This window comes from Glossina fuscipes, unplaced genomic scaffold (genome assembly GCF_014805625.2).
Source record: "Glossina fuscipes isolate IAEA_lab_2018 unplaced genomic scaffold, Yale_Gfus_2 61, whole genome shotgun sequence".
NCBI lineage: Eukaryota > Metazoa > Arthropoda > Insecta > Diptera > Glossinidae > Glossina > Glossina fuscipes.
In genome coordinates, this window is record NW_023998433.1 from 111998 (window position 1) to 181637 (window position 69640).

Genomic DNA, 69640 nt, shown 5'->3' on the forward strand with positions numbered 1-69640 from the left:
GATCATCTTCCGAACAATCCTCGTCGATATTATTTATTTTGCCTAATAAATTGATATTCCACGAATGATTAGATTGTAGATGATTGTCTACAATTACATTGTAGACCCGTAAAACAATTTCAAGAAAGCGATTATCGAAGAATATAATCATAAATAACATAAATTTTTCAAGCGATCAAATGACCGCTGATGGTAAACTAGACATGGTATAACTCGTTCTCGAAAAATACACATTAAAAAAAGTTGTAAATATTGAAAAATAGTTTGTATATATATTTTAGGAAAAGTGAATAAGATACATGATGATACATTTAACGTTTTATGCGAGAAATTTTAAACGAAAGTTTAAAAACGGTCATTTGACCGCGCGTGGTACGTTTAGTGTTAACTAGGATTACTTCATCACAAGCGCTACAATCCATATGGAAAATATTTAATAATAAAATATAAAAAATTGTTCTAAGGAGAACGTTTAAGTAAATTTCAAAGTGAAAGCAAATATTTTACCTTAATTGATTTCAACATAGAGAGATAGTACGCATTTTCTGCTCAAAATCGACTACGAGCCTAAAGAGGGTAGAGGGGGGCGGTCGTTCAGAATGCGTAGCATATTGGAGCAATTCTGATTAATGCTTTCTTTCTTTACGCGATGCGTATCCTATGGGCAAGTTGTAATACATTCTCGCCCCTTCCGAAATGATGTGCATCGAAATTACAAAGTTTTTTCTTTCCGTGTCTTAATGAAAACATTCAACTCAATATCGATAGGATAAATTTGAAATTTGAAAAGTACTGTGAATAATATCTTTGCAAATGTGGATGTCTGATGTTTATTTTGGCTTATTATGTAGAAAAAGTCGTTAATTGAAAAAAATTTTCTAATTCAATTATTGGATTCCATAAAAAGATGGTGACAGTACACTGAATGGTGTTTGGTGTTATGCCTCGAATAACATTAATCGGATATTGTCATTGTAACGCGTATTTGAAAAGTGCGGTATCAGGCTTCTAAATACTAAGTGATTCTGGAAAATTTGCGTAGAAAAGGACCATTTTTTTAAATCTCTCACATAGAAACGTGTTTGCAAACAAGAAACACCCACGCGGCAAGGTTCAGTTTTTCACACCTTATGATAAAGATTAGAAAAGAATAATGATACAACATATAACGTGTATAGATTCCGATCATTTCCCATATAGGAGACATTATGAAAACGAAATCTTTGTTTGGCAACAGCAAACTCTAATTTTTTATAACAAAATTTGATTTGATTTGATTTGAATGATTTTTTATAACAAAGATTAATAAGATATGTATTAGGGGCGACAATGCAGGGCATACTAATATCGGCTGTGCCTGCCTTTATTATTTTAACTCATTTTAACCAAAATTCTATAGAAAAAATATTTACAGAAAGAACGAAATTCAAAAAATTCTATGCGACTGAATGTATTTTTATTTATTTATTTATTTTGTTGCTTCTCTAACGAATGCTTCTCTCCTATTGCTAACGTTGATAAAAGACAGAATTTTTCGTATTTTTGTCACGTATTTAACATTTCAAACCAACGAGTTTCAGTTACAAATGCATTAGTTTTTGCTATTAATAAAATTTGTGAAAATTGTAAAAGAAGAACTTCCATTGGAAGGAATGCATGGTTGATTTACAGCTTCAAAGGGTTACGAAGCATATAAAGCATACACTAATTATAGATAGTAAAAATTGTCTTTTTTTTTGAATATGAAAACTACGATTTTTCCTCTTACTTTTCCACACATAATGAAACAAGTGATTTTTGAATCCTATGATTGAGTTCATGCTAAAGTGAATAAAGAACACTGAGTTCATTACAATTGGCAAATGCTGAACAATCTATTGAAAGTGTCTCGAAATAGTGGGTTGGTCTATATTTCAGAAAATAATGCTGAACCGCCTGGCTGTCTGTCTGTCCATCTGTCCATGTAAATTTCAAAATTCACAGTCGCAATTTTTGAGATAGTTTGATGAAATTTTTTACAATGACATGCCCTGACGTACACTAGCCCAAGCACGAGCACTATTGAAAATGGTTTAGATCGGTCCACTTTTTCGACCACTCTCCCTATATCACGCCCTACTTTCGAAAGTTATTATATGGAAGAAAATTGAAATTGAAATTAGAATTTCGGCATCCTAAATTGGTGCGAGAACTTTGGACCGGCTGGGACAATTTTTTGAACCCTCTATCATATAGTAAAAACTGAAATTCCTCTAACAAAAAGATTTAACTTTCAACGCTGCATGATGAAAATGAAATCATAATAGTAAACATATTTATAATAACAACAATAGTAATAATAAAATTTAACTTTGCCAAATTTAAACAATGTTAATTGACTCCATCCAACCCCAAATAAGGATTTTCATGAGAAGTGGTGTTTTATAGGACAGAGAAGTCTAAGTTCCAATATGTTATGATGAAACTGAGCCGATCATAATAATTTAGATAAAGAAATGCACCGTACCAAGTTTTGGCGATTCACGCCTATTTTTGCATCTTACTCTGTATACGGATTTTAACGAAAATATATGTTTCGAGAGCAAAAAGGTCTACGGTTTAATATTTTATGATGAACATTGATCCGTAATAATAATTTGATATAAAAATTAAGTGTGCTGAATTTTGAAGACGTAATTCAATTTTTGAATCTCTTGGGCACAACTATTCTAGTGGAAGGTAAGGCTTTATTTGCAAAAACCTCTAATTTTTAATGCGCAGTATCATAATAGTAAGTTCATAACACCAAGATTCTACGGCAAAAGTAACAATTATGTTAGACAGTGTAGGATAGGGTATTTAACAGTCGGCCTAGCGCTTGTTTTTTTTATACATAAAGGGATAACTCTTGATTTGCAAACACTACGGATTTCATGTTGCATTGACCAATGGCTAATCTATACATTATTTCGACTTTATTACGCACACTATAAAAAAAAAAAAAAAAACAATTCGCATCCCTTATATACAAAAAAAATGAGATGAAGTGCGACTAGACATTGAGTTACGCATCTCTGTTTGGTCTTTTTTCACCACGGAGTAACTGAAACGCCAATAACAAATACTGTTTATATACCCTAAGCATACCTTGAGTTATGTTGCACAAGTCAACTAAACCGCTTCAAAGTGTTGCTTGGATGTTTCAAATGTTTACTTCAATGCCTATTCGACACTTGAATTAATTTCTTTTCGTTCATCTCTTATTCCATTATATCCTATACCGCTTGCGGTACACGAGTATATTCGATTGTGCGGATGCAACACCCAAAAGAACTTAGGATGGACCTTCTATTAAGCGAGTCTGTCTCTTTATCCGTCTGTCTACCTTGCCTTCTTGTATTCAACATACGAGCGGCAATTTTTGAGATATCTTTGATGAAACTTAGCATATCGGGCATATTTTGGACCAAGCACGAACGCTGTTGAAAATGGTTCGCATAGGATCATTTTTTCGACCAATTGCCATATGACGCCTCATTTAAAAAAATCGATATGTGGATAATTATATGGGGATGTCATGTCTCACTAGAGTGTTTATACTTGTTTTATGAAATCTTTTCACAATATGAACGAATAAGCGGCTGACCCGAATTCATTAAAACTAACTTCGCTTTTAAAAAGTGAACTTTCGAATGTTCAAAAACGAAAACAGGTTTCATTAGGGCCAACACATAAAGAATGGTCTTGAAAGTTCACTGAAAGAGATTGTATCACGCGTACTTCCGCGCAAACTTATTATACCCTTGTACCACAAATGGTATAATAAATGACGCCAAACTTAAAGTAATTTATAATGCTAAGTAGGATATTAGTATTTTGATACGGCTTATCGATTTAGAGAAGGAGAAGAGTTGATAATAATCGTTAGTATTTCTCCAAGTAACGTGGAAGAGGTTACCCAGTTTATAATTGAAACAATAGAGCGGTAAATTAATTGGGATATAGTCGTTTCGCATTTGGTGCATGTTGAAAAAAAAAAAAAAATTCACAAGACCACCGGTTGATAAATTCAAGAAATTAGTGCTTATTTTTTTTCTAGAAACGAAATAGTTTTTGTCGTAGACCGTTTACGTCGCCCGGGCGGTTTAGCCTGCGTGACACACGCTTTATTGTATTGATTCGAATTAAGTATTCCTTCTCAGCAAGAGAAAATGAAGCACGAAAATTAATTCAAAAAGCCTTCGAGTTATTTATCATTTATAATGTGATATACTAACGAACTAACGAACACAACACGTAATGTCATAAGGACTCGTAGTTAACTTTTAGCTGCAATGTCTATCCTCATACATCACCGATTTACGAGAATTTGTTATTTTTTCAACGAAAAATATACCGTGAGTGTAATATAATGAAAAGTTAAAGCACATACGATCTTGTCTGGATCATAAAGCCATCGTTTCATTTATTTCATTTGCAAATAAGTGCATATAAGCTGCTCATTCTGGAAGTAGTATAAATAATTTTTATTTTTAAACAAGTTAATGATAATATTAATTAAAATTTAACGGTATCTTTTCATTTATAAAAAAAAAAAGAAGCAAATTTCGCAAGCAGCAAAAAAAGTGTCTTCTGCCTCTTTCAAAACGAACGACTCTTATATACCCATAAAATGTTTTTTAGAACCAAAGATTTCTTTTAAGACTGCATTTATCATACAAACAGATGAACATTCAGCTCTTAATTTATATATGGATAGATTACATATACATGCATATATATACACTTCCTCTTTCCGTACACTTACCGTTAAACTATGTCAACAGAAAATGGAACCAGAAAGATGGAAAGAAGAAAAAACGAAAACATGAAAATACATAAAACCAGTGCGATTGGTAACAAATATCTTCACCCCTCTATCCATTTATGCTATAAGTAAAGTACGCATAAATACATCTGAATAAAGGTATGCATGCGTTTGCATGTATTTGAGTGCATGTGAATATTTATGTTTACGTTCTATGAGAAGATAGAGAAATAAGGTACAACTCAATTAAATGCTTATCCCAAAAGCCAGACAAGTCAATTGCCGCTGCTTACAAACAAAACAAAATGCACTAACTTACAAACAAACATAAACTTATGTATATATATAATGCACAAACACATATGCATTCAAATCTTTAATATAGAGTATGTATGCATTATATATAAGAAAGTAAAGGCAAATGCAAAGACAAACGCAAGGGCAAATGCACAACTTTGCACTGATAGAACACAAGTAGTAGTAACATAACATAACTGCAACAATTGTATGTATTGTTGGGATGAGTAGTAAATTACCTTTTGGAAAAGGCAACGTGATCAAAGGAATGAAAAATGAATGCCACAATATAGTTAAAGTAGTTAGCTGCTTGGCTGGCATGAGTTCCAATTCCAGTTAAATGGCTGACGATGCCATCTAAAGGAAATAATATATACTTTCTTTCCTTTCTAGCGAGTTAAATAGGCCTTAAGCTACTCATAAAGTATAAAAACGTACAAGTAGCACAGCTGCAGAGACATATAAAACTCATATGAATATATCGAACGATTGCGGTGTTCGTACATGAATGGCATAAATGTGTACACCTAACGGTGGTAAGTTTTAAAATCACAAATTTTCTAAGAGAAGAAAAAAATACACAACAACAAAAAAACGTCGTAAAATTAATGCATTTTTCTCCTTTTTACTGTTCTCATGGTTTGCCATTTAAAAACTTCAAAGTACATTTTTTTCTTCACAGGAACATTGTTTGTTAAATTTCATAAAATTTTTTTAAATAATTTCAAATAATTTCTATATACGGTGCATATGCTCGTGTGTTGTCGCTTAATGCCTGAATATATACTTCTTCTCAAAAGCTTTATATATATATATATATATATATATATACATATATATATCTCATGGATTTTGAGAGTTTGAGCATCATTTAGAAAATACTTGTTCAACTAGTTCAAGACTTGTGTACGGAAAAGGGGAGCCTAAGTGGTATGTAAAAAGAGAATTTCATATACTTATTATACTGACAATGACATTTGGTGGAAAGAAAAACAAATTTTTTTCTTCTTTTTGTAATCACTACCGTAAAAAGGATTTGCATCAGATTTCTCACTTGATTTGTAACAGTTGAAAGTAAAATTCATCCAGCAGTTTTTAAAAGTTCGTTTCCCCGTCCGTCGCATTGCTTTTGTATTTCTTTGCGTGAAGTCTGATTTTAGAAAGTTCCTGATCACGATAAACAGAGATAAGCACTTGAACCTATATATATATATATATTTATTTATTATTTTAATATTTTTTATGTAATTATGTATTCGTAGCTGATTAACCAAGCTCATCCTGGAAGTATAAATTACAATCCTTAGGACTGATATTGATCTAAAACTTTCATCAAAAAGACGATCCGAAAGATGAATGTAAACATGATCTCAATTCTAAGCTGAAACTAAGATGATAGATATTAAAAATTCGCCCTAAGGAGAGTAACACTTTCTTGCTTGGTTTTCCTTTCTAGTTATTCAGTGAAACATTTAACAATGAGTAAGACTCATTATGCTTTCGTATACCAGTCTGCCTTCTAATACACATGGGTAAATATATTTGTGTGTACGCGTCCCTTTGCTTTTATACAAAATGCAAATGCAAAAACTATTATAACACATCGTGACCGTTTTGAACTGACTATGTACGCATCCGTATAGACATACTCATCTACCTATTCATATTCCTACAAGTGTGAACGTATGTTCAAGAGAGAAAACACTTAAAAAACTAAGATCCATTAACGTCTCTAAGTTCACTAACATTTTGCCACTCAAATTTTCTATGAGAGTTAAAGATAAGAGCATTGGATTGCTTTCGAAAAGTGGAAGAAAGAATTCTTAAAAATAGTAAAAAAAATTAAAATAAATAATAACAAATCTTTTATGATATACTTATTAGTATGAATTTTACATATTTATTAATTAAGTTCGAAAATCTTATCAGTTGAATTTAATTTCTTAACATTAATTATTTTTAAACAATTAATGCAATTTTGAGAATAACAAGCTATAGAAATATGCGAACAGTGTAAAATATTGTGGCGAATAACTAGCATTGACAAATCGGAAATGTATCTACTTCGAGTACGTTAGAGGGCTGCACGATCAAATTGCCGTGTAAAGTGAAATTATCGATCAATATGCGCCATAGCTCATGCATTTTAATTTCGGACAAACTACGACTATTCAAAATTTTTAATTATGACATTAAATTGACATTTTAGTATCTAGGCTTCCAACTTCCAACTTTAACATGGGAAATAGATGACTCCTATTCATACACATGTCAGCATTGCGTTCATACGATATTTTAAATATCAGAATGATTCTACCTTTGTTAGTCGTTTTCAGTGTAAAAGTTTTCAATTTTATGATGATAAAACATTATCTATCACTCAGCGAGGGTTGTCTAACTATTTTTTTTTTTTATCGAAATCAACGTTTTATAATTGCGACTACATCTGAACTTTTGCAACTTTACGTTATCATCTTTCGATTTCGATTCAATAAATAAGCAAAACTCTTCTTTTTTTGTGTGAAGTTAATAAGTGAATTTTACATTTCGTAAAGGGGCTAGATAGATATCATCCAGGTTCTAAAGTTTGAAGAGTTTAATGGTTGAAAAGATTATTACAGATCGATGTTATTGCATTTTTTACTTAACTACTCGAAGCAAATAGAAGAAATCGCGAACTAGTCTCAGATATCTTTTCAAGTAATTGAAAATAGTTTTAACTTTTTAAAATATTCCACGCATTTTACAAACGGTTTTTTGAAAACTCAGAATCGAAAATATACGCATTTAATATGCTCGATAGCCTTAAAATTAAAGGACATGGAGAAATAGTATTAGTAAATAGAGTTTTCGACGTCTTTTGTGCTTAATATTAAAAAACAACTTTTGTTGTCAAGCTTTACATGCATCGCAAACAAATGCGGTGAACGGATTTGATGGAACTGTTTTGTTTTTAGTTTAGAAGGGAAATTTTTTCATTATATTAAATTACTCGTCCAAATGTTTCATACAAAATGAAAATGAAATATGTCAGAAAAATAACGTATATAATAATGAACGTAACTCTACTCTATGTTAGATACGATTCAAATTATTTCTCATAGTATAGTTTTCAATTTGCAATGCACAAGTTTTCCTTGCTCACTTTGAGGCGGACAATATTATTTTAATTTGATAAAAATCGTTTAAATTTCTCATGACGACCTTTTATTTTATTTTATATCAATTTTAAATAGAAAATAAAATTATATCGACCTTAAATGCTTTATAGAAACTATGCATATTTTTTGAATGCACATATTATATGTACGTATGTGCGTGGGTGTGCGCGTGTGGTCGATTGCGCGCGTGCATGTTTGTGCAATGGTTTCTGAAACACATTTATTGAATATTTGCAGTTAATAAATTTGATAAGCCGGGGAACATTTGCATTTCGTAGTGATTAAGCCAAAACAGCAATTAACAGATTAGAGAGCTTACATCTAAGTGGACATGTTCATATTTATGTACATTTCCATGATTTAAGTTAAACATATTTTTGATAGCTATATTAGATATAAAGGCGAACTTGTTGTGTTGCACATAAATCATGAACTTATTAACAGTTGGCCAACAACTAAAAACGTCAAACAGAGCTCGATGTAGGAAACACTCTTTTTTCATTGCTTACAATTTATATTCTTCCATTAATCAGAACTACAAAAGATTGTACGTCTTCCAGTGTCTGCTTTAAAGCTTTAACGTGTCCTTCACTCTTAAGGCCGTATAGATAAATAATTGGTCAGTTAGCTCGTACTTGCTTCAGAGAGAGATTTTCCGGGCTATCAAATTACAGTTGGCAGAATGTATTCTCTTTAAATATTTTTTTTTTGGTTTGTTGCTAAGTGCTGTGCATTAATCGTAGCATAAAATAAATCATTTTTTTTCTAGAGTTTTTGGTCTCATTTGGAGGCGTATATTTATTTTGTCAAAATGTGTACAACACCTTGAAAGGAGCTTCAAAGACCCCACAGAGTATATATGTTCTTGATCAGCATCAAATTTTGAATCGATTTAAATATGCCGGTGTATCCGTTTGTATAATGTCCACTGCAAACATTCTGGCCCCAAAAATGAAGCTATTGACTTCAAACTTGGCAGAAACGTTAAAAGTTCTTGAGCGCAGATTAGTATTGAAAATGGCCCGAATCGGTCAAAGGACCGTACGAAGGACTGAGAGTGCCACGTAAAGTAAGAATGGCTCCATTTTGTAAAAGCAAAAAAAAATTGTTTTTTTGCTCCTCGCTCATAAACTAAACCAGGCAAATCTACGATACGTATACTCTATGGGTGATGTTGTAGCATCTGTACGGAAATGGGAAAAATTGACTACGTCACTCCAATATTATTGTACAGAAATAAAATTTGCTCAATACTTTTATAACGCGCAGAAACAAGTTTCAAAAACGCGATAAGGTGTGTAAGGTCAGTTTCCAATTCGGAACGGCATGTCCGCCCGTCCGGCATTTAAGCATGTCCGTCTGCCCCACTATGTAATATTTGTGGTAAACTTTCTATCGTTCGTAAAATTGAAAATATCGTCTACAAATTTGCAAAAGTAATTGAAAATGACCGAAACTTAGTGCTTTATTTTCCTTAAGGGAATAGTTTCTAGCCATTGGAAGGAATCCGTAAAAAATTCGTATTTAACAGCACTTCGTCAAGGTGCTACCTAATTTAATTAATTTACGAAAAATGTGCAACATTGGCTTAAACGCTAACGTAGCTGCATTGAAGTTTTCTAAATTTGAATTCTGAATATTTTGCACACGAATTTTGGAATTAAGCCGATCTTTCCTTTTTCTTTTTTTTTTTTGTGATGTAATTTTGATGTAAAGTTGTAAATAACTTGTTAAAATACTCAATCTAGTTAATAAGCATATGTTAAGTGTATAGAGAGAGGACTCAAATTTATTTTGAAGTGATTTTAATATTTTTTCACATCCAAGGTAAATCAATGCTTTACGGACACAAACACATATACGGATACGTAAATCATAAATATTGCAGCATTTTGCTCATATAGCATTAACGTTTAGAGTGCTTTTGGCTGTTTCGCTTGCATATTGTTAGCTCTCTACTCTTATATTCGTACGTATTGTCGTTGCTTTTTTATTTATTTATTATTTTTTTTGCGACGTGATTATAGGCGTTAATTTTGTTTAATTTTATCTCTTTTTTTATTGTTATTTTTTTATTTGTTAGGTGTCACTTGACAATTCATGAGTATATGGTTGCACTGATTTAAATATTATTTCACTCAAGGGGGCGGGAATATATTCAAACCGTTACCAATGTACTTTACATACGTTACATTAGTAATTGTTAAATCTTGGCTTTTTTTTTTCCCCGTCCTCGTTTCTTTTATTTTCTTTTAGAGCGATTTGTAAAATCGGAAGTTAAGTCAATTATTAAACTTTAGTTATCCATTTTCACAATCCAGCGAAAATGAACAAAAATCAAACTTAACTACAGTATAGTCAGTCTAGTATGAACAAAAATTGTTATTAATGACAAAGTGATAAAAGCATGCGCTTTTAATAATTTCTTTGGATAACTGAGGAAGAATTTTGTGAAGTTTCTAGTGGAATTAAAAAAAAAAAACTATGAAAAAATCATCGGATCTAGGGTTTAACATAAAAGTTTCGAAGGAGTTAATATTTCCCCAAGATTGGTTTGTTCAAGATATTCGAATCCAAATGATTTTTAAACTTGTTATTATATAAAAATCCATAACCCTTAAGTTAGCTCTGGAAACGAGCAAGAAATTAATCCAACTTTAAACCATAGTCATTGGTACTTGCCAACTAGAATTCAATCTGTACAACTCGCCATTATTACTTATTAAGTGGTAGCTCAGAAGAAGGCTTCAATATCATTTTATCAATTCCCTGAGTTGTACACACAATTGTGATTTTCCGAATGGGTTTCTTTGAAAAATGTATATACAAAATCTTCTTCTTCGAAGACAAGTGTTATGCTTTCACAACATGTTGCCAGCTTTATTGTTCCGTCTGCAGTCCACAGTTGCGGTCCCGCTAATATTTTCGCTATTATGGGTAGAAAAATTTTGAAAATGGGTAAATCAGAAAACAACGATTTTTAACATCTAATTAATTTACTTTACGTTAACAACAATTGATTTTTTTTATCTGCTAAAGACAAAAATGTAGCATTATCGTATTCTGCTCACTTATTAATCATTTATGCTAAGGTTACCCTTTGTTATATTTCCACATAATGTAAATCTAGCTATAACCTAGTTAGCTATAACCTACTTTAGTTTTAACCCACATTAAATTTAACTTAAGTAATAACCTAGTTTAAAACTATTATTTTGCTTAAGCTAGCATAACAATTTGTTGCATAAGACACTGGCCACACAGTTCAGTTGAGTCAGAAAGAGTCAGAATTAAAGAAAAGTTAATAAACGTCAATTCATCGGAATCTTTATCGCGCTTTCACTACAAAATAACTGAACGACGAAAAAAAGAAGATGGTCATATTTGCTGGGTTCCTGGTAAGTTGGATAAGCGCACCTACTACTGAGTTACGAATGTTTTAAATGTTTCTTTAACAAAGAAAAAGACGGAAACAAACTTTTCAGTTGTGTATATAGAAAATTTGCAAATAGTTGTTTTCTCTTTTTAGCGAAACGTATTTTTTTTTTTTTTTGTGCTTTTAACGTTTGCCCGATCAAGCTTCATTTCGATTAGACCTCTTCCTGGTCCTTAGATGTTTTTTTGCCATTCTTTGTTGCAACTGGAACCGAATTTTCTTGCAGACCAGTTTCGATATTATTATAGAGCATAATTGTTTCGCAATGAACCGATTAAATAAAACTGCCTTAGATATATACACGCATATTTATGTGTAATGAATACGTTGTATCGTATATATCTGAATTAAAATCCAGCCACTTTAGCCAAAAATTAACCAATATAAACGATATCAGTAGTAGTAGTAGTAGTAGTAGTAGTAGTAGTAGTAGTAGTAGTAGCAGTAGATGTGCGGTAGCAGCGTTAGTAGCAAAATACTGGCATAAACTGCATTAAAACCGAAGCACTGGGAACATACCTAACGACATCCAAAACAGTGAGTATAAATATCATAAAATTTAATAATGCAAATGTAATTAACTCGAAATGACCAGACGAATCGTGTAACATGTTGGAACAAGCATACGCGCATATATACAAACAAAATAAACGCATGTAGAAGAAGTGGTTTAAAATGGTTTTACCCTTTGGTAATTTCATGTGTGTGATGAAATCCTGTTATAAACAGTTACTAAAAATTTCACTAGATCTGTGTATACATTTACTATACAATGGCGATGCAGTGTATACTGTCAAAAACAACAACGTGATATGCGCCGGTGTAGAGTGCGGTTGTGTATCTTAGCTTCAGAAATTTAATTTACTGTAACTTGTGTCAACGATAAATTTTCCATATTTATGAACGCATGTACAAGTAAGTCATGAGTGTTGTGTGCGATTGTTTGAGTGTTTACATATTTGTTACTTCAATTTACAATATACATACATATATAAATATATATAAATACACTCATACAAATTACGTGTTCAGCAAAAGTTATCATTAATATCAGCACTACACTATAACTAAAATGCTAAAGTTTATGCCAAGCATTTAAGTATTTTATTAATATTTATTCCTGTGATGCTAACACGTATTGTACATATTTATTTAATTAATTTAGGTTATATCAATTTGTTGTTGTTGTTTTTAAATGATATCATTTAAATAAAAGCTAGGATATGCTAAGCTAAGATAACCGCATTTTCAATTGAGATTAGCATTGTGTTAAATTAATATTGAGGACGTGTGAGAAAGTTTTATTATTTTCTCCCCCCAGCACCTAGTTGCCTTTGCTCCTATTGCAATGAATTCGGCTAAATTATTTTAACATGAATAAGTTAAAATGGTACAAAATGTATTTGTGTGGAATGTGTTTATTGATTGATACGAAAGGAATCTGTGCAAGCATTGGAACACCTGCCCTAAACAAGCAATTCGCATAAGTGAGAGAAGTACTCAATCGTATAAAGCAAAAGGCTTAGATACTCATAGGAGGCGAAAGTATCTCCGAAGCTTTCGATTCCGTTAAGCATCGGTGTAATGTGGGCTATGTTGTGACAGTGTAAAGGTACATCCACGGAAATTGTTCTCCAGAGATAAAACAAATTTGTGCACGAATTAAGTCTTTTAACAGAGGTACACGACTGTTTCAGCGCTTCCATCCACTTGTCCTAGAAGATTTACCCTAACTAGTTTTAAAGAAGTTCGGTTATGATACATTATATTTCACTCTTAAAATTATATGCATTCAAATAAAATGCACTCCACCGTACAATCATACTAATTGTTTTAAGTGAGTTCGCGACCATAAACCAAAACTTCACTTCGGACATAGCCTCTGACTTACCGGCGTGAAATGTCTTTTTCCTTGACTAGAATATCATTTGGTCGATGTCTTTGCTAAGATAATTGATGAAAAAATATTGTAGTATTGAAAAAATAAAACAATAAATACAAAAACTGAACAGAAATATCAAATTTAATAAAATGTAAGTTAAAAGCGAAACCAAAAAAAGGTTTTTTCTTCACTGTTTGCCACCGTATACGGTCGGTATTAGCTTGAAGTAAATTGCAATGTAAAGAGCATGTTATAAAAAAATTTATATACAAGTCCAGTTCTCTCAAAATTTTCAGAAAAATCGAATTTCATTATTTTGTTCAGGATTGATCACTCATATAAAATAATATATATACGAGACGTATGCAGAATCTCGAGCTACATTAATTCTTTTAATTTTTTTTATAATTAATTTAGTGTTTTACGTATATTAGAAAAGCCTATTGCCAGTGATAAATTCTATAGTAATGAAAGCGTTTCGTAGTGTACCTTAAGACCTATTAAGTAAGTGAAAACATTGTATTGGGACACGGTCCACTATTAAATACCCTATACCATCCTGCAGTTATTCGATTACAACGACTTTTGAAAGTAAGGAGGTATAGGGGAAGTGGAGGGAGATGTGGTCCGATCCAAAATATTTTCAATAGTGTTCGTTATTGAACCACAGCACAGTCGGTGTACCACATTTCATCAAAACATTGCAAAAATCCCGACCTGTAGCTTGAACACAGCAATACATAGGCAGATATTTGATGGACAAACGGACAGATAAGCTTAGATCGATTCAGAAACTGATTTTAAATCGAGCGGAATAATGAAATGTGTTTGATCGGCTATCGTTCGGGCTGCTGCCTATATCCGCCCAAATTCAATATACTCTTCCAACACAAGTGAGATAAGCTATAAAAACCGGAGTAGCATTATGTCCCTGAAAGTTTCCATAACTCGTTTGGTACATTGCAATCTTTGAGTCTGTATATTGTCACTTTGCATGGCACTTAATACTAATAAAGCCGTAATCCAAAAATATATTGGCTATTCTTCTATATGGGCTATCTTCTTTTCGATTTCGCTTTAAATGTAAAGCGTTAGAAGAGGATTTGTAAAATTCCTTCTCTTAATGCTTGTGATATACTTGTCTGGTTTGCTCTCTAATTATCTGTTTTTTTGGATTTCATTTAATTGTTTATTTATTCATTTTTACACAATTTTTTATATAATGCAAACTGTATTCATATATTTATGTATTTTGTGTATATTTATACCGTACCCTCTTATGTCACACGAATATATTAAGTTTGTGCAGATATATAGAACGCCCGCAAGAACTTGAGATAGTCCCAACTTTTATTACGCTGATGGGCTCGAAACCACTTTCTCAATTAATCTAAGCTTGTCCGTCTGTCCATCTCTCCATCTGATATCTCTCTACGCATTCCTTTGTCTAACCTATAAATCAATATTTTTTAAATATTTTAATCAAATTTGGCGTAAGGCCAAACGCTGTTGAAAATAGTTCGTATCGGACCACTTACCCGACTACTTCACACATGCCGCTTTATTTTAAAAGTTCGTGGGATGAATAGCTGTATTAAGCGAAATGTTGTTGGGTATGTAATGGTACTGGTAGGCCGTAGTCTACTATTACGGTTTTAATTTTCGTATTTATATTTGTAGGGTTTTTATATCGTATTTGCAAGGAAAAAAAAAAACAGCTCATCAAAAAACAAGTTTTGTGCCGATGCGGTAGGACGTTTTCGTAATAAAAAAGCATAGCTTGACATATATCTTGCCGAACTTTCTATATACATTTACAATTTGAATTATATATAACGATTTTTATTGATAATACATACAAAGAAAAAAACAAAAAAGTTTTCATTTAAAAGTGTTGTGCTTTAAATCAGATAAACGATTAATTTTTAAATTGGATTGTACCCACATATTGTTAGTATTAAAATGTACTTTTTCGTCTCTCTTATAGTGCTAGTACAGCAATTAAGTGTCATTTACTAGTTTTTTGAACATTTCCTTAGTCTCATTTTGTTGAAACTCTCATTAGAAGTTTATTGTAGCAACATGTGCAACTTTAATTAATTTAATTAATAACTTTGGGTCTACACTTTATAGCCAATATTTTATAAAATTCAAAATGTGTTATGCTGATAGGCAGTACATTTCTAGGCTAGTTTTCTTATGCTAACCGAAAAATCCTTCGTTAATATTATGGATATATTTTTGAATTGAAATCACTTCTAGTTTTCCGTTGTAATTTGCCAAGACTAATGAAATTTAAGAGAAAGTAGACAACTTACCGAGAAGGAAAGCAAACAGTCAAATGGTTGGGTAGTAAATAAAGGTATGGAAATGAAATGAAACATTTCGAAAATGTGAACCAAATTGCGAATTACAACTTCCGCATATAAAAACAATATCAAGCATGAGCTTGAGGTGTTTATTGGCGCTCATTGAAACAAACGTTACAAGGTAAACATATTGATTTTTTTAAAAATTTTTATTGTGTTTTGTAAATTTGCATACACATGCACTGCACAGTTATTAAAGTGAACAGAGAGTAAAATCGCGTATGCACACTGTTTCTATTTTACATCCATAACTCAATGACAAAGCTTGTCATGCATAAAAAGAGAAATCAATTCTAATTTACACGGTTATCCCATATTCAATTGCGAAACTAAAACAAACCTCAACATATACTTCCATAAAAAAAAAAAAAAAAAAAAAATTTGGCAAAATTTTTTACTGCACATAATTTAAATGCAAAACAAAAAAGAGAAAAGAATATCAAAAATATATTTTTCTCTGATCGAAAGACTCCCAGTACGTCATTATCCAACCAATTACACTTATCTTTTTCATCCATTTTTTTTTTTTTTTTTAAATTTTATTTTTCTCTCATAAAATTGTAACGCTATGCTGTATTTTAACGGGAAATTGTAATGCTTTCCGGTATATTCACCGAATCATATTGCATTAAAGGCAAAAACCACAACAACAAGAAAGCAAGGAAAACTAAATTAAGAAAAAAGAAACAGAAAAGAAGTTGTTGCTTCAACTGGGAATGACTTAAATAGTATAATGACAGTTGGAGAGCAAACAGAAATACATAAAGACAGATAGACATTGCTTTGAGACAGTAAGAACGAACGATAAGCTTGATAGGTAAACGCGACAAGTAACCAGCCAACCAGCCAACCAACCGGTCAACCAACTAACAGTTAACTAGATAATCCTAAAGTTTCTATTTAACAATTTTGCAAACATTTTCCTTGTAATGGCAATAAATTGTATTAAATGCATGAGTGTAGTGTAGAGCAGCATACTTCACTTTGCGAGTAAACGTAATGGCTCATGATGGCTATTGCTATAATAGAATTTCTGTTCGAAAACAAGTTTAAGGCTGCGAGGGGTATATCTCCAATCGCAATAACTTTTACTGAACACTTTACAGTGAATTCCGAGATACAAATTCATGATAGATTTTTTTAAATAAAAGCGAATGTCTGTTACAGTATTATCTCTTACAACTTGTTCAAGGAGTTTTTCCATTTCTCGCTACATTAAATTCAAAAATATATTTTAAAATTCCCGAAACATGTTTCATAACCCTTAGTAACCTGATGTGGGCGTGGCCGTACACGTCAAGGTGTTTCTCATTGGTCATTAAATAATTACTTCTGGTTTAATTTGAAATTGTTCATTAAGTTCATTCGGAATAAAATTTTTTTACCTTTTTACCAAGGTTGCATGCAACAAGCAGAAGGACTTGAAACGGACCCGCTACTTATCATCGCAATCGATTCGAAATCGTTTCGTCGAAGAATCGATTCCGTCTCTCTGCCTATCCATCTGTCCACCTATTCATCTGTTTGCCTGTCCGGCTGACTAATGTCTATCGTCGATTCATTTTTTTTATGAAACCTGAGACTTTGACATATACTTTTTTGAAAGAAAAATGCTACTGACTACTATCAATTGCATCGCATCAATTATGACAAGCACCATCGATATAACGCCCGGTTTCCAAAAAGTCATCATATAAAGAAAATTTGCTATCCTTAATATATGTCGTAATTAAAATCAATAGAAGATATTAATTGGCGTACTAAGTGAATACGAAAACATTGATTGTAATGAAACTATTTTTCTCTTAAGAAAAGACAAACTTTCATGTGGCAACAAAATCTGATTTTTAACATTCCATGGTTTGTATTGATAATAAATAATAATTATCAATAAATAAAAGATTTACGGTGGACTGCATCCGTACTTCGAAGAGATCGGATGAAAAGTAAGCTATTATCTCGCCACAAGGTATAAGTTTTGATAAATGAAGAATTGTATTATAGGTATCACACGTCTCTAATGTCTTAAAATGTTTTACTAATAATTTCATGTTTTGTAATACATAAAAGCTGTCATTAATACTTACATTGAGTATAAATTTATTTAAGTTTAGGTAAATCGTCCTTGATCATTTATGCATATCAAACTGGGTCAAATTTGAAATCACTGTCTGCATGTTGTATTAACTATATTCTACAAATGATTTTTTTAATGGTTTTTTTTCACTTTCAATGTAATTGCAGTCAATTTTCACAACTTGATCTGTGAAAAAGTTTTAACTTTCTATTTTAAAACTTTAAAATTCTTAAGCATCATACAATAGATGGATCAACGGACACACCCTTGATCTTATATAATTTAAGAGTCGCCGAGATGCTGTGGAATATATGCAAATTATAGAATATTTGCGGCATATTTGTAGATGTCATAAAAAAAAGGCCCTACTCTCCCAACTTTTCTACGGAAAGCCCATTCATCCTTCAGTATTAGTACAAGTAAATGTTTATTCAAAAAGAAAAAGAGATAAAATTCGTCTTTCAATGAAAAAAGTTAGTTTGACAAGAAAGAAATATCGTAATATTTCGACGAGATACTTTTCTTTATCCTTTTTTCTTTTGTTGCAAAATTTTGCATTTAGAGTAAAGAAGAAAAGTTTCTTGCCACGCATACAACTAAATAATATTAAAAATATTTTAATTTTTCCTTACGTACATGCAAATATTTGAAATTCTTCATATGCTGCTAAATCAAGTTGTTTAAGTTCAAATAATGGTAAGTTAGTACGAATCTTCTTCTTTTATTTTTTGCATATATAACATAACTTAGTAAACCAATTTGAATCGATAAGAATGCCTTTTTAGTGTTTTCATGTTCGCACATTTGCTTCTAACGTACTAGTTATGATTTTAAACTAATAATGTCAGACACTGTCAGCTAGCAAATGTGTCAATAAATAGACTCGAACTAAAATTGCATTAACTGCACATTTACAACTACATATATATACATATATATATGTACCTAGTCGCAGGGATCGTTCCGCTTACTAGTCAACAATGCATTCAGGCGTTAACCAGCTATGAATACTAAAGCAATAGCGGCTTTTGTTTTTCTTGTTGTTGCTCTACAGGTTTGCACAATAACAACAAACCGTGCACCTTGTTAAATGAAATTTTAATTACCGCATCATATAAAGCAGAGGGGAAATATGTACACATATGTACACGAATGCGTACGCCCTTTATGCATAACTACGATGCTTGTATTGTGGCCGTTGGTAATAAGGTATACACGGATGGTTAAATTTTCAATAATTACGTAATACTACTAAGTATTTAGATGTGTTCCCACTGGTCTAAGATTAAATTAATGGAACTACCTTTCACATATATATATATATATATACCTATATATGCAGTGTACGCGCATTTCCTAAGAAGTGAAAATTAGAGTAATTTTGTAAATACCTGGCCGTGTCCATACACCTTAGTACTGGTCAACAGATCAAGTTAATAATGGTTGATAATATCTTTAAAATATAGTAGTTTAATGAGATTGTTTCTTAAAACAAATATCAAATTAATTCTTTAAATAAAACTCATAGGTAGTGTGATCCGTGAATGAAGGTATTGTCGTGTTTGCTTGTTTCAGTTTTCTGATCCACATAAAGGATGACTTTAAAGTTTTTGTTCCTCATATTTGAGATCAATCGTAGCATCTTCCAGGATGCAGCCGCATAAAACCGTGTTGGTTAGCCAGCTACTCTGCTGCGTATTCCTAAATATGCGATAAGGCAGCATATTCACTCTTCGCGCAAATCTATAACGAAAATTTTGTAACCTTTAACAAGACATACGTTCGAAATTTCACTCATTCGCCCGTTGGTTTATATTGGGGTTGATTTAATCGCTTCCAATATCCGATGGGGCGACTGGTGCGAACAGCGTCCTAATGATATAATTTCAAAATCTTTGCCATGAAAATTTGGACGGCTTTTTCGATACCCATTTTGGCCGTAATTCTTTACATAAATGGACGCATATCATTACACGATGCTTTTTTGATTTTCTCGAAATGACAAAAACGAAATGAAGGGTTTCCTTTTTTGTCTTGAGGGGGAAAAAATTTCGTTCAAATTATGAACATTTTCTTAAAATACAAGCTTTACTAGATATACTCGACATATATTCTAATCAACTGTAGTCAACATTTGATAGAATTTCTCTTAGACAAGTGAAACAATTTTCTTACAGGCTCGAAAATTCCTTCCCAAGTAATAGAATAGATTTTTTCAGTTAGCGAGGAAGGATTAGAGGCAGTTTCCTCCATCTTTTACAATTAACTCCCTAATAAATCGAATTCTTTATAATATAAATATATTGAAATAGCACTAATTAACGTTTTATTCATTTCACTGGTAACCTAAAAAGTAATTTTTATAATTTTGTAATTTTTAGATATTAAAACTAAACATTACTTAATCATAAGGGATGCAGATAGGCTTGAATATAACATAATAGCAGATATCTCTTATTATTCAAGTACGGTTGAGAGGTGCTATTTGTTAAAGAGGTTAAAAAAATTATGTACTTGTAATCACTTCAGTGTTTACTATCTTGCAACTTTACGCATGAACGAATGAACGATTTTGCATCAGCAAGTATTTTAAATTTTTTACATGCAATTTCAGACGATATATTAGAATTATAGTTCCATATGCAAGTTAAAAGATTATTTATCGGAAATCGTGTAAAATGAATATTTGATTCATCAAAGGGAAATTTTAAGTAATTCTAGATAAATGTATCTGAGGTTCGATTCTTTGTCCAAAAAAAGATAACCTATACAAAACTTCATCAATTATTTAGCGCATATCCAGCTTTCATATTCAAATTTATTTCAAACGCTTTCAATTTAAAGATTTTTCCGACGCAATATATATAAATAAAATTGTTATAAATATTTTTTCTTCTAAGTAGAGCGCTTTAAACACTTCATAATGAGTTGATATTTTAGATTCATTACATTCGCTACTGAGGTGGGTAGTCCTTGTCTTTCATGCTCTACAGTGACTTTCGGGGAAGAACTGTTGTGGACATATGCAGCTCCGAGAACGGTTTAAAGAAGGACCAATTTTTATTATGTCCATTGATTGAGAATCTATTCAGTTTGTCTGTCCGTCTCACTGTCTCTTCATGTATTTTGGTTTTCACGCATAAGTAGCTGAGTAGACAAGAGTCGTGGTAAATAAGTCAACGTTCACGGATTCAAACCTCAGCAAAGTAAATCATATTTAGCCGTAACTACACTAACTGCTTAGCCGTTAAAAGCGTATCGCTTGCTGATTCGACATGCATCACTTAGGTTGTGACTCCGTTTATTTCTGATCGTTGCCGTATTACACGGTTATGGTACAAAATAAATATATAATGAGTCGTACTCTTTGAAGTGTTTTAATGAAATTCAATAAACACGGACAGATTTCAACGATAACCCAGTTAACGCTAATGAAAACAGATGCAATCGAACTGTATTGACGAACTCTCCCTATATCAAGATTTATTTTATAAAGTGGGTTTTCTTCGTACAGAGATCTATTTGAAGAGTATTTACATTAGATTTCCCTTTTTAAAAAATATAGTTTTATTTTTGCCGAAAACATTATTATTATTATTATTATTATTATAATTAATTTAGAAAGAGAAATAAATTGTAAAACATAAGTCTTAAAGCACTCGTATCTACGACTATCTGCTTTATTGAAATGACTATCGCTGTTGAGACCATTGAGTTGTTACTCGAGAGTCTTTGCCTACTCAGCCACATAAAATTTATGATAATAAATTGTTTTTTTACTTATTTCTCTTTTATAATTATTATTTTTATATATAAGTATAAAAATGAAATTTCAAACAAAATAACGACTTGGCATATAGATATAATGTGGAAAATTGAGACAAGGTGAGTACGGTACTTAGACTCGCTTCCGTATAGGAATCTTTCAATAAGTATTTTTTATACGGAAATTTCGAATTATAGCCTATACCGCTTGAGTTATAGGGTACATTAAGTTTGTCAGGTTGCATGTAATACAAAGAAGGACTTCAGATAAGCCTTCGTCTTATCATATATATTAAGTTTATTTGTCTGTCCGTTTGCCCGATGTTTGCCCATGCATATTTTGATCACAGTATCGGTCGAAATTTCTTAAAATAATTTGGCCGATTTTGGCACACTGACGTGTTTTCGCCCATTTATTACACTTAAAGAATGTTGATTAGATCCGAACATTTACGCATCCAATCCGCATTTAAAACTCCAATTATAAAAATTTCTCAATAAAATTTTGCTGAGCAATAAAATTTTGATTTATTAAACTGGTGTGAAAAATTTGAATAGAAAATTTCAAATAATTTTGGAAAACAAATTAACCTTACCGAAATGTATGTTAACTTTTTGGATCCCACTTCATATAAAAAATTCAATGAAAAAAAAGCCTTTATATGGCAAAAATGCGCAATTTTTATCGCCTTATAATTTGATATAAAACTTAACTAAATCTACTTTGGATCAAGTAACCATATTTTTTGCGCACCACCTCATATAAGAGTATTCATGAAGTGTCAGCCTTTATATGACAGCAAAGTCTAATTTGTGAAAATTAAATTTACTAAATTTAGGCTACGTTCATGCTTTGGGTCCGTTTCCATATAATCGGTTTCATGGAAACTTTACCTCTAGAGAGAAACAAGGTAAACTTAATAGTGTAAACGAATTATTGTATTAGACGTAGCGATGTGTCAATGGTGGGAATTGCTCGATTATAATATTTTTATTTGTGTCTACTTGGTGTCCAACCTTTAAAGCTTCAGAGTGCGTCTGCGATAATAGATCTTAAAGTAATATGAAATTTATGAAATATTGCGAAAGTATGTGACATCGATTGTATTGATCCGAATTCTCGGGAGGTGAACGCTTGCAATTATTTTTAGTGTATTTTGCTCATACACTTCAAGCAACTTAAAAAGAACACCTGTTTGCGTTATGGAATCGTTATTGATTTGTATTAATTATCAAATGTTAAACGTAATAAACAATGAATTCAGTGAAATATATTATGGAAACAAAAGTGCCGTGTTGGCAGTTTTTTCAGAATTTACAATATTGAGAATTTTAATTAAAAGCCTTGACAAACAATAGGCAACAGCTTTTCTAAAAATTAACAAACCTAATGATATGTAATCATAAAATATTACAAAGATACACATGCTGCAGATTTATACATAAGGTCTGGAACGCGGAAAAAGGAAAAGGGATAGGAAAGAGAGAAAGAAAGAAAGATAGAGAAACATAGAAAGAGAGAGAGAGAAAGAGAGAGAGAGAGAGAGAGAGAGATAAAGAGAGTAAAAGTACGAGCAATGAAGTACGAAAATAAAAATTTCCCTGTAAAATCTAATAATAAATTTTATTCAAAATAAGCACTGAAATATATATATATATATATATAGATAGTATATATAATTGTATATATAAAATATTATACCGACATACATATATATATTAAATTACAACACACATTACAGTACAACTTATGGTAATCAATACATGTTGCAAAAAGATTTATACATTTATTTATATATTATTAAAGCGAAAGAAACCTTTATCAATGCAAATTATCAACAATAAATACAAAAGCCTAGTTATTTCCATAAATAATTCAAACAGATAACCGAGCGTATGGATGCTTTCGAACGATGACACAGTATATTATATAGGTACCCAATGCAAATTTGCTGAGATGAACGACGCAAATAGATAACAAATAATTAGCTTATTTTCTGAAAAAAAAAAACCTTACAAATTATATCAATTTCTCTATTAAGAAAATAACTACACTATGGAAACATCTATTTAAAAATGAATTTCGTATATTTTTTTAGATTGCAATCGCGATCAAACTATTAGGTTATGTATGTAAGGAAAAAACTTTTTTTTTTAAGAATTCCATATTGAAAGGTCCACCTAAGAAATAATTATATAAGAGCGATACAAGTCACGATACAAACGATATATATATATATCGAACGATATATAACCGATATATATATATATGTGCATGTATGTATGTTATTATGTGTATGTATATATACATATATTTATGTATCTATATGCGTATAAATGGATAAGTGTCCTCCAAATCTTCGTGATACCTTTTAGAAACTGTTCTCACGCAGAAAATGAAGTGATTATTTAAGAACAAAAGCATTTGCAAAGCAAAAACAAGCACAACATCAACAATTGAGTGAAAGCTTTTGCAAGATATTCTAAAAAACCGTGGTGTTAGACAGCCGACGGTGGTCTTTAATTGCATCTTATATTTTAGTTAAACGACATTAATACAGTTAAAATGAGACTATGACACCCTATATATACTGCTTTTATAGTATTTATGAGATTGAACATATTGTGTAATATTTTCCTTGGTTCCTTGCTAATTATGCGGCGACATATAGCACAGTTTTTAAATATACTCTCACAAAACTGATAAAAAAGAAATCAAATTTGCCTTTGATAAACATACGTGCTCAAGGGAGTCTGTTACCGTGGCGTTTAGGAGTATGTCTTATGAGGTTTACGAATTGTATTTCTATCCGTTACGTAGAGATATCCATGTAATTGTAGTAATGAATTCGATGCACTCTGTATCGAAGTAATTACTACCTAACACCCGTTGGAGATATATGGATTCAGTGTTGATTCAATGTCTCGATTTAGGTAGCATAATGTGTGAAAATAAAAAATAACTTTCCAGGTTGCATTTACAGCATATTATTTTTTAGCCAAATGATGTCCACTGTTAATGAGAGTGAATGCGGATGCAAGCTACCTGGCTACCTAGAGTGATCCCAAAATTGTGTCCTACCATTAATATCGCAGTCCAATACGATTAGAGTTTTAATATCTCTATAGATATGATAATGTCTAATTGATTAAAAAATAAAGAAGTGTAGTGTTGAGATATACGTAAACCCGCAAAAAAATATGGCTGCATGAGGAACAGGCTGTAAATGATTTATACAAACTTTTTACGAAATATTATTCGACCAATTGCCAGTGTTTTCGGTCAAAAGAAGACTTTAATCGACTCTTTAATTCGCTCGGCATTAGGAGATCGTATATCAACTTTGTAATGATCCATCAATTTTTCTGTACAGTTCTTTGACGACGTTATTTATCGACTCGAATTAGAATTTATCGAGGCAAATAAATTTTTGAAAGAAAAGTAACTAAACCCATAACAAAATTAACAGATTTATATTTGAATATAGAAAATGGCCACTCTCTCTCACTTTAGTTTTTCATCACAATTATATTCTCTTACTCTTTTTTTCTTTCTGTTTCTTTCTCTCCGCCTTTATCCATCTCTCTCATTCGCTCTCTTTTTCTCTTTCTCTCTCTCTCTGTCACCACCTGTCTTTCTTTCTATCTCTCTACGCATAACAATGAGAAAGAGCTTTTGCTCGAACCACCCTCTACTTAATGATGAGCTTTTTATTTGAAGTTCTCTACCAGACCGGAAGAAAGTTTTTTTTTTTTTTTTCTATCCATAATTTTTTTCATATATTTTTTTAGTTTTCCTTTTTTTATACTCAGTCGTTTACGTTCAGCCATGGTATTTTAGATTCAGTTCATCTTGAACGTGCGACGTGTTAAGTTTATTAATTTCTTTGATAGACGCGTCTAAACGGTGGTAAAAAGTTTTTTTTTAAAGAATCTTCTTTCCCTTTATGCTTTGTGCAATATTAAATATCTCCGGAAAATTGTTCCATTTATTCCACTTATGTGTTAAAAATAAATTTTTTTAGACGTAAAGAAAGCCAAAGACAAAAGTGCGAATTAAAAATCTTCTCAATTTTTTTCCTAAAAAAAAAAAAACGGAAAAAAGGTGTTAGTTAAATACTTTACTTAATAAAAATTACTGTGCCACTTACTAATTATCTGCAAGTACTCGTAACATTTTCTATAATACTAATTAAAGGTGTTGTTTATTTATTTATTTATTGTATTTTTTTGATAAAAGATTTAAAAAAATTCCAATTCATATCCGATGTACAAGTGCACCTCTCTGGCAGCGGAAAAGAATAACCATTAAATATATATTCTTTTCAAACACTTAAGGATATATTTTAAATTGAATTATTAAAGGTGTGTATATTTGTATGTATTTATGTATATGGCTCATATCGGTTTCATATATTTATATATATATACAATATATATAATATATATATATATATATAATACATATTAATTATATATATATATATATACATATACACATACATATATATATATATATATATACATAAATATATTTAAAGTTAAGACTTAAGATGAAAAATAATTTCATTTCAATTCAATTTCAATGACTGTGTTTGTTATGAACAATATAAAGCGAAAAAAAGTTACGCATATTGCATTTTTTGTTTTTTTTAATTCAATCTGAAAATATGGTTGGTCTTCATTCTCTCAATGTAAATATTAAAACTAGATTCTAATAAATATATTGAAATAAATATATTGAAATTCACTTTATCAACCTAAAAGTATGCTTAAGTATGCTTAGTATGTGTATAAGTTAACGAGAACTTTTATCTAATATATCTCGGGATTATACAACGATTTTTTTAATATGTTAGACCAGAATTAATGGGAAATTGGGTTAAAAACCAAAACAATTTGCAAAATTTTTGTTGCTATTTGGTTTGCAATTTGTGAAGGTCTTGTATAAAATACAATAAGAACTTATACGATACGTTATTGCAAATGTATTTTATGCTTATTCCACGATAACCAATAAATTTTAAAAATTCCGCCTTTTTTTCGTCCAATAAATGCTATTTGCGGCTTAAGTATAGTCGATAATTTATAAAGGAAATACAGTATTAACAAAAATAAATAAAGAGAAATTTTTCATTCGCTCTTATTAGAATCAATAAGGTTTAGGTTTTGATGGTCTTGTATTTTAATAAAAATGATAATAGTTGACAAAAATGAAAAAAAATTTTATCCTTGAATACTTGAATATTGGTTATGTAAATTGTCTATGTGCAATTTCGACTTATATGTTGAGCTTTACTTGCAAGCTGGACTAACTATTTTGCATCCTCCCGCAGAGAGCAAAAACTCAAAAAAGAACATTTAAAGGCATGCTTGAGAAATTCGTTATCACATATATATAAATGAAAATAAACAACTTGCACGAATATAGCAATTGAAGCTGAATACATGATAAAGTATGTTAGGACCGCGCCTTTCGCGTACAGTAGAAGGAAAAAAAAATTAATTTTTAATAAAATATGTTCAAGTCTAAAAAGTTATAATAAATCTACATCAGATCGGTTTTTGGATTCGCACATACTCAAGGCACATTTAGTGTACGGATTAAGCGAGATAGGACAGTAGGCCACATAAAAGCAGGCTAACTTAGTCTAAAAAACGTGTCATTTGCCTGTAAGTAGTTTTGCTAACAATGGGTCACAACTTGTATCCCGATTAGAATTTCTTTATCTCAGCCAAGGAGAGATTGATGAGTTAGGTGAGCAGTATTGCCATTTTATTTTATTTTTTTTTTTAACGAAGCCGTTCGCGATGCGAATTGGAAAACTTTTTTTAGGGATTAAGTTGTGAATATTAAGGAATCGTAGACACTTTTTTGGAATACCTCGGGTAAACGATATTTTTTAGAAAATTTGTCTTTCGAGAATATAGCTGTGTTTCACCAGATATGTAATATTTCTTTCACCAAAGAATTAGAACTGATTTCGTAATTTTTACTTTTCTATTAAGACAAAATAGAATGCATGATCCACCATTAAATATCCAACACCACTCTGTAATTATATATATATATCGACTTTTGAAAATAAGGTGCTAAATGGAAAATGGTCGAAAAAAGTGGTCCCATCCAAACCATTTTCAATAGCGTTCATCCTTGGGCTAAAACGCGTCGACGTACTATATTTCATTAGACTATCTCACAAATTGCGGCCTGTAGGCGAAGCACAAGAGAGCAAGCCAAGTGTAAGGGCGGGCAGGCAAATTTTGATCGGTTCAGAAATTGACTGTGGCAATTGTGGTCATATTTCAAGTCCTTCTGATCAAAAAAATGCAGAAGATGCAAACCATTTAAGTCGCTCTCACAATTAACCAAGGGAAACAAAAACTGATCTTCGTGAAACCATTTTTCATAGTTTATTTTCGCCCTGAAGCGATTTTTACATATTTAGGAATGTTTCGTTAATTTAATTTAGTTTTTCATAGGCCTCGCTAAAGCTGTTTTTTTAGTAACATTTGCAAGTTCTTCGGAAGTGAGCTAAAAATCTTAAACTTCGTAAATTAATTCATAATTTTTTTATCCGCCTAAGTGGCCGAGTAGGCAAAGGATTTCAGCTAACCACTCAATTGTCGTGGGTTCAAAACTCAAACGCAGTAAGCCGATATCTTTACATGCTGGTGCTTTAAGTCTGTAGACAGTAGACTTTGAATTTATTGTTCTTGCTAAATTAATCATAATGGTAATAATAATTCATAATTTAATTACTAGTGATGACTTTAGAAATGAACTAAATTCGTTTATAATATTTACCGTTATTTTATTCCTAATTTTAAAAATATGCTGAAATGGATTACCATGTAACGATTGTTAATAAAACGTCAAGATTGCCATGAATATTAATAAGAAGAACTTTGGACAAAGGCAAAATTGAAGGTTAAAACTAATAAGCAAGGGATGGAGCTTTCGGAGATTACGTTTGGAGGATTGTTGAAAAGCAACGGATGTGCTACGAACCCTTTAATTTGCAAAGGAAGCTGTATCACCATAGCAAATAATACTCTGACGGTGTCTCCCAGACAAGCGATATAGTCATCAACTTTTAGAACATTAGAACGATTTTCATAAGAGATGACTTCACTTTGTCTATAAGTATTTTTCATATTGTGACTTCTCCATGTGAAAGCAATGTCTTTAAGCCTTATGCCCGACTAAAAATTAGCTATCTTAAAAGTACGCAAATAGCTTTCGATAGTTTTGAGTAGATCGGGTTTTGGGCGAAAACAGCTAAACGTTGCACGCGTTAACTTCTTTGTTGCTGAATTCCAATATAATGACAGATTGTAAATACTCGTTGTATTGCGAAATATGTATGAGAAGTAGCCACGATGCACGCTAGAAATGCCAAGAACTTTAGCAATAAAGTTCAATGTTCATGCCCCCTAACTAAGTATAATGTATTGTGGATTGATTCAGTCAAACGGAATTATCATTAAGGAATACTAACAACCAAAATTGATGTAACTGAACCGAAAGACAGCCACAATATACCAAAAGACATAATATTGTGATTTTTCAGACTCATTTGTCAAAATTCTCCTAGGAGTTGTTCATAGTATTGAATTGGATTATGCTAATCCCTACGTTATGTGCATCAGCCGTTAGTCTGTTTGCTGAGCGCTTAGTTTGACTCAATGAACTCTTATTTCTTAGAGTGCGATTTTTATGTTCAAACTGTACGTCTGCCGTCTTTTTTTTGCGGATAGCTTGAAAAGACCAGTTGTCTTTCCTATACGAAATTTACAATTTGTCAAAAGGTCGTTAAATTATAATGCTTAGGACGGATAGTTTTTTATATTCTCTCGAAATCAGCGGTTTCCAGTGTTTTCCATAAAAAACCGATGAAAAATTATTTCTACAACTAATATTTTTTATGAAACTCATTATGAAGTGTGGAGAAATTTCGAGTTTATTTATTTCCGCATTAAAAATACACTTGATTAACATTTAATACGCTTTAAGTGCTTACAGCAAAAAAAAAAAAAAATAAATAAAAATAAAAATAAAAATAAGAGAAAAAAAGAATTAAAGTAAAGTGAGAAAACATTGGATGCTATGCAGCAAAAGGCTTTCAAGTAAAAATAATAAGCACGAGAAAAATATCGATTTTTTTCTTTATTTTTCATTTCTACACACTTTTCGTAACTTACGAGCAAAATAATAACATAAAACAAGCTTTAACTTTTTAATGAAAAAATTTTTTTCTGCTTTTGAATTTGTGAGAAGTAGAAGCAACTTTTGCGTATTAAAAAGAGTTTGGAAGCAGAAAAGGATCAAGCAAGGGATTATGGCTTTTATAATTGTTAAATGAAAGTCTTAATAAAGTTTGCTTTCATTCATAAAGTTTACATTTATACGTACATTTTAATTTTTTTTCGCAGGTTTTTTTCTTAAATATAAAGAATTAAATAATGTAATTAAATAAGTAAAATGCAAAAATTTTAATTTTATCATTTTATAATTAACTGCTCTGTGCACTGAAAGAATCCGTTACATTGATAACATAAAATAACATGACATAAGTAAACAAATCTTAAGTGATTAATACAAGAACTATAGAAAACGTAAATCGATCGATATTGCATTACAAGAACTATAGAAAACGTGAAAGAGTTGGGTGTCGTTACCCCTGCTTATCAAGATTGTGCATATATGCTTTTTAAATTCCCGGAATATGGGTTTTTTAAGTTCATGATTGATTCGTGTAGGGTATTTCATCGGCGGTTGTGGACCACGTTGGTCTTTCTATTTTTTTTGTTTAACAGAGAGAAATCACTTGACAGCAAACTTTGCTGTCTGTGCAACAGAAAAATAAATCCGAACTTTCGGACGAAGGGCTTTAGACAAAGTCATAATCCTTGCTTAAGTCACTACAACTAATAAGATTTATAGTGTGTGAATTTGATGCTTCAAAAGACTGTTTTCTCTTTTTAAATTTGCAATTTTCGCAATAAAATTCGAATCCTTATACATACATATAATACATTTAGCACTTGTTTACATTTAAAAAAAAAAAAAAAAATGATAAAACTATAATGGATGATAATAGAAAATGATTACAAATGATTTCTTCTCTGCAAATGAATTCTTCTCTTCTCTCATTTCAATATAGTAAAGTCACTAAAAATTCAGACTGAATTCTTTAACCAAAACGTGCGTTAATCTACGTCTCCATGTATTTAGGGGGAGAGCTTATCAGGAAGTTGCGATTCGAAAACCGAATTGCAGTTTATTGAATAAGTCATCCCAATCATGCAGCCCTGCCCGTTCAAAGTGCATTACGCGTCAGCAATTGTTTTCCTTTTTTTACTGATAAGAGAGTAAGCTGAGCATCCACTTCGCAGACATGTTTCTGAACTCGAGATGCATTTTCATAATATTTTATCGGCACTCTTTCGACCTGCTCAGTTCAAAGGAAAATAGTAAAAGTCGTGTTTTGGAATTTTCGAAAAAATCATGCAGCCGTTGATGGGTTTCAATAATTTTGTATTAAACAGATTTCGAAGAACTCTTTCTTTCAATTTTATGGCGGTTTCTGCTAACTTTTACTTGATATAATGACAGCATTCGAACGCCATCGATTGTGTTGTTCACTAATTTATTCTCTAGGTACTAACATAAATTTTTTCGATATAAACCATGCTAAAATAAACTCCCGTTTTGGTAGAGATATGCACAAAGGTGGACAAAAGAATAGGTGCAAGGTGTGTTTTTCAGTTCTATACCACTGAAGTTGTAAAAGACGGCTGCCACAAAGCCAACGCAACATTTTGACAAACCGTAACACTATTTAAAATTGATTCTGAGAATCCCATCGGAACTAGTTCTCGCAGTGAAAAGTTGGAGGCTTTTTATTGTTATTTTAGTAGCTTTTTCAAGCAGGCAATGAAATAAGTACATCATCTTTAACGTTGCGAAAAGTGAAGTGTTCGTAATATTTTCGCGTATGAGCGGATTGTAAAGGTAAATTGTATTTCTGGAAAAGGAAATGCAATATGAATTAATTTTTATAATAACATTAGTTGGGTCGAGCACATCGTTGCAGTGAAGAAGCAGGATGGATAGTTCGCCAGGAAATCAGGGAAAAACGTGCAAATTTTATTGTCACAACACTCGGTCGGCCGTAAGCTCCCTAAAAAGTATTGAGAGTATTAAAAAAAACTTCTCTAGCTTCCGATAATCCGATGATAATTTTACCAAAGCGCAATTCCTGAAGCGCAAGCCTAGAGAAATTTCCAATGAAATTGGGAATGTTGTGCCATCCCAAATTATTCGTCGACGATTTTTAGGTGCCCTTTTGCTCAGAGAATTTAATATTGAGAAGAAGAAGAAAGTATAGCGAAAATATGTGAAAAAATGGAGATACTTCGGAGCGGGGAAGCAAGAATTAAATATTTTAAGTAATGGTGCGACAAGAAATCTACATCGATCAAAAGAAGAAAATTCTATAGTATTTATGCAATGAAATTTGTATTTATATAATAAAAATATTTTATTTGCCCATCGATGAAATTTCGTCGGCGAGAAAATGTTTTAAAACAGAATTTTGGTTTCTTTTGATTAAATAATAAGAAATCGTTTTTTAATAAAATCTTTAGAACGACAAAGAATATTACTGAGAAAACAAGGGATGTGAAAATACAAACAAGAATATGAGTATTTCTTTCGTCGCCATGGCCATTATGTTGTTGTGCATAGAATTAATTACTAAGTAATATGTTTGCACTGATTACTGCCGCAATCACTATAAGGATATATATATATATATATATATAGCGCGTATACGCACATATAAGTAGATAAAGCGCACAAAAAAATAAGTAAATAAACATCATAGCTTGTCATATGCTAGGCCGACACAAATAAGTGTATTGTTGCACGTGTTTAATTGTGTTCGTATGCAGAGCAAAATATTAAACCGACAAATGTACAGACACTCCTAAAATTTTGTATATTGTGCGGTAAAAAAGATTTTATGTCCATGAATAAACACACACATAAACATGCCGCCATCTACATTCGTCATGTCATGGTGACGAGAATGATGATGGTGATGTGGTGGTTAACTGGTTTGTTAGTTAGTTGAATGATGGAATCCGGTGTCTGGCGTATAATGTTCATTTAATGTTCACATGTGCGCTTTGGGTAACGTTCCGCTGAATATGTACAACAATTACATTACATTGTTTGTCAATTAACCGCATTCTCGTACGTATGCAATATAGCATGTAACCTATCATATAAAGTTTAATTAAGCTTAAAATAAAATTCAGGGCAGATTTTTTTTTTTTTTTTAAATCAATTTATTAAAGATTAGAACTGTAAAAGAAAAAAAAAGTTTATTAAAAATATTGTGTAGTTTTCAAAGCATATTAAATTTATTATATCGTTAGTAAAAGAAAAAAATTTCTTTCGAAAACACTCTAAGATTCTCTCTAAGATTAATGAACAAAATATTCCGAACCGCGTTTTCCCATAAATCTAGGTAACGTTCTATTGAATAGGAATAAAAACATCAGATGAAATTATGCTATGGAACATAGCTACACCGTATAGACTCCTATGTTAAATATAATATAATGGATGTGAAAAAAAAACATACATTTAAGGGATGGCATTTTGTATGTGCCTAACACGTTACCGGTCAAAAAGAAGTGGAAAAAGAGAGAAAGACCTAGAAAACAGAGCATCCTAGTGGATGCACGTCTAATCGCTCAGTGTTGTATGACTTTACCTATAAAGCACTCACACTTCATCTACGGCTAAGTATAGCCTACCACGCGCTGAGAATTGAACCCGCGACGCGCGACCCTTGATAACCGACTACGCGGCGGCATTAAAAGCAAGATGGCATGTGATGTCATATACCAGATAATATAAGTCAGCTTGCGTCTTTATGTAGTTAAGTAAAATACTTTTTAAATAAAAGAAAAATTTAATAGTCAAAGTGAGTGGAGATTTTTTTGGAAAGTTTGCCTACAACGAAAATTGCAAGCGTAAAAAGCCGTTGGCTAGTTAGGAATATTCGTGGGCATAAAGTGCATATGGTGGCATCGGCAGGGTATAATGTATTACAAGCAGTTAAAGCCAAATGCAACTGTTACTGCAGATATCTACCGACGTCAATTGAACAAACTGAGCGCCGTATTGTTGCAAAGAGGAGCAGCAATAGCGATTAACAAGCGCAAAGTCATGTTCTTGCATGACAACACTCGGTCACACGCTGCAAGGATTGTCAGTGATACACTCTTGCAGCTCGAATAGAAAATCCGGCCGCACCGAGCTTACCCACTAAACCTAGCGCCTTCCGATCACTTGTTCAGATCGATCCAGCACGGCTTGACTTGCACCCTATTTCGAAATCCTGAAGAAGAGCAAAAATGGGTCGGTGATGGGATCGCTGCCAAACTAATATCGTTTTTTCTCCACGGGTGTCGAAAATGATGGAAGATATTTTGATTATTGTATATTGTACCTAATAAAAAAAAAAATATAACAAAGAAAAATCTTTTTATCTAATTTCTCTTGTCCCTAAACAAATTATTCTTTGTTTTTTGTTGCTGGTTGTGAGCTTACGATTCGTTACGTTGTAATACGAGACTCTGCAGAACTTCAACAAATTTAGCTTGGATACAGTTAGATCTTAGTTCGTAACAAATTTGCCGATATGTTTCACATAAGTTTAACATGAGCGTCCTAAGGCATTCAAGCTTGTAGCTTTGTAACGTAGAGTTAAACTCATAGAGGAATTAAGGACTTGACTCGAACACACTTATTTCTTAAGTTTTGATATTATGCGCCTTATCTATCGATGTAAGTGCATTTCCAAAATTCCTTTTCCTATCCGCCTATACAGTACAGTAAGTGTGCAGATATGCAAAATTTTGCTACAGGAAAAACTTATATTGTTCATACGACGCTAACGAGACGTTACTGCACGGTGTATATATATATATATATATATATACGTATATTGGTTAAGGCACTTCTTGAAAATTTTACGAAGCTGTAATAATTGTAAATAATAACAATACGGATTTTATACCTTTATTTCAGATTTAATAAAATCGTTATTCCCTTAATATATATTTAAAGGTAGAATAATTCAAGCGTTAAAACAAGCATTAAAAAAAAGAGCACAAAAACTTGAAAAACAGTACATTTTTTGCAAATTACAATTTCCTGCATTGAACTAAAATACGCATACATACACATGTATAAACAAAATCGGCCACTTGAGCACCATTAGTAAACCGTATGTTTTGTTTGTTTTGAAAGTTCAAATAGTTTTTAGTAGTTTGTCCTGAAGATTGCAATATATAAAAATTTTAGCAAAAACAAAAAAAAAATTTATATAAATGGATGCGATGTAAAAACTGTTGTACCTGAACAAACCCAAACTTACATATTGGCATTTTATTATAAATAAACGCATACACCTAACCCCACATGCACAGATACAATTGCACAGGTATTCTAAATGAATTCAAGCGTATTTTGTGTTGACAGAATACATTTACATGAAAATGTTGATGAGTTTGCTATTTTTTCTCTTTCGCATTTTGATAGCCACAATCGAATGACGATGGGTAAGCACTAACTTCGTCATTGCATCGACAATGCGAGCACAAAAATCATTATCAGAAACGCAAAGAGCAATTTTAAAACCGACACAACCATGTCTGTCCCTTCTCCTTTTGTGTTCTTTGGATTTTTGCTCGATTCTTTATTGTTAGAAAAGTGTTCCGGACTTGAGATGAATTTAAAGATTATTTCTAGCCAGGAAGGAAAGAAATTTTGAATAGTAAAAATTGTCGTTTTCCTGAATGTGTACGTCGAGCACACTGAATAGCTTTCAATAGTTGGGGATATAAGGACGAAGGTTCCTTCAAACTTCAAGCTGCAAACTTAAAACAAGCTTTTCTCGAAACCATACTTTCGTCTTTTAGACTCTTCACCTGGTTGACATAGTTTACCTGCAATCCCAAAATAAGATTTTCTAACAAGCATCCAAATACCATTATTTTTATAAATTAAAATTTCAAGCGAATTTCGATTTTTCAAAAAAAAAAAACGAACTTTTGATAACATTCTACAAAGTTGTTTAGAAATTGTGTCATATTTTTAGAAAACAATTTTCCATTTACTCGAAAACGGTGACCTATTGCGATACGATAAAAAATTGCCAACTAGAAACCAGGCGTTTTGTATTGCGAAAACTTTGAGGACTCCATCGCGTTCGTTGAAAAATGCAATCCAAAGAATCTTGTATTTTCACGTGTAGAATCCTGATCATTAGGAAACCTTTTTATTTTTTGCATTTTGAAAACTTAGAAAAGTGACTTCAATCAAATGTTCATCTAAATCATAGAATGAAAACAATTTGCTTCACTCGTTCCAACTGACGCAAGAAATAAGTTATTATTATTTTAGTCTTTTCCACAAACCTACTCTTTGATAGGGTCAAGCCATTTTGGTTTCAAAACGTTTAGAGGTTAGATCTCAACGTTTAGTATTTATTTGTGGAACAATAATAACGTGGATAAGTTAATTAAATTTATTTTCAACATGTATATGTAATTCGACCTCTATCGTCATAGTTTCTAGTCTACATTACACCCAGTTAAGTGAACAATTGAATGCTTCGTGAAAAAATTCGAATCGCTTTATACATATTATATGGTTTCTGCGACAGCACCACTTAGAACTTGGACATAAGCGCAAGTTTGTTATTCCCAATAGCTGAGCTTTTTTGTAACCAGTTTGTAATCTATTTCTCATTAAAACGTAAAGCGGCTCGTATTTAAGACCTCTTTGACTGTACGAAATCTGTAAAATCTGTAAATTATAGCACGTGATATAATTTCACACCATAACATAGATGTGAGTGATAATTTCAGACCATATTTTAGGAAGAAATTATTGTACTGAGAAAATTTCCTTTGGGTTCCATGAGAAAACCGCCGATTTGTGATTAGTTGATTATCCAAAAAATTTGGGGAATTGGAAGAATAGAACATTATGAGCATTTTTGTTTTAGTAAATGATCGAAATTGAAATGAACCGACTTTATGTAAACAGCATCTCTAACCCCCCCTTAAGTTTGGCTTTGCATTTTAAACATTTCTCATCAAGCAGTAATGCAGTAAAACCCGTCGTGAACATGTACTTCAGACATATTAAACAAGAAGACTTCAAATATATATTTATTCATATAACGACAAACTGAAGGAAAAATATATTTTGACTTAGGCTACACAATTTCTGAATGACTTGTCGTTAATAAACATTTACACTCTTCCTTTGCTCGTAATGGAATTTTATCATCAAAATGTAACTTTGAACCCGATTGTTAAAGAAAATGTGGTGAAGTTTGCATCGAGTAACGTCTACGGTTGTTTCATATTACTGTGCCATATAACTTTCAACTTTATTTTAACCGCTTGAGTACCAGACGGTTTTGACAAAAAAACACTGTCGAAAAATCCCAAGCAGCGCGATCGCGCTGTTTAGATTTTATGTCGAGAAAAACCAGCACATTTCGAGCATTGTCGACAACTGACGGTGCCTTACGTATTGTCGAAGTCGAGCGCGATATAATTACAATAGTACTATAGTAGTGCAATAATATATTACAAAATAAAAATTTCTATTTTGGTGTTGTGTTTTCTATAATTTTGGTGGAACAAACTTGAAATATTTATTAACAAACAATTTAAATGCATTTAAATACATAAAATTAAACAAGCGCTATGGCGCCGCTTGGTATTTCTCGACATCAAATCTAAACAGCGCGATCGCGCTGCTTGGTACTCAAACGGTTAAAACAATTAATTAAAAATTTTTCTTACGACCTAAAGATTTCGCACCAAAAGCAAGATCGAAAACGAAACTTTACAACATCTTTTACAATATCTTCCCTTAATAGAATGCAATCGGATTGAGTTTACGCGAAGAATCTTAAAACCTCTACTGAAAATATTCCACCAAAAATGTGTCCGTTAAAAAATAGTTTTAAAGTGATGTGTGATCAATAGGATGTATAGTTACATATATGTGGGTAATTCCATGCACGAATTTCGACAAAAGCCATAACCTCTTATCTGTCGCACCTAAATATTTATACCATACATATAAAATCCAGAAGGATTTAAGATGAAACCCTCTTCTATTATACGGATCGATTCAGACTCATTCCTTGAATCGATTCAGGCTTGTCTGTCTTTACGTCTGTCCGTCTGATAACTATCCATGTGCTCTTGTCTTCAAATTATAGGTCGCAACTTCTGAAACACTTTGATGACGACGTGTTTTGGCTCTAGGACATCTATTGAAAACGGATAGGATCGACTTTTTCGACATTTTGTCATATAATGCCTCACTTCGATATTTTCACAAAATTTTCAAAGAGATCGAGGACATATATAAAACTTAAATACATTTTGATTATGAATATAGAAGGAAACAACCTGCATTATAGTTGTCGACGCAATGAATTATTTTCTTTCCCCACAGATTGACATGCATCGAATACCCACTAAAACCTAAGCGCTATTTACCTTGAAAATGCGATAGATAGATGGAATTATGCCAAAACTTTCCAAATTTCATCGAATAGATCTTTCGCATTTTACTATCTATGATATATATTGGGCAAACTTGTAGCTTCGAACGATTTCGATCGTTTTTTTTTTTGTGATGAATAAATATATATATAAAACATAACCTTGGAAGGCTAACGCCATGGGGTAGTTCGATTTTGCGCAGCCATTTTAAAAACTACGAAATTGTTGCGATATATTATTGATAGTCACCAACATAAGATTTTCGACCTGGTTTCTTTTGTTGTTGCGAAAAGAAATGAAAAAATAAATTTACCCTTACAAAAGTCAGTTACCGATAATAAAAAACAAAAAGCCGGCAGGAAATACTAAAATATTTTTACTCTACTCAATTACAAAAGAAAAGCCACGGCATAAGAGTCAACAACCCATGCAACAACAGTTGGTAATGAGAGCAAAAAAAAAAAAAAAATTTAACATAAATCCTTAAAAAGAGTTCAAAAATAGAACAACTGAGAATAGGTAAAAAAAAAACAACACAGACTTACACTCCCACTCTCGTATATTTGCCGCAGCCCCCCCTCCCCACCGCCACCTCAACGTACACTATCAACCAAAAAGCAAATAAAATATTCTACAAATTACAAAAGTATGTAAACTTTTCCTAATGCTTGTGGCATTACTAAACAACGAACATACACACACGCAACATGGATAAGGCAAGAGCGAAAGATGATGAAGTGAACGGGGCTGGTAGGGGGGGAGGGGGGAGGGTGAGGGGTAAAACTGGCAAAATAAATGAAATAAAAACTAAACATATATAGGTTTACACAAATGTAGTTTTAATACTTGGCAAACAAACAGACGCAAACATACATACATTTACATATACATATATACAAGTATACATACCTTGATAGACCGACAAACTTATACGGAGTAGTGAACAAAATAGAAACACAACATGCCAGCACATCAACAATTTTCAAGAATTTTACAGTTATTTTGTTTCCCCCACCCAGTCCTTTTTTCCTTTGCTTGACTATAAAATAAAGTACAAGCATAGTTGTTATTATGCCAGCATCGCCTATTACCGCTAGGCGAACTGCGCAACTAAACACAAATTATGCACAAAATGAGACTACAATAACAATAACAACAACGAGAACATAAACAGCGTGAAGTAACAAAATGCCAAACAGTAAAAAATCAACTGTAACAATATGTATAAACAGAGGAACACTCGCACGCAATGACACGAACCAACCAACACATTATAAATTTTATATGGGTTACACAAGTAAATCATGTAAAAATTGTTTACGTATGCAAATATGATAAAAAGACTAGGAAGAGAAAACACAAAACAAAGAAATGCAGTTATTTTTTAAGTTGTTAGTTTTCTTGCTATAGTTACTGGCGTCTTTTTTCTTTTTTTTCTTTTTTGTTTTTTTTTTGGTGTTTTACTTTGCGTTGTTTTACAGCAAAGTTGTGCCTATAAATTTCTTTCTTCCCTTTATTTTTCCTTGAGCTCATAAATATGTTATCATATTTCGTCATGAACAGGCAGGAGCTCATGATGTTTGTCGCTGTAGATGTATACTGTTTAGTTTAAGCTGCTGTGGTATTTGTCGAGGAGTATTTATTTAGTTTAAAAGTTTTGTTTTTATTTTTGTTTCTTTTTCGGTTTCAGTTTCTGCTTCGGTTTCTCTTGTACTTATTCACTGTCTCAATTTATTCATTTAGCCACTAAACAACCGGAAATAGTTTATAATTGTCTGAAGAATTTCATACATATTTATATTTCTGCATATACATGCGTGTGTTTACTTTGGCGCATTAAAACGTTTACCTATACATCATAAAAGTATATATTAAGTTTTACTCTTGTAGCTGCTGCTGTTTTTGTTTCACTTGAATTTTACTTCATTAAATATATTTACATTAACAAGAATACGTTACCGCAGGGTAGCTTTGTTATATTGACATTTTTTTTTTTTTGTAATACGTAAAAGATTTCAAAAAAAAAAGCCGTCTGCGTAACGTTAATTAAAATATTTGTAGAACTATTTTTAGCTAGCCTTAAGTACATTGGATAATTTATTATACAAAACGAGGGGAAAAACACAACACAACAAAGCACATGCGTACATGCTATGCAGCAACTTGAGGTTATTATTCAAGCATCAAATAAATAATAACAATAATAATTTTGTGTTTCTTTTAAACAAAAGCATGACATTTTATAATATTTTATCTGCACATAGGCGCGTACCGAGAATCGAGTAAATTTGAAAAAAAAAATGTGAACTTAAATGGTAGCAACTAATATAAAATCGAGCTATGCTAAAATTTTCGGTTAGCTTTCCTACTTAATTTACAGACCGGATATCGATATATCGATTGAACGAGAAACTGACAGAACGAACGATCGACGAAATCGATAAATAAATGGGTCGACAAAAAAAAAAAAAACAAAACAGATTAACGAAGTATTAGTAAGACAGACGAACAAACGGACATGTTGATAGACCGACGAAGCGAAAAAGTCAAGCAACAAAACGACAGACTAACAAAGCATTGAATCCACCCAAAACTGACTGAACGGCAGATCTATAGATTATTGCTTTAGAGTCATTCTGTGTACGCCGAATTTTGAATTCAGGATTTCATTACACACTTGAAGTTTAAAATTGAAGAACTTTAATAAAAGATCAAAATCATCATAATACCTACCTGCATAAATACAATCATCCGTACATACATACAAAACATTGCAATAAATTAGAAGACGAAGAAGTGTATTAACTAAGGCAAGTTCAGAGAGAAATAAAATGAATTTACATAGACTAAATACCATTAAGTATCTAAATCCGCCTGAGTGGCCGATTAGACAAAGGATTTCGATTAGTAACGCAACGGTCATAAGTTCAAATCGCAAGGGCGCGAGAGTTTTCAATAAAGCAAATACCCTTAGTTAGTGCTTAGCAAGTGGTTTAAGACTTTACTCTTTGAATTTATTTCCCTGGTTAAATTAATTGTAATAATAATAATAATAATAATAAATATGTGTTAGGTTACGGTTGAGAAATTGTTATTTTTCAGTCATAAAATATACGTGTTTGGAGGAAAATTAAATAAAACTTTGCTTGCATAAGTTCGTGGTATGACATAAAGATGATTATATCGACGAACTCGCATTGTTCTTAGATATAGTACCAACCTACCAACAATACAAATATTAGCTTAGAATTTATACTTATTTTGGTAACGCTGGACCCGAAACTTATATTGTTTCATTGTTTTATGTAAGCAAAAGTATTGCCACTTTAATGATTATAACTTTTAAACTAATAACTCAAGAATAACATGAAATTTTGACGCGATTCATTTAAGGGTTATTACTATCTACACAAAATGTCCGATGTTTTGATCATCATCGTAAAAGTCTAAATTGGTTTAACCCTGTTTTCCTACACACCAGCCGATAATCGTTTAATTTTAGACCGGGTGTGATCGGATAAATTCAAAGAGACAAAACAAAAAAACGTCTTTGCCTAATAGATTCTAATCGAACTGAAATTTTCCGATTTGACAACAATCGATTTTTGTGCAGATAGCAAATATCAAATATTTATGGACAATATGTCTTAAAAGAAATCTTTCCAATTTTTTTGACATCATTTGAAAGATACTGCATAAAGGTCTTGGTATTTAACAAGAAAAATACGAGTTTTTAATTTGAACGCATTAGACTTCACCAATCGGGGGTTTTACTTGTACATTTTCTCTCTCCTCCTCTATGTACATCGTACATATTTTATAAACTTTAATAACAATATAGGACTAATCAAATAGGTAACACGCTTGAATAAATATGTAAATAGTTGAATGTTAATATGTTCTTTCTATCATAAAGCTTAGTTTAAAACTTTATTAACTGAACTCTATTACGTTATTTTACAAATATCTTTAATAATTTAATTCGAATACATCTTTAAAGTTCTTAAAGAATAAATTATTTTATCCGTAAAAACGTTCTATCCGGCCCAATGTTTCCCACTTCCGTATCAGCTTTGTTATTAGTTGTTAATTTACTAGAAATTGAGAGATCTTTGAGGAAAAAAGTCTTATTAGTATGTCTTGTAGGTGTGTACTTTAATAAATACAGTGTACACAATAAAAGGCATAATTGTGTATATGCCTGAAGTTATTTGAAACATTATAGCCAGGCAGAGACGGGCATTAGAAATCCTACACCACTTCGCCTAGTCCAGTAATAATACACACAAAAATTACATACTTCTCTTATTAATGCAAAGGCATATTTTTGATGAAAGCGCACATATTGGAGGATACTCAAAACATCGAATGACGTGATCTGAATTTAGCAAACTTCATTTAATTGCTAAATATTTTATAATTTTGAAAAAACTAGAAAATAGACTTTCTCTCTATAGGAGAGGTTGCTTTCCGTGGTAACTCCTATATATTGTTACGAAAATCCCAAATCCAGTTAATCTCAGCTAAGTAATTTTCGTAATAATAAATTCCCTAAAGAAGGAAACACCAAATGAGCAGTCGCAGGCGCCTCATGCAGCTGCAGGCCTATGAAAACGATTAGCGGAAAAGCAGGCTGGGATTAGAAAGAAAACAATAAATTTAGGTATAGAATTTGTGGCAAGGGTTTAACGTCGGTTCCTGCCTGAAAGGCTTAACCCCACGGCGGCCCATGCCACTTTAAGCGTACTACGCCCCCTGGCGAGTTAGACAATCCCCACAGAGTAGGGGCCTAAACAGCACCAGAGTCCAGAACGGTTTATTGTGTATGGAACAATGAACCCCACTCTGGTCAGTGGTGAGGCCTAGCCGTACTCGACTGTTCCACTTTGGCTAGGAACTGCCAACCACAACCACCACAAGTACTCCCCGAAGGGCCACACCCAAGCAGTCAGGACTCACAAATTGATCAACGATATTCGTTTAAAAGGGAAAAATTGCGCTCGCTTCCGCCATAAGGCTTCCACGGCGCCGCTGATCAATTACCACCGCAGGCATCCGTGACATATGTTCAAAAGTATATAGGCAAAAGGGGAAAAAGCCTTTCCGTCAAATCCCTTTTTTAATTTTTGCATGTATTAATTCTCAAGAGAGTTTTTAATTAATAGGCCAAAGGGAAGGCCATCCGTCAATTTCTTTTTTGTATAATTAATTCTCTCTTGAGAAAATTTTTATTCCAACGACTTTATGAGCAAAGACCATCATACACCCGCAGGCATACGTGGCTTTGTGAGGCGAGCCTCCTGACCCCCGTGACTCCTAGTTTGTTTTGCAAAGCCTTTGGCTTACTTTGGGCGGTTGTTAAAAACAACCGCACTTGCTTCGGATTCTCCATACATTCTGGTAGCCAACACCAAGAACTACTTTTCTTCGAGATATATAGGTCTCAGGTATTGCACTGACATGGCAGGGGCGATCTACCATGCACTCGCTAGATTACTACCTTCAACGTACTTAAAAACCATTCAGAAATTTCCTAGGTAGTAACTAGCTATAGAGTGAAGAGTTCATCTTCCAGCTAACCCCTCCACCATCTCTCAGAAACTCGTCGCCGAGTTAGTAGCCCAAAACCTTAAACCCTTCTTAGCCGGCCGAAGCCGTTGCCCGGGGATCACCACTGGGAGGTGAGGGTTTCGGCCATCCAAATATAAAAGTAGTTTGTAAGGTTAAATTAAAAAAAATAATATAAATACAGTTGTGTAGGGTGCGATCGAGGAGAAAAATTTCGGCAGATTTTGAGAAGAGGAAAACATGGTATTAAAAAAAATGCGCTTTTAAACCAAATTTAGGTATAGTAAGATGCTTGTAAAATTGTATATAAATAGAATATTTGTGAAAAGCAGACTAACTGTCTGGCAAGAACGTAGAAGTTGAGAGTACGGCCAAAATAAATTGTAAATAAATATTCCTACTGTTGTGAAAGACAAGGTAGTAAAATAAAAGAACTTTGAAGTGTATTTCTCTTGATCAAAATATCCACGATCTAGTGATACGGACTGTATCTTATAAAAGCGAATTTCATAACAATATGTTAGACATGATGTTTGTTCCCTTTATAAAATATATCTATTTGATTCAAATTCCCTATCGGTCAATCATTTGCTACAATGCTGCTATAAGCCAGTTTGCACAATAACATATTAAGAATTAAGCCTTTTTCTGAAGAGCTCTTATCACCCATCAGAAATCTTATATGGAATGGGACCAAAGAATGGATATTTAGCCCAAATTTTGTGGTCTTAATTTTTATGTTAAATTACTATCATGAACAAATTTTCATCATAAAACGCTAATATTCAGGCCTTTTTGGCATGTAAAAGTTTACATTTGCTGATAATCCTTATATATGGTGGCATTCAAGAAATAGACCTTCATGGCCCAAATTCAGTAAGATTGATTTTTTATGCCAATTTACTATTATGAACCAACTTTCATCTGGAAATATTGAAAATTAGACCTTTTTTCCAAATAAAAATTTCGTTTTTTTAGGAAGATTATATGAGAGTGAGTTCAAAAAATTTCCCCGACCGAACTAAATTTTCTACACCAATTTAAAATGAGGAAACACTATTAGACGGCGGGTAATGTTCGGGGAGTGCTCGAAAAATTGGTCCGATCCAAGCCATTTTCAATAGCGTTCATCTTTGGACCAAAGGACGCCAGCGCAACGAATTTCGTGAGTGAAAGACAAGAAAGGACAAACATCAGGCGATCAGGTGGTCAGACGTACAAAGAAGCTTAAATCGATTCAGAAAATGATTCTCAATCGATCGGTATAACAAAAGCTAGTCTATCTCAAGTGATTCTGGATGTTGCGTATATTCGAACAAACTTAATATACCTCGTACGACAAGTAGTGTACGGTATCACAAAAGAAACAAAATTCAACTTGCTTTTGCCCGGTGTTTTTTATGCGCTTTTTATTTGTTCGATTGGTTTTAAACGACTTATTTCACTTGTGCGTGTTGTTTTGTGCAACTTGTTTGTAAGCGGTGCATAAATATGCCTAGAGATACAGAGAGAAAGAATGTGTTTGCGTTATAGACTACGACGAGTCCTATGTCCAATCAGAATGTATACTTTAACCATTTCTTTCATTTGGAAATAGTTTTCTCCCTATTTCGCAAGGCTTGACCATATTTTCAAAGAAAGACTTTTACACAGCCCCTTCCCACCGCATGGAATAATTTTCCTTTAATATGTTGTAAAAATTTATTGGTTATAGCTACTTATAAAGTTACTGTACACCTTTTTTTTATAGCTTTTCTTTGTGGGGCTTGATTTGTAAGCATTGTTAACATATTTTTTCTTCACTTAAGTTACAGCTAACTAACACCAACCTAACCCTTTCGATATTTAAACAGATTAATAACTTGATTATACCTTAATGAAAAGAACGTTCAGTTATTTGTCAAATTATGAATAAATGGATAAAACACTATACCGTAAAACACTGAAAGGAAAAAAACAATTTTTTTACACATACAATTTTTTATCGCAAACGTTTAACTGTCTATTAACTTAAATGCTCTCGCAATCAATTATAATTTTTTAAAATAACAAAAAGAGAATATTTTAATATAAAAGCAATATGCAAATAAACATTATTCCTATTAGTTAATTAATATAAAACGTAATGAAGTAAAAAACAGTGGTTTTTTCTTATTAACAAAAAAAATAAATGAATTAAAGCAAAATGATGATTATCGATATTGATGTTAATATTATTAAATTTTTTCTTTCAAGTAAGATAGAAGTTGAAGTAAATTAAAATGTCAGTAAACATTCACACGTTATGAAGATCAAAACTTTTCGATGATTTATGTCGCCGCGAAAAAATATTAAAGACTCTATACTTTATACCTTTCATATTTTTGCTGGGAAGCACTGCACGAGCGATCAAATCACACTGATCAAGCTGATACTTAAATCAATTCGATCTTATAGATAACCGTAAAAAACTCCATTCGCATCATGCTCGCTATAATCGATCATAATATGCGGGCCAATTATGGTGAGAAACATAGCGCGATTAACCAATGCTCTTAACCAATCTATCCATTAAATTAACTATCTAGTAAATTAACCAATCTATCTATCTATTAAAACTAAATCTATTTACCAATGAACAGTTAAGAGTTTTTTTGGTAATAAATACTAACCTGCTTATTATCTCAAGTTTCTGTTATGGCGTATGCTTCTATTAAAATAGTGTTTGATCAATTCAGAGATTGTGTTTAATTTCCGTAGTCATTTAGTACCAATTAACGTCTTAATATGATTATCTAAACGAAGAGCATCTTCGGCATAATATGCATATTAGAATCGGTCTTCCATACATCAAGCAATTTTTAGCTCATTTGCAATTGTTTATGAAACTTCGGTCGTAACCTTATATCACTACTTACGTTCGATATTAACCTGGGAGGTAATCACATAGTTGAAAGTTAGCTTTCACTCTTTTTTCAAACAACTAACAACGAAAGCGAAAGCTAACCATTTCAATTGTGATTATCCCCTGATCGTGCAGGGAGAGAAGCATTGCGTCGACCAGAAATTTTCTCAATGAAATGGCTTTTTGTTTACGACGCCCTTTTACCAATTTATCTTCGAAATCCATCTTTGTCGTTCGCATTTAAATAATGTCTACACTTCGGATACTTTCATTTAAAAGTAAGTGTAAAGCATATCTTCTCGAATTGTCGTAAAAAATGACTCGATTGAATAATGTTTTCTTGACAAACGTAAGAGCTTGAAGCAATACGAATATGTTCAGACTTTTGAGCGTCTTTCCGCTCGCTTTTACCTGAAATTTTTCTTGTTGCAAAAATTGAAATTTACCGCAGGCGAAGTTTGCTAGAAGCCATTATTTATCAAGACGAGCGGGAAAATTTTTAGAAAGAAACATTGAAAGTAGCATCAAAAACTTGGAGACGAAATTAAAGCAATTGTCGACATAAAATTTGTTAAATCATTTTAAGAAAAAATAGTCCTAAGTATTACTTAAGACTATGTAAACAATAATATTTATATTACTTTAATATATGTTAGCATTTTACGTAGTGGACAAATACGAGAGTTGCGCACACATGAAGGGTACAATATTTTCTTTTTTTTTAAACCCATCACTCAAGGCTGAGGGCTATATTGATTTCATTAAAACCTTTGCAACGCCCAAAAGGAAACTTCGGAGACCCAGCAAATTATATTCTTGGTCAGCATCAAATTGTGAACCGATTTAAGCATCATCGTCTGTCCGTCTAACTATCTGTGTAATGTCTATTGTGAACCTTCTTCTGTCCGCAAAACGGAAGCTATCGTTTTCAAGCCGGGCAGAAACATTGAAAGCCCTTGTACGCAAGTTGGTATTGTAATTAAGCTAAGTCCGTCGAAGGACATGCCTACAATACTACGTAATGTGAGGACACCTCGGTTTTTCCAAAGTATTAAAAAATTGGTTTTTTGCTTATTGCTTGCAAACTGCAGCAGATAAATCCACAAATATTTAAACGTATATTCCATTTGTAATACTGTATAATGTATACAAAAATGGAAAAAATCTTAATTTTTTTGCAAAACTTTTATGACGCACCGAAACAAGCTTTAAAAATCCCATACGGTATATAAATTCTTAGTCAATGTCAAACTCAAAATACATCCTAACATGTCCGTGATGTCCATGTACCTATCTGTCTGCCTGCGCGACGACGTAGTCGCTATAGTAAACATTATCCCGTTCGCAAAAATAAAGGTACTGCCTATACACATGCAAAAGAATTTGAAAATAGTGCAAACACGAACACGTCTACAACGCCCACGCGTCTATATAAAAAAAAAACTGTGAATACCTTGTTTTTTTCCTTGTTTTTTGCTTGTTACTCATAATCCACAACCCATACAACATATAAATTTCTACCTTTAATCTGAAAATAGAAAAAAGCGCAGCCGCGCCCACCCAATACGGTATATGAACATTTAGTTCTTTTCCTTCTTTTAGGATCGCGGTGATGGATATAAAAGAATCGGTCTCGGCCGAATATAATTTTCTTACCTGTTGTTTTTTTTTTTTATTTTGTATTAATTATAAATTCAATGCATTATAATTCATTGTTTTCGTTTTTTCATTATCTACTTGCTTTCAGGCTGTTTGTAACGCTTTTCTGTAATCAACATTTTGCTCCCATTTGTTGTGAATCTCATCAATAAAAAGAAAAAAAAAGAAAAAAAAAAGAAACGTTAAAACTAAAAGTCAGAACAGGACACAACGAAAGCGAGAACATTTTTAAATCAATACACAAAAGTACACCCGGTTGCCCTTCGGCTTTACTACGTATGCCGAGCAACAACAAATAGCAATTGAATTGTGTTGTAACATTATTACGCACATATCATAGAACGAAATTGAAAAAAAAAACAACAAAATTTTTTGTAAAAGTAAAGTAAACAATTGTATTTCTTTTATCATCACCGCCGTCATCACAGTCATCACATCAGCATAGTCATCATCATTATCACCATCATCATCATCAGTATTAGTTAAACATTGCTATCGCCATACAAAGCAAATAATACACAAAGCACCAGCAAAATGAAACATTACCACCGTCAGCTGTTATCGATGTGCACAGCAATGCTGGCATTGGCCTCCTCCATGTCAATGTTGCCACATTTAGCACATGGCACAACGGAGGTACAAGAGACACCATTAGCACTGCCGGTTGCCGAACAGACACAACCAACAACAGCATCACAGGGTGAAATCTGGGAAGAAGACGATCATGAAATATTAATACGCAATGAACGCGGCACAAAGAACGATGGTAAGTAACAGCACCAGATATTCATGGTAAGTACAAATACAAGTGTTTGTCCCTATTTGCTTATAAAACGCTTGGTATTTCTTATGCTACATGTCTGTATGCTTTGCTTTCATATTCTAATGCCACCATCACAGAGAGAAGCAAATGTGTGCACAAGTTAACGATTTCTTTGCAAGTTTCCTCAAATATTTTAAGAGAAAGTATTTACGTTGAAAAATCTCAAATCTCTGTTTCAAAAAGGATCAAAATGAAGGAAAAATAAAAAAATGCTAAACAGAAATGATTAAGTTCGTTATGTGTAAGTTGTATCATGAATGAAGACTAAACCGTTCAAGTTAAAAAAAGTTTCAGGAGATTTTGATCGACTCTTCTCCTCCATCCCGTTTTGCTTCGTTAAAGAATACCTTTTGCTTGGACGCATCGCAACTTATTGCAGTTGGTTTCCGATTTTTCAAGCCAAATTGTCGCTCATAAACACCCAGTCGATATGATAATTTTGTGTATGCAGGATCTGTAGCCATATTTTACATACAGTAATCGCCCATATTACGCGTTTTCATATTACGCGATTTCAATCCCCCGTATAAGACGGGCATTCCCCCATATACATATATCTGTACTGTGAAATTTATAATGATTTTCACGTGCAAAAGATTCGTTAATACCAAAAACAGAAAAATGTTTGATGATTTAGCTTATACGAGATCGTAAGAATGTGTTATACGGGAGTACCCATAAGACGGCTTTTTCTATAACGCGAAACCAATCTACTGCGTTATAGGGGGAGTTACTGCAGCGTTAAGGTACTGTACAACTAAGACACTGCAGAGTTATTGGACGCTTTGCGAGGCGTACTCAAGAGTATTCAATGAAATAATTTAAACTTGCATCTTGGGGAAAACGGTGAAAGTGGTTTAAGGTTATGCATCCAACTTGTGTTTTGCTATTTAAAGGTCATCAAATCTTTACCTTTTTAAAGTCGATTACTGACGATGAAAAGAAATTCGCCGACAACACTGTTATTCAAGAGAAATTACATTTGCTGTGCGGACGGTTTGCTCAAACGGTCACAAAAACTGAATTACATTCAAAGTAGAGCATACGGTTTACATAATGAAATAAAAAATTAATTGGCTGCTGTTACTTAACGTACGCATTTTTACACCCATGTATTGTTCACAATCAGATCAGATCAAAACAAATCGTCATTAAAATTTTCAAATAGAGAAATTAATTGATTTTCAGGCAACTCTAAATCGTACACTCAATCCATCACTCTTTCCGTCCGCTATGAATTAATAGGAATGACAGAGCACAAACCTTTAGTTAGTAACGTGAAAAGACGTTTCGTTTTTTTTTTTATCCAAACATCTCCAAACTGGTAAAGACTGTAGTTGCAGTTCTGTAGACTAAGGGTTTTAAGATTTAAAATTGAAATTATCAATTAATTTAGTAGAATAACAAATAGACGGAGGTGAGTTTTATTCAAAATCTAATCAGCAGATTTTGAATGTCGTTACAAAGGAGCGGCGACTTCATCTCCTATATCCCACAACTGCGAACCGATAGTTTCCTATTCTAGAGATCGAGCCGCCAGAACTAATTTGACATCGCTCTCACAATATTACCTGCCCGTTCTTTTCATATCCAGCTCCACAAACTGCAAGTGAAAGTCGTGGCGATAATCGCAAGACCTTATGCTGGCTTTTAAGTCGTAGATCAATGGATATGTGATGTAAAATAGAAATTCGAAAGCCACGCTAAAATTCATTACATACCCAAGGTGAAGTCAAAATATGAACTAGCAGTTGTAGAAGTGAAAGTGTCGCCTGTTAAAAAATCAGCGTAGTAAGCATATAATTACAGTACAACTATCGTAATTAGATGAAATTGCGCTTAGATTAAAACACAAAGAGCTGAAGAAAGGAAACAAGTAAGAAAATTATATTCGCTTTTGACCGAATCTTTTATACTCATCATCGCCATCCTAAAAAAAATGTGAAATAGAGAAAAACGATTACAGTTTCATACTCTGTAATATTGGGTGAGCGTGGCCGATTTTTCTTTTGGTTTTAGAATAAAAGTGGCGATCTATATGGTGTATGTGTTGCACTTTATGAATAACAAAAGACATGGAACAAAAAAAACGGAAAACGAAGGTGTTCACGGTATTTGTTACACAGGCCTGTTGCGTGTCCCCTGTCCAGCCGGTGACATTTTCAAATTCTTTTGCAAACATTTTCACTTTTTGGTAATATATTCATTTTTGCAAACGGGAGAATGTTTACCATAGAAACTACACAGTTAAGCAGACGGACAGGCGGACAGATGGAGAGACCAACAACAACTATCAAAGAATTTATATTCTTTAGAAGATTTGCGAAACCTGTTTCTGCGCGTTACAAACGTATTGAAAAAAAATTATATTTTGATACTCTATAATACTGGATAGGCGTAGATAATTGTTTCCATTTTTGCACAGGTACTATAGCATTGTCCATAGAATACGCATTCAAGTTTTTGCACGTTTATCTGCCATAGGTTATGAGTCATGATCAAAAAACCAATTTTTTAATTCTGTTGATATACAGACATGCTCTCAGTTTACGTGGTGTTGTAGGCGTGTTCTTCCGCCGATTTGGCTCATTTTTAATACCATTCCGAGCATAAGAATTTCCAATGTTTGTGCGAATTTTGAAATTAATAGCGTTATTTTTGTAGACAAGACAGGGGGATTATGTAGACGAACAGCTTAAATCGATTCGTTATACCTTCCAGTACGTGGTATAATAAAATATAAGAACGTAAAGAAGAATTTCGCATTGTTAATGTGAAAAGAGGGGATTCAGTTAAAAATTCTAGAGAATCTCATTGCTTAGGAAATCCATCTTCGTAGATGTGCTCAAAAAATTTATTTACAAGGCAACATTCTCAATATTTACAACTTGCAAATGGCAAAGAGAGAGAAAGAGAGAGAAAAACTTAAAATCGTAAACTATGCGGGGCTTCGATTCTTCCTGACGAATATAATAAAAAATATATTTCTTTACAAAATTTTTCAGTTACCGACCGAACATGTTTTGGTTTTAGCAGTAACGAGCTCCAATGATTTTTTTTCATTTCAAATCAGTAAGAAAGATTAAACTTGTGAAAAAATTTTCTTCGTGCTTCATATTTTTTTCCTGTTTACCCAAAAATACAAAGCAAAGCAAAGAAATAATTTTTTATTTTCATATTGCTTTTCGTTTACTTACGGTTGGTTGCTACTTTTAAAAAACCGATTTATCGAATTTTTTTTACGCTTTACAATAAGATTTTGCTTTTTCTTACAATTTTTTGTTTGCTTATACCGAGGGACTAGATTTCCTTTTTCTATTTTTTCTTTCTTTCATTCTTCTTTCTTTACTTCTGAAAGCTATTTTTATCTAAAACTTTTCTGCAAACTTCGTTTTATTTTCTTCTGCTCGACATCAACGCCAGCCAGCTAAATACATAATAACCGTTGCCCATTAGAAAAGACCATAAAGTAAAATGATGATAAACGGATTACTAAAGCTTTTCACGCCATTAAGAAAAATTGGTGACGGTTTGCTGTCACGAGAGGGAGAGAACAAACTAAAATAAAACAAAACAAAGAACAACTAGGAAAAGTATATTTGGTCGTGACCGAATCGTTTGTACCCGTCAACGTTATCCTAAACAGACAAAGATTATAAAAAAACTAAATTTTTAATGCTCTTATTATATTATATTATGGAACGGGCGAAGCTAATTTTTTCTGTTTTCAAAGTAAAAGCTTTTGTCGTATGGGCATATGGGCGTTGTAAGCGCGTCCTTAAAAAAGTTTAAGTCACTTTCGAATGCCTTTGTAAATTTATGCGAATCTTTACCACAGGAACAATACGGTTGAGCAGGCGGACAGATGGATAGACGAATGTGCTTAGGTGCATTCCAAATTTAAAAGTGGCCAAGAATTTATAAACTGTAAGGGAATTTTAGAAGCTCGTTTTTGCGCTTTATAAAGGTATCGGGAAAAAATTACATTCTTTATAATATTGGATAGGCGTAGACAATTTTTCCTCATGTTTTTGCCAAATTTAATGTCGATAGCTTTACGGCCAGGAGAATGTTTACCACAGACATTATTTAAACGGACAGACAGCTAAACTGATAGACGGCTGAATGGACAAGCGGACAGACGTCAGACGAAGATGCTTAAATCGATTCAGAATTTGAGGGTGATCAAGAATATATACATTTCGCAGGGTCTCGCTTGCTTCTGGGTGTTGCAAAAGTTCTGACTAAATGAATATACCCCTCATCCTTCGGGGATGAATATGAGAAGGAAAATAAGAGTAAAGAAAAGACTCTGCGCGTATAGGCGGAGTGATATTGTATCAAAATAGTTATTACTCTCGAATTTCGTCTCAATTATATCTTTTGCATATACAAACAGCAAAAACATTCATTACGTCTTCCTTTAATTCGTTTTCTCATACATAGTAATAACCATAATTTGTTTGTTTTATAGGAAATCATGTCGTTTAATTTGGTTGGATTGGATTTGATTTGGTCGTGATTGTATAAATTTCTCTATCGTTTAGCAAACAATGAAAATAAGATTTTCTTTACTGTTTTATTTATTTATTTGTTTATCGTTTTTAGGGCTTTCGTGTCGTTATGGTAAGAATCCTTGGACTGAGTGTGATACCAAAACCAATACACGTTCAAGAACGTTGACTTTAAAAAAAGGCGATCCAGCTTGTGATCAAACACGGACTATACAAAAGAAATGCAAGAAAGGTAAGCGAAATTTGTCCTTACTTAAAATTTTTAAAGGCTGTTTTCTATCTCGTTTTTGACTTTTCATTTTTTTTTTTTCTATTTGTCGACTCGTTTATATGTTGCCGGCATGTACAATATATGTCCAAGATAACTGTTGAGTTTAAAGCTAATATTTTTTAAGGCAACATGCAAAATTTTTTAAACAACAACAACATGTTCATATTCTCAGGCCACGCTGTGTGTGGACAATTTTTATCGCTTTTAAGATATTATAATATAATAATGGATACTTGCATGTATTTTGATCAGTGATATCTGTTGATGAAAATGATACAGTGATGCGAAATATGAATGAACAGAACAGTTAAATTCGATAATTTTGATCTTTTTCTACGTAAAATAACAGCTTTGCCTTTAGTATTATTGAGTTATAACATTGCTTACATATGCTTATAATAAAACCCTCAAAATTGCATTTTCGGCATTCGTTACCTTCGTTGTTTGATTTGATGAAATCTGCTGCCAAAACCCATCAAATACTTAGCCGGCTTAGCTTAGAAGCTTATGATGATGCTTCCTCATCATGTCCTAATTTTGGATTTTGATTTCAACGGTTTTAAAGTTGCGATGTTGGTGTCAATTAAGAAAGAAAGGCCTGATGTACCCAAGAACTCGACGCTAATGAATTGCAAGACTTATTGGATGAAAGCCTGGCTCAAGCTCTCAAAGAACTTTCGAAGGGCTTAGCTGTTGATGAATTAAGTGTTTCTAGACGTTTACATGCATTATAAAATATTCAAAAAGAGGGAGAAAAGGTACCAAACGAATTGACTGAAAATGCGATTTTAACGTCGTTTCAACATCGCGGCTTCATTGTATGCAGGGCAAAAGAAAAGAGTTTCTTGTGACATATTGTGACGTGAAACCGTAAATGCCACTACTACGATAGTCCCAAGCGTAAAAAGTGAAGGTCTAATCCAGTAGAGCCATCCGTTTGGTGGGATCAGCTAGGTATAGTGTATTATGAGCTGCTAAGCAGAATGAAACTGCTATTGCAGTTATGTACCGAGGTTAATTGAACAGATTGAATTATGTATTATTGCAAAAAACAGCAGCAACAGCGGTTAACAGACGCAAAGTCGTCCTCTTGCATGATAACACTAGATCACACATTGCAAGGATACGCCGTTGCAGTTCTAATGGGAAGTTCTGCCGCACTCAGCGTACCCGTCAGGTTTAACGCTTTCTGCTTACCACTTGCTCAAATCGATGCAGCATGGCCTGGCTGGCACATGGTTTCGAAATGCTGAAGAAATGTGAAAATGGGCCGATGATTGGATCGATGCCAAGCCGGTATCGCCATGTTGCCAGAAGGATGGGAAAGACTGTTAGCAAATGAACGAAAATGTTTTGGTTAATATATGAAGTGAAGTTTGGTTAATATGTAAAGTGAAAAAGTTGTCAGAATTCATGCAAACATCTGACGTATATATATAGAAAGTCATGTTTTGTGATAATAAAATAAATGTTTTCGCTCACAATGAACGGCGAATTAAAAATAATAAAAATTCTAGTTAGAATGAAAGTGCATATGGTGTTTCATTAACAATTATACGATTTCTTTGAAAAAAAGAGAAAAAGGCCTATGAAAATTGGCGAAATGCAATTTCTTTTTTCATTTTAAATTTTAATCAATGTAGTTAAGTTCCAAATGTCTACAAAGTTTATCGGTACCCACACGAATCCGATAAATCCTATTTTCGTCACTTTGCTTACTACATCTGGCTAAAGTTCACCAATATGACGTTCAATATTCATTCATAAAGCACGAATAGACCTCGAAGAACAACTTGAGATAGCCCCGAGGAAATAGTCCAAAAGCCTTAAAAAACAGTTCATCCGATGCAACTGAATGCCGGAATTTGTCAATATTTTTACGTAACAGAACTTATCAAGTAACAAATCAATTGTTTGTACTGTTGGTATATAGTTTTGTTTCGTTATGTAAAGCCAGATGTTGTTCAGATCGGGCCAGATATGCGTTAAGAAATATTCTCAAATCATGCTTACGAAGTTGTAAAATTAACGTTATAATCTTTTTGTATGATGCTTGTTATTGAAGATTAAAATTGTCTGGCTACCAACTAAGAAGCTTTCTTCACAATATTTATCATCCTTCGCTTTATACGAGCGTTTTTTATACACCAGCATACTACGCTTATGATACTGGGTGTATTAAGTTTGTGCGAACGTATGTAACATTCACAAGGGCTTACGATCAGTGCAGAATCATTTTCTAAATCCATTTGAGCTTTATCTGCTGATCTCAGTATATATGTTTTCGGTGTTTGATAATATTTAATAAGCCGACATTTTTGACGCAGGGGCAAAGAATGTTGAAAAAGGGCTTCTTTTAATATCATTCCCTATACAGCATCCCATCTTAAAAAGATTGTTATATGAAAAAAATCTGTCGACAACTGTCATTAAGTAATAGCATTTCGCCATATTAAATTGATGTCAAAAATTTTGAATCGAATAGACTGATATATTGAAACTCCTTTTCTTACGCAGACGTAAGCCTTGATATAAAAAACAGTCAAATTTCAATATTTCACAGTGAAAATTAGTCTATGCTAATAACTTGACTTGGAAATTAACTGTGTCAAATTTTTACCTAGTAGGGTGATTTTTCGAGATACACCCAGTATAGGGATACACTTGAAAACTAAGCCTTTATATGGCAACAAAATCTAGGTTTTAGTACTTTATGACGAAAATATTGCAATAATTATAAAGTCTTTGGCAAGAATATGTCGGTCCGCGTTTTGGGTTCTCTTCCATATAAGGGCAATGAAAAACTATGCCCTTACTTGCAATTTAGGCGGAATGGTGTAAGGAAACTTAGTCAGCGGCCTTAACCGACGATAATGCTTTTACTTCTTATTCACTGTGTTTTTCTTCTACAGGCTCTGTTGACATATAAACATCTTTTCATATTTACACTACATGCAAGCGTGACTAAGATTGCAAATGCTTGGGACTGTGCAAACATTGAATTGCTTGGCAAATATTTTTGTTGCTTTTATGTATTTATACGCGAGCGCAAACAATAAATAAATTCTTGTTTTCTCTGTACTTTGTACGCTGTTTAATGTCGATAATCGTTACTTGTGATACTCGTTGTATGAAATATTTATGTACCATTTACAATTTTATTACTCTTATCTTCCGGTATAAACCATATTTCAATTTTTTTACTTCTGTTTTTCTTCTTTTTTTTTTTTTTCCTTCTCTTCCTTATTTTGTATTTTTCTTAAAGATAGCACGTTTCAAAGATAAACGTGCTCGTATGACTTTTTTATTGCATTGATTTTCACCATAAAATCCGGCAGTATTCGATGAAGGATCTTTTGATTTTTTGGCTTTTTTTTTGTTTTATGTCTATTCGTGAAAATGGGAAATAGTTTTACATATTCGTTTAGCATAAGTAAAAAATATATTGGTTTCTGGATAAATCAAGTTTTGCTTGTTTATCCGTCTTTTGCTTGTTCATCTGTCTCGTCTATCTAATAAATTAAAAAAAGAGAGAGTTTGAGCTTTCTCTTTCTTCCTGCTTCCATTTCTCACATGAGCGTGTAAGAAAGCGAAAGGAGGAATCCGATATCTATGTTCAGCCAATTTAATATTTGATTACGTCATGAGTAACGCTTAAAATGTTATTCCGTTCAGTGGTTAAAATACTTTCAAAAAACTAGGGGAAATAAAGGAATGATGTATAAGAAGTTCAACACAAAGCTAGTAAGTTTTGTTTTTGCTTTACGCGAGTTAATGTCGCGAGGCTTGTAACTGTTAAAGTTTATCATTTAAATATGGCGCCATATGCACTTTGAATATGTTTCCAAATTAATACCATTTTTATCAAAAGTCACGGTTGGTTATACCAATCTTTCGTCCATTAGCGCTGTTTTACGCTGATGGCAATCTTTGCTATAAACAAACAATTCAACGTTTTGTGAAAAATTGTATTTGTCGTTGTAAATGTTCTTCTGCCAAATGACGCAACACTACGCAAAGGAAGAAGATAAAACATGTAGCAACACTATAGTTGCGCAAGGCCGACCACTAGGCACCCCACAGCACACCACTTTGCCTAGCACAGTTACTTACCCGGTTTGGTAACACAATACACCAGAATTTACACATTACATTCACGCGAACGCATACTTTTCATGAGTGGCGGATGCTCAAGACATCAAATGGCGTGATTCAAATTTAACGAACTTAATTCACTTCCTAAAAATTTCATACCTTCTCTCCATATAAGGGTTTGCTCTTTATGTTAGCCCTTATATATGCTAGAGTGTACAAAATGGACTTATCTGATCCAAGCTCCCTACTCTTCATTCGTTTGGTTAATTTGCTACTATGGAGCTAGTTTCATCATAAAATTTAAAAAAATTTAAACTTTTTCTAAAGCGATCTATAATTTATGCGAAACTTTATATAGAATGGATTCCAAGAAATAGATTCATAAGGTTTAAATTTGGTCTATATAATATATAATTTTTGTCAGATTAATATCATGAACAAATCTTTATCGTAAAACTTTAACAATCAAACCTTTTTGCATATAAGGGTTTACACTTTCTGAGAATAGCTTATCTGCGGTGGTATTCAAAATAAGAAAATGAGTTTGTAATAGGTTGCTTTCTTAACAAAGATAAGAACATTTCGTGTAGTAAGCGAATTTTAAAATCCAATTCCTGTCGGTCAATAAAGAACAGTATTTTCTTATGAAGAAATGGCATGAAAAATTGCTCTGATAAGGGTTCATGCAGCTTGTTCTGCTATGAATTTACAACATTATCTTATTAATACAACGTACATACATTAATAAAACAATAACAGCCGGAATAGTCTGCGACGTCTATGGTATGAGGAGTGGGTGATGCAACAATGAAATTATAATTTAACTTTTACGTTTAATGAGAATACTACAAGTGTGTATATAAATATGATACACGAATCGATAACTGTCGGGACTGATGCATAAATGTCGTCCCTACTAAAAAATTATTTGTAAGTCTCAACCATCGAACAACATGTGTAAAAATTTCAGGCTATTGCATTGATTCGTTTAGGTGCTTTCAGCGATATTATATATATTATCTTAAAATCTATGGAAAAATCCGAATTTGATGTTTTGAGTAAAAAAGCATTGTTCACACAATGCATTGCAAAATGTTGTAACACTGATAATTGTAGAAAGCTTAAACGGGGTGAACACACAAGGAATAATCGAATAAGCCCTGGAAATTATTGCCGACTAGTAAAGAGGCAGTGCATTCAAGATTGTGCATGAGAAACATGTGCTCTCTCCTATAAAGCAACAACTACAATTGTTTTCTATTCCGCAAACGTATTCTTCAAATCAATCCCCCAGTCACAATTATCGTGTACGTCGTGATCATGTCGTTACCAAAAATAGAATTTATTTTCAAAATTTTGAGCAGTCGTTATATGAAAAAATCATCAAAATGTTGGAGAAACTTTAGATTGATTCCATCACTTTTGAAAGCGACTACGTTAACGAACAAAATCGAATTTTGTAAAAGAAAAGTTTTTTCTTATTTAGTTTCGAGATTTATTGACTGATGTATGACTAATATGTATCTACGAGTATATGTATACGCTTATGGTGGTGTTCATGTATGCAAATGCATATGAAAATTATCATTTATAGTGGAGCATTTTTTTTAAAGGCGGTCACCATTATCATAACAATGGTTAGTGAGTGTCGTTGGGTAAGCAGAGATAAGCGACGACATTTTTGGTGAATGAATCTGGACTCGAAAATTTATTAAATGGCAGCTAAGCCACAGCAAAAAAGAAAAAAAAAATATATATATATATTTTATATATATGTACGCTTAAATATATATATAATATATATAAAATAAGACAAATATAAAAGTTACGAAAATATATATATTAAAGAGAGCGATTAAAAGACTTTTATATTGTACTTAAATATCGTTTTTAATTCGTTCTAATTTGCTTAGTTTATATAATTAAAAGGATTACAAGAATCATTAATTGGGTTTTCCCCTTTCACACAACCGGCCAACTTGATATTCTGTTTTACGCTAATTTCTTTTAATATTAATAAAAAGAAGAAAGAAAGTTAAGGTTCTGTATAACTTTAAAATACACACGCGCATATTTATATAAGTGTTTATCCGTGTGTACGCTTTTTTTATTCGATTTTATAGCTTGCCGCTACGAAAAGGGTTCTTGGTCTGAATGTGCTACCGGTCAGATGACACGTGCTGACAAATTGAAAGCAACCAGCGATCCATCGTGCGAAGCAACACGTATTATTAAGAAAAATTGCAAACCTGGCAAATCCAAGGATAAGACTGCCAAGGAACAACGCAAGAACAAAGATAAAGGTAAGAAAATAAAAAAACATCATAACAGAAAATTAAGGAATTATGTGGTTAAAGCCTACACTCTTTCACACATTCGGACCCACGCAACACACACAGATTCTATTCCCTTGATGTTTGCGAAAATTGATGAGGAGCAAGTGTTAAGATGATTATAAATATAATTGAAAGCATTTTCTTCCTCTTTTTTGCATACAAATTAAAGCGATTAACTGACCTTTTTGCTTTTCTACGAACGTAAATCTTTTAATAGTCTTGAAGTTTTTTATTAGGAAAATTAAAAACAAAAAAATGTTGTTTCTTCTTTTGCTCAAACTATTTTCGGAAAAGTAATTGATTTTACATTAACTTTTTTTTTTTTTTTTTTTTGATAACAACTTGACGATAAATAGATTTTCAATTTTCAGATTCTTATGGTATCAAAAACAGAGTTCATATCTACTAATTTTATGACACGTTCTCTATTGGATTTTTCATTATAGGGCCCCTCACCGCGCTGTATAGGCATATTAGGAGCCCTTACTCAAACCACCTGTCGATGATCTTTGCTGCTTTTTTAGTTCATCTAAAAAATTGACTTAAAATAAATAAAAGAAATGAAAAGTTTTTGAACAGGTCGCCATTACCAATAGCTTTAGTCACCCTATTCTTACCACTGTTTGCATATTAGAGGCACGAAAGCATTACAGAGTGCAAACATCAATGCGGACTACTTTACGAGATTTTCAATTATTTGCATCATACATTATTAATTCACGGATTTATTCTAGCGATTGTAAAGTTTTATTATCGCATCCTGTTTGGATAATTTCCAAACGATCTTAAATCGTACAGTGACTCATTCAATTGCATCTTACAATTTAACAAGCAAAAAAGGTAGAAACTTAAATAAACCAAAAAATATATCATGATAAGATCTTAACTGAATTGAAGGAACCTCCTCCATTCGCACGAAAAAAGCTTATGTTTTCGATTCATTTAAATACAGTAAAAGCTCTTTATTCGCGGGCTATTTGTTCCATAAATATGCCGCGAATACGGAATGATAATTTATATGCGATTATAGGGGATACGTTCCTAGGTGACAAAATGAAAAAACAGCGGTAGAGAGGTGCTACTCGACCGCAATTTTTGTAACGAATCTGAAAGACGACACAATAACACGCAAGCGGCTTTTATCATAGAACGGAACAGCAACATTTAAAAGTATGTATTTTCATATATATTTATTCATTGAGTAATAAGGTTGCTTTCATTCTTGTTGTTGTTTACATTCTCAAATACACCGACCGCGGAAATTTATTGCCACGAATATAGGAATTGGTCGCATTTTTTTAATCCGCGAATAGTGAAATCGCGAATGAAGGAAACGCGAATAAGGAGCTTTTACTGTATATTGAAGACAAGTCAGAGAAAGCACATAAATTTTGGATCAATTCTGAATTGAATATTAATTTGTTTTTGCCAATCCTTCTGAAGCTTCGCTTTTTCGTTCATTTGTACGTCCGAACTATCGTCGTTTGCAAAAGATTTCATGAATTTTAGATACGGTCTGATATTCTTCGTTTACAACGATAAGAAAAGTTTGAAAAAAATGCCAATAGGCTCATAAGAAATGATAATAAAAACAAGTAAGAAAATTTTATTCGATTATGACCGAATATTTTATAACCGTCATCGTTATCCTAAAAAAGAAAAAAAGTAAGAGGACTAAATTATCACGCTCTATAATATTGAGTGGACGCGGCTGATTTTTTCGGTTTTCAAAATAAAAGTTTTTGTCACATAGACGTGGGGGCGTTGTACGCATGTGCTTGGAAATGCATGCGTTAGTTTCAAATTCTTTTGCAAATTTGTACGCGACGTCTTCATTTTCGCTGACGGGAGAACCTTCACCACATATACTACACAGTTTCGCAGACAAATAAATGGCCAAACTAAGAGACGGACATATTTAGATGCATCCCAAATTTCGTATATCGAGGGTGGCGCGTTAAATGAAAACTGAGACTTGCGCAAACATTTTAAGAAAATATTTACCGAAATCCTTAAAGACCGCAAATTTCACTTGTGCTTTAAGCATGAGAGATAAATTGTATTTTCTCGATTCTATTAAGCTTTCCACGTCTGCAATGGTGGCAACATATAGCAAAACCGTCACAAATATATATTAGCATGTACAGAAAAAATGCTGTAAACGAAATGCCTTAAGGTGGAACTGTTCTGCAATATTTCATCGCAGAATTTGCACATAATTTGAATGTTAATCGTAATCCGTACCGCGATGTACCCAGCGGTCACTTATTAGAATACTGGAAATAATTAAAATATTATTGTTTTTGTTTATAGCTTGAATTCATTTATTTTATTCAAATAAGCTCCGTGCATATATATATATATAAAAGACATAATACATTCAAAAGAAAAAAAAATTAGGAAATATGTATACGTATATATGTTGTATATATATATATATGTATAAGCACATGTTGTATATATACATGTTGGTGCAATTTGCCGAGTGTTCGATGCATGCATTTTTTTATAACCATCACCGGAGCATGAGAGGTATATTTATTTTGTCAAAAGGTTTGCAACGGACAGAAGGAAGCTTCAGCGACCCCCCAAAGTATATATATTGTTGATCAGTATGAAATTCTAGATACCGTCTGCGTAATGTCTGTTATACACATTCTCCAGACCGTAAAAATGAAGGTATCACGGCAGAAATGTTGGAAGTGCTTGCACGCAGGTAGGTATTGAAAATGGGCCAAATAGATTTAAAGACATGCCCGCAACATCACGTAAACTGAGAACACCTCTGCTTTTCAAAGAAATAAAAAATTTGTTTTGTCCTCATTACTCATACATTATAGCAGATAAATGTACAAAACTTTGAATGCGTATTCTATGGACGATGATGTACTACCTGTGTAAAAATGGAGACAATTATAGCGTATCAAAATTTAATTTTTTTCAATATTTTTATAACGCGCAGAAAGAAGCTTCAGAAACCTCAGAGAGTATATAAATTCTTGGACCGTTTTAAATTTGGAATACACCTAAATATGTCCGTCTGTTCACATGTTCATCTGTCCGTCTACGAAACCGTTTAATATATGTGGTGAAGATTCTACCGTAAGCGAGAATGAAGATATCGCCTACAAATTTGCAAAAGAATTTGAAAGTTACTTAAACTTTTCCAAGGATGCCTACAAGGCTCACATACTCATGTGACAAAAACTTTTATTCTGCCAACTGAAAAACTCAATCGCGTCCACTTCATATTGCAGAACATGATGATTTAATTCTTTTACATTTTTTTTTGTCTTTTTTAGGATAACGGTGATGGGTATAAAAGATTCGGTCATCACCGAATCGAATTTCCTTTCTGTTTTTTTTTTTTTAACTTTTATTTAATTATGACGTCATGGTTAACCACTATATATATATACATTCTATATTTACAAATATATATATATATATATATATATATACAGAAATTGAAAAAAAAAGCTAAAATTTCATATCTATTCAATACCCAACTTTCGCCTAATGCAGTTATTCCTACAGAGACTTCTCACAATAAGGTGTTGCAAGGGAATTGGAAACGATCGTCGTTTCGTCACAGCACTTCGATGTACAGAATTACATCAAAATACGCGGTCTGTAGATTGAACACAAGAACACAAGACTGACAGACAAGTATAGAGACAAGTATAGAACGATTTGAAAAGCTTAAGTCCTTCTAGGCATAAACTTAGTGTATCCTTGTACCACAATACTCTTACTTAGCGACTTGATGCATAAAATATGCCTATGATGAGAGTATTTAAAAAACGATTAAATCTAATTTCAATGTTATCTGAGTTAAAGTTGAGAGGTCTATTCCTACATTCCTTATCAGAAATATATTTTTGAATTTAGCGAGACATTTTTGAAATTGTAGAAAATATTCGAGTTCTTGCCTTAGTATTTCATTGTATTAGTTATTTCAGCCACTACAAGTACTCAAAATATGGATGACTAACCGTCACTTGCTTACATAATGTAGATGCACTTAATCAAACGTACACATATCTTTGTATCCAATGTAATAAATCGCATCTAGATTTGTTGGATAGTCAAGATATCGACTTAAGTCCCGAAAAGCTTGCTCGTTTATTGTTTGCTAAAACTCAATAAAGAAAGCCTTTATCTTTTTATAAAGAAAATGATTTACCTATTTTCATCAATTACTTTAATAAAATACTTTGGTTTTTATGTTTTTTACTGTATCACCCATTTATTTGTTTTCGTTCTCTTTGTGCGTACTTTGCATTAGATCTGAAAAATTTGTACGTATTTTTCAATCAAATCCATTGACATTGTAATAAAATAAAAAAGAAATAATGCCCGCTGGCCACACCTATGCCAACTACTTTGTGGTTACTAATTAAAGTATTTTTCGTTTTTTGTTTTTGCTTTTTTTTCGTCTTAAAAGGAAAATAGAAAATGAGAAATGAAAAGTTGAAAACAGAGAAACGCTAAATAAGAATGTATGCATAAAATAAACTTTTGCAGGAGGAAGTAATTTTCTCTAATAGCGAAATAACAAATGCATATATATATATAATATATGTCTGTGCGTGTGTGTGTATCTATATGTATGGTTATATATACACATATATATATATATATATATAGATATATATATATATTATTTAGCTCTCTCTGTGCAATTCTTCTTTTACACAAACCCCAAAAGGCTCGGAAATGCATAAAAACAGAAGCGAAAAGATGAGAATAGCAAGAAAAAAAATGAAAAAGAATTGTTAGAAAAATAAATTCTTTGTTGTCTGGTTAAGGTGAAAAATAAATATTAAATTCTCTTTTTTCAATGGAATCTTTCTTGGTTGTTTAAAATTTATATACAGGAATACATTTATCAAGAAATAAGGAAAAACTAAGCGAATATTATAAAATCTGGAACTGAAAAAAAAAAAAAAAAAAAAATTAAATAAATAGCGCCTTGCAAAGGATTACAATTAAATAAATTGATTTAATCATGATTTACGAGCCATTATTGTGCTTAAGCGATCTACACATATTTGTAACAATTAATTTTTTTCAGATGGCTTTTTAATAATGTGAGCTACAGAGGGCACCGCAATTTTCCTATAATTTCAGTAAGAAATAAAGTGTAGCCTTGCTGCGGGGCAAAACAATAATACGAACTTAAGAAAACTAATTCATTTTTTATCAAAACGAATAAATAGATCATGTTAAGTGTTGCTATTTTTCTCCCCATTTGTCAAGATTTGTTCTGTCTCAATTCGTATAACACATATAAACTGGCAACTGATAATAGGTCAAAGATAGGTCGTTACGGCTAGTTTAGTTTACTCATCAACCATTCCCGTTAAGGGCATATTAATGTTGTGCCGATTTTATTATACCAATCTGAACCAATTTTCGATCCCAGTCCACGCACTTTTCGGCTGAATCTATGTATCGCAATTGCCGATGTACTTTGATTACGTTTGCACCGTTGACATATTTTGGCCCAACGATAAATTTTGTTGAAAGGTAATTGAATCGAATCAATTTTACGCCCGCTCCATGTATAACGCTTTATTTTTAATTTATTTTTTGTTTCCAAAAAAAACTCACCATTTAGTGAAAATGAATTTACAATTTATCAAAGAAAAGAAATTTTTATGTTATTTGTTTAGTTTCACAATCACGACTCATATATTCAATGAGATTTAATTGTTGATCATCTGAATCCTTCTGCGGCAATAGGGCTCCACGTTTATACATTCTCGCGATAGTATGTATTTGAATCAATGCATTAGGATTACATAACGACAAAATTGAAGCACTGGAGCATTATCACATGCCGTGATCCCTAAATCAGTGCCAATTCATTATTACCTATTTTGAACGTGTTGTTTTCACATAATATGTCCGACAATGGCTTCGTTTGTTCAATTGTTATTTCGTCTCCGCTTTTGCTTTAGAGATTTTAGTTTTCCAACCATAATCATATAACCATTCTGATTATTATCCAATTTTGTGATTATGAAAATCGATGGAAAATAGTATTTTCATATAGTAAAAGAATGTGAACAATTTGTATGAAATCAAACTAATTTTAACGCTCTTATCAGTATTTACTTTCTTTCTATCTTAAAAAGGATGAGCCTTTATATGGCAACAAGATTTAATTTTCAGTGTTTTACGATGCAAATTACTCAAGGCGCATAGTTTGACATAAACTCAATTATTAAGCAAAATTTGAATCACATTGGTCTATTCTTCCAACACAAACAACGGAGATAGACTTAGATATGATTTGATCATTGCGCATTAAGCTCTTCAAGCTCGTACATTGGGGCCAATCTTTTCATTAATTTCCCTTGCCAGTTCTTCTTGCTCATGGAGAAATACATGTTTTAACTATGATGCTAAGTTATTAAACTATTTGATCGAAGTTCCATTACATTATGTATTTTAAGTTCAATTTATAGTTATTTTAATCGTAAACAGTCGACTCTCACATAAAAACTATTCAGTTGCCAAGTCAAGCCAAATGGTGAGAAAAACAAGTGAAGAGTAAATTTACGCATGAAACTCAACTAATACAATTTAACAGCCGAATTCAATCGGTTCTTAGAAATAAATCTTATATTAATTATTATTGAAAACTAGTGTAAAGTATATAAGGAGAAGTAAAGAAAAAAGATATATAAATATGAATAACTAAATAATACTTCAAAAGGAAAATGAAGGAAAAAAAAGAAAAAACCCATGCACACAGCTAGAGGCACAGAGGCACCTCTTCAACCGATACAGATCCAAGTTGCAAGTGATCTCCTAAACAAGCTTTGCAAACATGCAAAAGCTTGGCAACCGATAACAGTAAACAACACAAGTTAATTTTTGAACCATAGTGACATGTTAAGATTGAAATATAGTTTAAATACGACATAGGCAAATCGCGCGTATTAACCAAAGTTGTTTTGCTAGACTTTAAAGAGTCCGATAATGATATTAAGTGATAGACATCATTTAGATTTCTGCAAACAACTCTGAAAAGATTAAACAGCTCACAGTTATGTTCACATTGACTAAGCTTAATGAAAATAAAATGCCTAGAGTGCTAATAAGTAATTTGGGCGAATCGATTAATTAATTAACTTAATTAGGAAGGAAACACGAAGAATAAATTTACGTTTCTCAAATGACGGTGAGGATAACAAAGACAATATTTTTTCATAAGGAGGAAAATAGACGAGAGGGCTCCTACCTAAATTCTTATGAGCACACAGCACGAATTGCTTTCGAACGGATTCAATTGAATCCGTCTTTATTTATTTATTTATTCCACTTATACAAGAAACTCAGCTAAAAATCTGACAGTCGAGTTCAATTGACTCTTAAAGTAAATCTTAAATTAATTAATATCAAAGCTTAGTATAAGTACAATAAAATAAATAACAAGGAAAAAAAAGAAAAAAAAAAGAAAGGATATACACAACTAGCATAGAGCCACACCCACAATCGGTACAGAACCAAATTGTAAATGAACCCCTAAGCCATCGCAAACATCCATAAGCTTGGCAACCGATAATAATTAACAACAATTCATTTTCGACTCATTGTGACATTTTAAGATTGAACTAATTTGAGTACGACATAGGTAAATTACGCGCATTAAGCAATGTTGCTTTAAAGGACTTTAAAGAGTCCGATAATGAGAATAAGTGACAGACATCATTTAGGTTCTTGCAAACAACTCTGAGTGGATTAAGCAGCTCATAGTTATATTTACATTGACTAAGCTTAACCAAGGTAAAGTGCCTAGAGAAGCGGCTGGGGACATTAAAGCTTATTTCGCCAAGTAATGCAGGCGAGTCAATAGCACCATTTATTACTTTGATTACAAAGAAAACGCCAAGAACAAATCTGCGTTTCTCGAGAGACGGTAAGGACTACGGAAGCAACCTATTTTCATAGGGGGGAAGGGAAGCAAACAGAGAGGATTTAATGAACTGAAGGTATCTGCAAACCATTGGTGGTTAAGGGAGTTAAATCTATGCCTTGCCACGGATTAAGCGTAATAATCAAGAGCAGAGCCACTTTCGGAATCTTTTTTGAATAGAACGTTTTTTCTGTTCTTGTAATATTTAATTGTCCTTTTAAAGCACGGGGGCACCTGCTTCGAGCTCGGTACTGCTTGATCGGAACAGCTGCAGCAATAGCTAGATTTAATGTATTGTAGAACGATGACAATAAGCTTTAAATACTTCCGGTTGAGAAATCAAGCCTTATATGTGAAAAGTGATATTTTAGCAATACAATATTGATTTTATGAAAATCGTAACATTTATTTGAAAAAGTTGGATTTGGAATATAAAAACAGTTCAACGAACCATCACGTTTGCGATGAAAGGAAAGACGCATTGCTGGATGAAAAGGATCCTCAGGTAAACTAAAAGTGGACAACGATTTACACTAATCTCAGGGAAATTGGCAAAGCAGAGATCAAGCAGTGTACCATTACAATTAGGGATACCGTTGTATTGAACTACATTTTCATCAAATAATTCGTTGAAGAACACAACAGCTCCATCAGATGTTCAAGTGGGAATCAAACAGCCAGAATTATCACTGTTACACCAAGTGGCTTGAGGCAAACTGAAGTCTCCCAACGCAATTACCAAATCCGAGGGTTTCGATTGCTTGCAGCTTTCATTACGTATAATAGGAAACCAGAGGCCTGGAGTTTGAAGATCAATAAATTATGCTTAACTAAGTCAAACGCTTTATTAAATTCCGTATGCACGACATCCGTGCGAGAGCCACTAGAAAAAGCCTTGAAAACATTGCAAGTAAACTCTAAGAGATTCGTAACAGTTGATCTTCCTTTCCGAAAGCTATACTGGAATTGCGAAATATAAGATTTGATGGCAAAAGCTAAAACTGAGTAACCATTCACTCAATCAGTTCGCTCGACTTGGCGACGCCTCTATAGTTCTCACAATAGACATTTCCACATTTGTGAAGCGGAATAAAGAAACTATTCTTCCAACACAAAGGGAAAGCACCTGATTGCAAGGACTGATTAAAAATCATCGAAATAATACGA

The 69640-nt window shown here is 32.6% G+C and overlaps 1 protein-coding gene across 1 annotated transcript; it reads left to right on the top strand.

Moving 5' to 3' along the window:
* The first annotated feature begins 25701 nt into the window (after positions 1 to 25701).
* On the top strand, positions 25702 to 60659 carry LOC119637896. Its single transcript, XM_038034337.1, has 4 exons — positions 25702 to 26138; positions 48593 to 49270; positions 53936 to 54073; positions 60331 to 60659. Exons 2-4 carry the CDS (start codon positions 49039 to 49041, stop codon positions 60657 to 60659), a joined length of 699 nt encoding a protein of 232 aa, XP_037890265.1. The 5' UTR covers positions 25702 to 26138; positions 48593 to 49038.
* Positions 60660 to 69640: the final 8981 nt, after the last annotated feature.

Bases quoted from the DNA above. Each gene is read 5' to 3' on its own strand.
- LOC119637896 (XM_038034337.1), top strand. From the start codon at position 49,039: ATGAAACATTACCACCGTCAGCTGTTATCGATGTGCACAGCAATGCTG. The intron at 49,271-53,935 runs GTAAGTAACAGC...TATCGTTTTTAG, and splicing joins ACGCGGCACAAAGAACGATG to GGCTTTCGTGTCGTTATGGT. The intron at 54,074-60,330 runs GTAAGCGAAATT...TCGATTTTATAG, and splicing joins ACAAAAGAAATGCAAGAAAG to CTTGCCGCTACGAAAAGGGT.